Genomic DNA, 72,089 nt, shown 5'->3' on the forward strand with positions numbered 1-72,089 from the left:
TTATATATTGGCATCCATCAATTATGCATATAACCGGTTCCATTATATTACAAAGAATGTCTGTTTTGTATTTTTATAATTGGTTTCAATCAAGTTTTGTTTTTTTAAAATTGCTAACATGTTTATAATTGACACCACTGTTTACAAGGTTAAAACAGGTATCACTGCTTACAGGGTTAAAACTGGCATCACTGCTTATAAGGTTAAAACTGACATCACAGCGTACAATGTTAAAATTGGCAACACTGTTTACAGTATTACTGTTTACAATGTTAAAACTGGCACCACAACTTACAAAGCTAAAACAATTGCAAGACTAAAACTGCCATCACTACAAATTAATTAAAACTGGCACCACTGAGTAAAGCCAAACGTACACCACTACTTATGATTCAAGAATAAAATATTCTTAAATGTTTTAAATGCAGGCCTTTCCATTAAATCTGCTTACATAGTAAGGACACTGTTTAGTTTGAACAGATTCATTTTTGCAGAAGTAGTTTTTCTGTAGTGGGTCTTGCTTTAGAATTTGTTTCTAAGACCAATGAGCAATGGTCCTGTTGCAGAAAAAATAAGATGCATTAAACAGTGTATTTATGACAAAAATGAAAAAACTGAGGCCTAGAAAAATAAAGTAATTCATAAGAAAATACTTCTGCATTTACAAAGATCTTATGTAAAATGTTTATTTTATTTTAATTGTAATTGATAATAATTGTTTGTTTCCAATCAGTTCATTTTAATCAAATTCATTTATTATATTCAACATATACAACTGTTCAGGGAATGATGCATGTAAAGTTTACTTATTTCAATTGAAAACAAACGTATTTTAACCAAACTTACACACACACCCAGGTAAACTCTTAGAGTATAAATTAAAAATTAACTTACCTGTATGATAGTTTTATTTGTATTAAATATTAATTCTGACTACTATTGTCAAGCATTCTCTTATATAATCCAGAGATAGCACTTTCCATTCTATCTGGTGTAGTTTGACCTGACTGTTTAGTCGAAAACACCTAAAAATAGAACTTTGTATCTTTCTGCTGACCTAGTTCCTGACCTTGATTGAGAATCAAGTAAGCAACTTCTTTTTTTTAAATTTTTATTGTGGGACTCAAAGTGAGATTGAGGCTGTACTGGAATATCTTACTTTAGACATGTAAATAGCTTCTAAACTGTTCTGGAAGTTGATCATGTGACCCTTATCTGGGCATCTGTTTTGCACAGTATTCAGGTTTTATACCGATGTCCATAGAGAATTTAGTTAGTTGGGCTCTTGCACTGGAAAGCGTTTGTTTGTGACCAGTTTGGAGTTACATTTTTATTCATATTATTTGGATTCTGAAAGATTAATTCTTTTTCCTGGAAATATTTGAGTGCTCATACAGAATTCTTGGACAAAGACATTTCTTAAAATTTTATTCAGAAATTCAAACACCGGAATATTTTGTGTGAATCAACAACGACCTGTAGTCCCACCAGTATAATACTAGCTACAGTATACGCCATTGCCTTCCATTTTGTAATTGATGCTGGGACACAAACTTGAATTCATTAGAACATTTCATTACTAGGACTTCTAAAATTTAATTTGTTGATTATTCTTGGATTATTTCTGAATTTGATTTCATAAAACCGTAAGTTCTTACTTTTTTATTTTTACATTGTTTTCCCAGGGTAATAAATTGTTATATTTTTCAAAGCTTGTTGTTTCACTCTTTCTTTGTTGCTGTTTATTAGAGCCTAAATACGTAACATAAGACTTGATTTTTTTCGTTGGAATCCAGAATGACTGTGTAGATAGATGAGAATTAATTACTGGGTCATGATGCAAGTGTGTCTGCTATGAATGAGTGCATGCAACACCAACTCATTTGCATCATTTTATGGTGACGTATGCTTAGTTGTGATGGAATATGGACTGGTGTGTGTAGGCAGGGCAATGGGTTCCATTTATATGCAGACCTGGGTTTAAATCTCCATAAAGTACAAATTAAAAATTATCTAACCTGTATGATAGTATTATTTGTATTAAATATTATTTCTGCCTACTATTATCAAACATTGTCCTATAGAATCCAGGAATAGAACTTTCCTTTTTGTCTGGTGTATATTTATAATTCTCTATAATTAATCCTATATACCTAGATTTCTCTCATCGGAATCTGAAATGACTGTAGATGTAGGCTTGCTATAACTTGTACATTTCATTCGTGACAGTAACTTCATTGATTCATAATGTCTTGTAGGGTACTTGTGACTTTTTTATTTCATTTCTTGAGAGTAATTTCTTTGATTCATAATGGTTTGTAGGGTAGTTGGGACTTTTTATTTAATTTCTTGATGTACTTTCTTTGCTTCAATAGGCGTTGTATGCTTGTTATGACTTTTACATTTCCTTTATTGACAGTCATTGTGTCATTTTTGCAGTACTTGATAGTGCGAGCTGCTTCCTCAATGATATGATTTCTATCATTGTGATTCTTGATACATGCTGACTGTTAGAAGCAGATATGATTGTTGCAAACCATGCAGCAAAAATGATGTTTGGATGTCTTAATTAAGAAAAGAGGGCTCAGGGTGGCCAAGTGGTCTAAGAGCTCATCTTTACACATCACTGTCATCTCACCTTTGTATGTGTGGGTTCGAGGCTTGGACGTGGTCAATGTCGAGATGTGAGAAAGCCGCCAGTAGCTTCACCTGAGTCAGGGATTCTTACTGGGGTCTTCATTTGTTCTTCTTGCACCATTTGTACTGGCCACCATACATAGCCTATCCTGCACTCTGAAATGAGCTTAACCCCAAAACACAAACAAATAAGATAACTCAAAAAAGAAAATAGTGGAAGACTTCTCTGCGTTACCCTCTTGTACTGTAGTCATGTAGTACACACGAACATATCTGGACATATATGTGTGTGTGTTTGAATTATATATTATTTATCTTAGCTAGACATATTGAATAGCAATGAGATTGCAGTATACTATAATATGATATTTATATAAAGCATGTGTTTATGTTTTATTTTAATCTAGTATTGTTATACACTGATGCATACTTTATCTTTGTGAAATAAATATCTTTCCTTAAATTTTCATTTGTGTGAAATATGTTTTTTAGTGTCCTAAAGTTTGTATGTTTCAAATGTATATTGTATGTGTGTTCCCAAAACACGAGAACCTTTTATATCTATGCAGCATATAAATAAAGAATTATCTAAAATATATTGAAATGTTTGGGGATTATTTCTGTGTTTTACTTCAGTTACAAAGAGTGGTTTTCAGAACAGTGCCTCTAATATTGGCTCCGAATACATATCCTGTACAGAATGGGCAAGCCTCTTGACAATAGCAAAATTATTGTATTTTTAAAATAAAAGAGCAAGTGATCCAACCTACACCTGGCTTTTGCTCAATGTAGATTGTCAGAGTGATGTAATAGTCTACTAAAATGAAACAGTCTTTAGCTCAGTGGACATAGACCTAGATACAAATGTAATTTGACTCCCTAAGTACTGTTATGCATCATTAAACTTTATTAATTTTCTTTCAGATTTTATTTGCTTTCCTCATTTTGAAGAGAATGCAGTACATTATCTGAATGTTCATCTGCACCTAGGTTAGCATACATGTTTTAAGCACTAATTTTAACACAACATATAACACATCAGCAATGACATTGTTCGACTTTTGGGGAAATTGATGCATTGTAATGAAATGACATGAATTGCTTGTACATCCTATGATACATTTGTCTGTAGGATTAACATGTGAAAGGAATTACAGGGACAAAGGTATGTATGGGGATACATGACAACATTGTCAAAGTGGCTGACCTCAACGGGGGTGTCTTAGTAACATTATTAGGGTTGAACTGAATATGCGGCACTATAGGTATGTATGGGAAATCCCATGTTAAATTTGTCCATAGGCTTAACATGGGAACTGTAATATAAGGACAAAAGTGATTACGGAGACAAAAGTGTCTATAGGGACAAAGTAATTATGGGGACAACGTGTTTATAAAGGCAAGGGCAAAAATACAATGGCACCTTTATAATTATTATGACCCTTTCCTTGTGGTATCAGTTATGGGACATAACGAAAATGTAATGTTAAGATATTTAGATACTCTCTAACACACATTTGTTTGAGTAATATTTGTTAATATATTTATTAAAATCCAAACAGACACCTTACAATCCAGCACCCATAGTTTGATTACTATCCAAAATATATGTGTCTGTGTGAATTTAATACCAGAATAGCTGTCCAAAATGTATGGATGTCTATAGACGTCTATGGGAATTTAATACGGGAATATCTATCCACCATCTAACAAGCCATACACACAACACAAAATGCCCAGCCAAAAACCTTGTGTCTAAAATAACCACACCATTTACCAGAAGAAAGGTTATTATGTAAAGAAGGAAATGAAAGCAAAGAAACATACTATCGATCACATCACCTCTACCATCTAACATCCAATACACACTATTTCAAACATCTTGCATAGTTTCTAAAATCCCCTACTATTGTACGAAACGGGTGGGATGTAATTGAAGAAGATGAAATCGCACAAATATATCCAATGTATCACGTATACTATCCAATACCCCCACACACATAATCTGAAACGTCTTGTGCAGTGTCTAACAATCTACGCATACCATTAGACAAAAGGAGCATGAACGTGAAAACAAAAGCAGAAACATGAAACATAAAGAGAATTGTGAAAGAGCTTATTCACAGCTTCAATAAAGAAAGAAAATATAACCATTAACAAATCAACACATTTAAGAATAAAAAGTTTCTATGGCAAATACAAATCAAGAATTCCACAAACACTATATATAAAATTAATGTATTTACAAGGCTGACAACGTTCTGAAATCTACAACATATGTATCATATTACGCATTCTTGGAACTTACAATAAATCATGATCCCTTTCCACACCATTAGTTGCACACGTGGATCATGTTTGCCTTCGGACTCTCTCATTTCTTTTCTTTCCTCTATTGCAGTCTCATGCTAATAATGTAGCAATTCATTTTTCCTGATGATATCACCCTTTACATATAATTTGCTATTAATTAATTACTCGATTCTTATTCATCAATCTACATCCTATTTCCCAATTATACATGCAATACACTCCACTACAATGTGCCTTTTTGTATCTATCAAATCATGTTTTCTTTGTCTCATTTTATTTTTGCCACTGTCATTAAGCAAGCACCTACAGTCATATTCCTACCACTAAACTCCCTCTAGACATATCATTTAACACTAGCTGAACTGACGGTTGCTAGGCTACCATCACACCTCTTAGACAGCCCAGTTAGTACCAATCCCAATATAAAACACGAAGAACGCTCTCACCAGAACGGTGCAGTCCTGTAACCACTATCCAAATATAAAAACAAAACCCTAACAAACAATTGGCAATCATGTATACGTATTTATCACAGGAGTGTTTGAAACATACAAACTCATTTTCCTCAACTATTATAATCGTAAAGATGATCCAAATTGCAACAAATAATCTTCATTATCTATAAAACACAGAAGAATAGGGACATTAATGGGGGGTGGGGCAAATAGAGGCACACAACCAGATAACAAAGCAACTTGAAACTGTAATGCTTCACTCTACTAAGATGCATCCTATCAGGTTGATCGTATCGTTACAGGACCTACGGAAATCAACTATAGACAAATCAAATAAATTTTCCTGGATGACAACTCCGTTTGATGATATTATTTATTGATTTCATAAACAATAAGAACCATTCATTAAAAAGGAATTATTCAAAATGATTGATTGATTGAATACTTTACGGCGCACCATCACTGTTAGGCTATTTTGCACCATACAAAAGGTTATATGTATGATCATTTAAAAATGATAAAAGGTTTCATATCGACCAGCGATATCAAAACCAGATGAAAGTAATGGTAAGGGCAACATACAAAGCTTCCAGATCAACAGGGCATGTAAATGTTGTATGGTAATAAAGACATGAAAAGTTATTGAAAATAAGGGACGATATATACAGTATATAAAATAGCTCATGGCTATGGCATAAACGTTATAGCTTCGAGTAAATGTTTAGTTGTTTTAAAGTGACGTTTATTGTATCAGAAAGTTCGTTCATGTCAAGCACATGTTTCAGGTCTCAGCACTCTATCATATGTGTTTAACAGTGAATGGTTCATTACAAGAAACGCACTCTGGTGGGTCTTCACCTTTTAGTATGTGGGAGTGGGTTAAATAAGTATGAACAATTCGAATTCTTGAAATGGCAACCTCCTCTTTACAGATGGTTCTGTAGGAAGGAGACTATTCTCCAAGGGTTGGCTTGATGGCTGAAGTTTATTATTCAATGCATCATTCCACGATGCCTGCCACTTCTGACATAAACATTCTTTGATACTAGGTTTGAAACCAGTGTACGGTATTTTAAATCAGATGGTTCTTGAGTAAGGGCCATTTTAGCAGCAAGACCTGCTTTTTAATTACCTTTAATACCAATGTGGTTAGGTAACCAACAGTTTACTATATTGTAGGAGGTACTCAGCTCATTGTTTTGGACAAGAATATTAGTTGATAACGGTTCTCCAGTTTTCTATTATGTAGTGGCTGAATTACAGATAGTGAGTCTGAGAAGATGATGCTGTCTAAAATACGTTTGATTTCGATATATTGCAGAGCAAGATCTATTGCTCTGATTTCGGCTGAAAACATTGATGTACCATTTGGTAAGCGAACCTGTGTTGTGTGTTTTCCACTAACGAAGGCTGCAGCAGTCTTTTCCTGATACTTTTATCCGTCAGTGTAAATTCTTTTGTAGTTTTCAAATTCGGTGAGTAGTTCATGATAAGAGTAGTGGAAGATTGAAGGATTTGTCTCAGATTTCTTTCCCTCGTTTAGTGTAAGTATGGTTGTATAAGTAGCCAGGTAAGTGTTTCGGAAATGGACGTTTTCTAATTTTAAAACGATCAATTTTGATTCTTTCAAGGCTGGATGATAGGTTAATGCCAAAGCAAGGTATGGCGTTTGGTTTGTTGTCGTATAAGGTTTTGTATTTGTGTTGAAAAACAGCCAACAAGCCAGGGTTTGATCTTTATCTGAGAAATACTGTGCGGAAAGCATTTCTCTACGATGTGATAAAGGTGGTTCATTTGCTTCAGCGAGAAGGCGTTCACAAGGGGAAGTCTTAAAGGCTCCTAGAGCGAGTCTTATTTATTGAAGATGCATTGGGAAAAGCATCATCAAGCATGACTTCCTAGCTGAACCTTAAACAATGCAACCATTGTCCAGTTTGGAGCGAATAAACCTTCGATATAAATTAAGGATGAATTTTCTATCAGCACCCCAGTCAGTGTGCGCTACCACTTTAAGTAGATCTAGAGATTTCAAGCATTTAGCTTTCAAGTTCTTTAGGTGTGGAATAAAGGTCACTTTTCTGTTGAAGATAATACCGAACACTTTGTTTCTTCAACAACAGCAATATGTGTTCCGTCAAGCGTGAGTTTAGGTTCATCATCATGTCTTCGTTACTGACATAAATGCATGCATACCGTTTCTGATTTCGAGAATTTAAAACGTTAATACTGGCCCAATTTTGAATCTTGTTGATATTTTGCTGTTGTTGTCTTTCAATGGTATGCATGTGCTTTAATCGATAACATATTAGAAAATCATCAACTTATTAGGAGCAATCCACACTAGGAGCCAAATACTTGCTGATGCTATTGATTTTGATGTTGAAACGTGTCACAGATATAATACTGCCCTGGGACTCACCCATTTCTTGCTCGTGCATGTCAGTGAGGGTGGAGCCCGCTCGTACCTTGAATTCTCTGTCTGAGAGAAAGTTTGATATGAAAGACGGCAGACGGCAAGTCATTTAGTATCCTGTATGTCCATGTCGTGTTATAGGCCTTTTCTAAATCAATGAAAACCGCTATTAAATGTTCCTTGATAAAAGCGTAGCGAATAAATGTTTCCAGTCTAACCAGATGATCGTTGGTACTACGGCCATATCAAAAACCACTTTAGAAAGGAGATATTAAATTGTTAGTCTCCAAGTACATACAAGCCGAGAATTGATCATTCATTCTATTGTTTTGCGCACATTGCTCGTCAATGCAAGGGTCGATAGCTAGTAGGCTCTGCGCTATAGTTACCAGGTTTGGAAACTGGTATTACTGTTGCTTCTTTCCAAATATTAGGTAAATTACCAGTAATCCATAAATCATTGAAAATTTTCAAAAGAAGTGTTAATGATGATTCTGGAAGGTGTTTCAAAACCTGGTAATGTAATTCGTCAGGCCCAGCGGATGTATGATGGGCCTTCATTAAGCCTCCATAAGCTCCAATAGTGAGAACAGTTGGTTATAACTTTCCGAGTTGTTGGATGTGAATTTAAACGCGACGTTTCCCTTTTGAGTTTGTAGGCTTCTGAATAATCAGATGCTAAGGACTTTTTCGATAAACTGTCGCCAAGAATATTTGCTTTGTCACGTTTTGAACTGTTTAGTTTCAGATGTCGAAGAGAATTACGTTTTCTCTATTTTGTGGATAGTGTCCCAAACTTTCTTAATAGAGGAACGAGAGTTTAAAGAAGAAACATATTTATTCCATGATGTTAGTTTGCTTTCTTTGATCTTGCAGCGAGTTTTGGCCCGGAGAATACGGTATTTACTTAAATTTTCGGGGGTCGGACGATTGTCATTTTTCTCGGCGTTATCTAACGGCTTCTTTATATTTTTAGTGACCCAAGGTTTTGGGATTCTTTTACAGTTCGGTGATGACATGGGAATGGATTCTTCTGCAATCTTGGTTAAAATAGAAGTAAAGTGCTGAATAGGGTTATTAACGTTGACGCTTCCATTTCGTGCCTGTCGTTTTGTTTTCTTTTTCTTACATAGGAACATATAATGGATTACACGAAACATTATGACCCGATTCTGACAACAACCAGGACGATAGTGCATGGCCACACCACCAGTCTATTATCAAGATTACAGTTAACAAACCAAACATCACAAGCTACTCCTTCTATTGTTTGAAATAATTCAATTAGAAAGAACAACAATTTCTCTCTAATATGCAAGAAAATGCAGCACCTCAGCAGATAGATACCATGTTACTACAAACGGAAAACATGTATACATGTATATAATACTAAAAACGTGGACTTTGTATAGCGCCTAATATGTAGAAGCTCTAAGCGCTTTACAACATTATACAACACCTAAAAAACTTACATAATGATAATGATTACAAAAAAAGTAAACACGATGAAATTAGAAAACATAAAACATACTGAAAATATTTATGGTAAAGAAACATTGTTAGGTCTTCAAGTCTGTTCTTGCAGTCGAACTAGGTGCGTTTTAAGAGCGCTCTTGAATGCAATAACTGTGTCTTTCGTCTAGGTTCAGTGGCCAATTAGTTCCACGTTGCTGTGCCCTGGTAAGTAAAAGAACGTTGTCCATATGACTTCATTTTCATAGTGGGAAGAATGAGAATACTAGTGTCTTAGGATGAACGTAAGTATCTTGTTAGTGTGTACTCATTGATGAAGTCGGATAGGTATGTTGGACTGGAGCCCGTTAATGAAACGTAGCACAGAGAATACATTTTGTGTTTGATTCCGGATCGAATTGGTAACCAGTGTAGGGTACAGAGCAGGTGGAGGTGTGCTCTGATCGTGGTACTCTAAGGATGATCAGAGCAACTGTGTTTTGAACTTTTGGAAGTTTATGAAGTAGATATTGAGTTGAACCAGAGAAAATTGAGTTAAAATAATCAAGTTTTGAAAGTACTAAGGAACACACAAGTGTTTTAGTGGCATCAACTGAAATATAATTGCGAATGGAGATGATGCGTCTCAGCTCAAGACTTACAGCCTTGCATATGTTCAAGACATGGTGCAATGATAGAGTACTGTCGAGAGTAACACTTAGGTTTCGTACTGACTGTGAATTTAACATTGGAAATGCGTCTCTCTATAAATTCGATGGCATCATCAACTTTAGTAAGGTGGCTCGATTTGTATATGTGGGTATCATCAGCGTACAATTGGTGAGACACTAGACAATGAACTATGACATTTGACAGCGACTGAGTATATATAATCAAGAGAACATGTCCATAAACAGACCCCTGTGGAACACCACAACAAATATCAACTGGGCTGGAGAGATCAACAGCTATGCATCACAGGGCGAAACAGGACACGTCAAGAATGATACATTTGCACCACAAGGTTCAACTCACAGCTTTCAGAGACAATTTTGGTCCATAGTGTGCACATATAAAGAAAACTAATGTCCCATCTATAGCCAATAGTTTTTACTCAACCAATAATATCTCAGACATTTCTGTATAATCATTTACCAGTCATCACTCAAGCTTTCCAAAACCATGCCTCAGCAGCATCAACTTTTGAGAACATATGTCACCTAGGTAGGGCCAATTTACAGACGCAAAAGTGTGTACATCCAACAGACTGCAAAGACTCTCAAACTATTCAGTTTTAACACTTCAATTTTGAGGAACACATATTAGACGACCAATTTTTATATCACTATTTCATGGCAAAATGTGTGCAGAGATCCCAATCGCATAAAAGGAGGAAAACGAAAAAGGGTTGCGAAGCTAGATTCCTTAGAGAAAGACAATAATCAATCCACTGGTCAATCTCTGAATGGGATTCAACGAGTTCCAGTGTCAAGCAGACAGAATGATACTACCTTTGTCTGCCTCGTTAATGTGTATGTGCTATGTCATGGTAAGAAGGGCTAATATTCTGAAATGTTTGGTTACACTAGATGAACTCAAAAAGAATTTCAGATTTACTTGATGATACATAATATATTGTTACCTATAGTTGACTTTTGAGGCGCATAATCGGTTGTATGCATTTAAGTACTCCAAAATTTGCGTTCATAACGAATTAGCGTAACTATGGTAATATCGCTTAATCTAGTTCATGATCACTTAACGTCCAAACAGTTAATGTATGTATTTATGAACGGTTGATAAAACAAGTAACACAAATCTGCAAGAATGTCTTTCAGTAATTTGTCTATAAACATAGCTATATAGTATGTAATGAGAGGATGTGGATGAAAACTGTACGGTAGGGTATCCTCGGTGCAACAAAAATACCAGTCAAAGGGACAAAAAGTACTTCCCTACCCTCTCGTTACTTTAGTTGATTGTTATTGTTGTAGGATTTTTGACGCCATTTTTCAGCACAGGGTAGGCTATATATGGTGGCCAGTATAAATGGCGGAGGAATAACCGGGAAAACCCCGGAAAGAACCACCGACCCACGAGAAACTAACGGGAAGCTTTCTCACATACCCACATTGGCCGAATCTGAGACTCGAACCCACGCAGACAGAGGTGAGATGGTAATGATCAGAAACGTTGAGCGCTTTATACCACTCGGCCACTCGGGGCCCCTACTTTAGTTGAAGAAAAACAAAAAAGAAACAAGTCTGACAAGAATACATCCTTTTTATTGTTAATTTTGGTTAAGACATTGATTGACAAAAAGAAGCATTGTGACATAAGCTGATATCTTACTCTAATGAAGTTTTTATATTAATCATTATTAATTGCTAATGATAACTGTAACTGACACTGGAAATTACACACTAAATGTTTCAATGGATCATTTGAATTAAGTAGTACAATTTTTCTTAATGTACTGTAAATTTTTTTTATCCACATGAGCAAGTCTCCAAACCTTTTAGAATATTTACGATCAAAATGTCACATTCTGTACATTGTATTGAATCTAAGTGTACCTTTTATTGACAGGTTAGATGCATGTTTGGATGTATGTACTTGAAATATTCAAAACTGTTATTACCATGTAATACACGTTAATATACCATAGTTTATTTATTTTAAAGAATGTGACACGGTAGCATCAGCTCATATTACATTCTACTGAACCATTCTGCTAAACAGGTGTTAGCTGATAATATTATTAATGGGCAAGAAATGTTCAAAAAGAACATCAGAATTAACGTTTTAGGATAAATTTAACAGGCTCGTAGTACATATCCCACGTGTGCAAATAGTCATCCGTACTTATGTTTGTTGTTCCGAATTTCGGATTAACGTGCTACATAATATATGTGTTCGTATATTTGATCTGTGAGGCACATAATCCGTTGAATGCACTTGAAATACCCCAACTCTTTACGTCATTCACTAATTAGCTTACTTATGGTAAAATCCATTAATTTAGTTCATAATCACTTAACGTCCCTACATAATGGATTGTACAAAGTGTTGCACCAATGATCAAACCTCACTATCCCAACATTACTTTAAACTTTATGATAACTACTGTACCTTATTAGTTATTTAATCTGTAAATGGCTGAACAGATTATGATAGACATATTTCTGGAAACTTCGTGTATTTTTAGAGGACTATTTACTTCATTTCCATGTAACTATGTCCTGTTTAATGATTTGTTTTCATGTGCTTTCACTCTGAATAGAATTTTGAAATATCCACATATATTACAAATTATCTTCATTTACCTACATCATACAGATCTTTCATATTAGGTAAATTATTTTATAGATGTTCAGGTCTGGATTGCTACACTTAACAAGGTGGAATACTTGGATTAGCATGGAAGCTTTCCATCAGTCAGGTGATCATACCAATGTTTCATTAAGACGATGAAATGTTTCCGCCATAAGTTACCATAATTATTACATACCATCGCACTCTTATCTAGCACTGTCAATGACATAGCCTAGAACTTTATTTACACGCATCGGCACCACGTTGCCGTGAGGTATGCCACCCATGAGCTGTATTTTCCTATCACACTAGTATTGTTTGTGGTTAATAGCATTTAAACTCAAAGGATTGTGCCTAAAATACATGTTGTTGGTTGCATCAGAATGGACATTTTCTATCACACTAGTATTGTTTGTGGTTAATAGCATTTAAACTCAAAGGATTGTGCCTAAAATACATGTTGTTGGTTCCATCAGAATGGACATTTTGAGTGTAATAATATGTGTATACTTACGTACCTAACTATCTCACACAATAAACTTAAAACAAAGTTCTTGTCATTGTTTTATCAACCAGTACATATATATGCATTTGAACAAGCATATTGCAATTTGCCGAAAAAATCACTGAGAGCTATTTTGAATTTCTTACTCCCGAGCAAAATGATGTATGTTGTATACACCCATGCGGCCATTAGTTTCAAATACGGTCATTGGTCACCTTTGCTGTCAATTAAGTTAATTTGTACAGTATATATGAAAATTGAATTCATGTATAAAATAATTCTGAATTTACATTTTTTTAAACAAATTTAATTTACATTTTATATATCAATATTTTACATCTTAGTCATATTTTCAGTTATACAGTATTTTGTACGGGAATACAGTTTTACCTGCATTAAAAAAATCCTAAAATTAAGGAAGAGATGACAATGTTGGTTTTGGTATCTCTTAGCACCTTGTCTAAAACATGCACCCTGCTGTGCACTATTAGTACTCGTTTTCTGACAGCTGTCAAAAACCTTGTTTGCAATAAAAATTAAAAAACAATACTTTGTGAGTGAATCTGACAGAAGTGTTGCATGCAAATATAAAAGTGTCACTGCAGTTTTTCGAAAAGACGTTGGCAGTATCAGACACAGATCAAAATTTTTACTTGCAGGTCAGTACCCACAAATATGTTCCCAGTGTATTTAGAGTGGATATATTCCTCTGTAATTTACTTGATTATGCTTAAGTTTCATTTGAGCATTCTTTGTATTGATTTAATGTTAAATGCTCGTTCTTTAGAATTTAATCAATCTTGTGAGGCTGTCTGTGTGCATTTTGACAATAGTGCGCAGTGAGTAATGAATAATTATTTTCTGTCACAAAGTGAAATCTATGATACACTGCAAGCTGTTTTGTCTCTAATCCACTCTTGCTAAAATAATACATTGATTTCATATCAAAATAATGCTATACAACATAAAGATTTACATCGATAATCAAACATAGAAGATTCTATTTAATGATTAGTCTACATGTAATAACAAATGAATTGCAAAATTAAATATAATAATATTTGTTTTCCTGTCTACAAGTCAATTACACATGTCCATACAGTTCAGAGTTACTTGAAATGAAGCATGCGAATCACACAGCTATGATAAATCTTGCTCATCAAGGCAATGAATTAATGATTTTGATCAGGAGTTTGGTAAATATGGAATATATATGCACTAATGATTAAATAAAATAAACAAAATTAACAAATTTAAAGACAAAATACATGTGTTAATTTACTAATGGGATAATTATATTAATTCAACATCGGCTTACAATCTGTGGCACAATGCTATCTTTTGGCCTGTAGGTCTTAGAATACTAGTAGCAATACACTACCATTGTTGTCTTAGAACAGTCCCACCTTATATAAGGTCGTGGGCTTATGTCTATTGCAATGCGGTCCTTCCAAGCAATTTTGCTTAGAACATTATTGTACGTTTGCCATCATACGATCCTGACCTATTGTAGTTCCAAAGGGACAACTGATTTTTGTTAAACATATTAACGTTCTGCTTCTTTGTTTTTGGGAAGTCATTTTAAATATACATAGGTTTTAGTGATTGTGGCACAAAAATGACGACAGATCAGCATCATGATCTGCACAAAATTAACTTTTTTAATGCCAGGATGCATTCCATCAACTTGAGTCAATTATGTTCAGCGGTCCTTTGAGGAAGCCTTTCAAAGACGTTTCTATTTGTAGAAAGGGTGACCATCCTTTATGAAATAGTATTATCTTTTATAACAATTAAATTGTTTTATGCAAAGTTGATTCCGATTATTTTGACCAAATTATGTATATTTAACAGTTGGGATTAGTAATTTCTATGCTTTTGCTATTCGTTTCCTTCGGGGGGGGGGGAGAACCTGACTCACCTGTACAAGTTTCTAAGGTCTTTCTCTATGAAAGGTTTTGTTTAATTTGTTAATTTTGTTTAATAATCGGTGTAGAAAAAGTCATTTCTTGTTGCTAATGGTGGCCACGTTTTATGGCATTATTTGTACAAAACTGAAAGATTTCGTCAAATTCTGTTCAGTACTTATGGACACGCCACTCAAAGAGAGTTCTACATTTGGTAATGGGGATCACAATGGGTAGAGGTTTGGCATCACCTGTATACATTTGAACGGGCTTCATCTGAATTTTTCTTTCTAATTATTATTTTTTTTTTTAAGAAACAAGCTCCTTAAAGATTTTACTATTATTTTGTAATTGCAACACTATATGATGGTTGATCGAAATAAATTGCATGAATTAGAAATGTAAATGTTTGTTCTGGCCAATTACCTAGTTGAATGAAAATAATCAAGTAGTGTTTGAGACGATGTTGAAAATATAAATTATTGACAAAAAATGGAAGTACAATACGTCATGTATGAAGGGCCATGCCATCAGCAGCTGGTATTGCTTTACAGCCAGTGAGATAACTAATTACTCTCTTGATTCTAACATCTAGGTATATTACTTTCCATTGTTAGTTTGTCTGTATATTTCATTGTTGCACTTGACTGAATTATGATCAAAGCTATGAGATATATATCTTAAATGACATGTCAAAGAGAACACTGCTTTTTCACAGATGACAAAAGAAACTATTGTTTATTGTAAGAAAAGTGACATGTATATAATGCTTAAATGTGTTAGTAAACAACAAGGCTTCATCCACAAATTCGATTCAGTTCAGGACATCTTAAACACAAAATCCCTGAACCACAAATTAAAATATCGTGTTCAGGATACTGACATCAATGCCAACACATCTGCAGGCTCTCTCCAGATTTCGAAATGTGGCCTGGGCCGCATTTTTGTGTACCCATTCTTGCAAGATCTTAAAACACTGCATTGAAATGGTGGGGTTTTCCATTTGTATCTGCTCAATTCTGGACAAGGAAACATCCAATTCAAGACCTAACTGAAGAAACTCCTTGCCAATTTTCATGGAAAGTCGGTTCAGTTGCTTCTCCAGAGGAACTGTATCCTGGATATTGAGGGGAAGGCATGAAGTTACGGAATCTGAAATATAGTAAATTATAGTTAGTGGATGACATATGATAAACATTTCAGCAAGAAACAATGATAAAAAAACATTGAAGTTAGGTGACCTTGAAACATCACATAAGGATGGGCATATATGCCACAGAATGCATGAGCATGCTTCATCATGATTCATCCAATGTATGAACAATGCTCCATATAAAGGTTAAGGAAAGGACACACGCATATCGTTAACAGTACATCATACTGTCGTAAGATCATCCCATGTTGCCTGTGCAGAAATATTTTCTTCTCTATTATTTACAGTGGCAGTGACCGTTTGACACAACAACCAATATGCTTCTTCCTTACTTACAGTGCAAGCCATCCAAAAAGATTTCTCCAGATATGTAATCTATACCTAATTCGTTGTGCAAAAAGCAGTGTATTCTATTAGTTGCAGTGCCCTTGTCTTTGTACCGTAAACTATTTATTATATTCCTTACCCATGTGCAAGTCACTCACAAAGTGTGTTAAGTACTCAGAAACCAAGTTTCTTTCTTTCAGTCAAGTTGAACTTGATAATTGATCTTGTAAGATCAATAGGTATCGTCATTACCCAAGCTGTAAAATATCTAAAACGTTTGACAGGTGTATATGGTGTACAACACCATTTATTGTGCAGAAATCAAACTGATAGCAGACAGACAGATGTATGCATGGACAACACCCCGACATAATACATGGAGAAAAATGTCTAAGCAAACCGCATATTGCTCATAACTGACTTTGACTCCATGGTCAAACAGATGAGCAGGCATGTTAATAATTACTGCCATGTATTAATGTATTTGGGAAATATTAGCAAATAAAACCTTAACTAGAACTAAAAACAAATTATCTATTACTGGGACCCTAACTCTAAGGAATAAGGTGTGAGCAAATATGTCAAAGAATAAACGTCTTAGCTTCATAATAATATATGCAAATTCCAATATAATCTTTTTTTTCTGTTCAAAGTGCAATAAAGCATGGTATATGCATGCTTTTGATAAACGATTGTGACAAATGCATGATTATAGTATATTGAACTGCCGTTATGTTTCAGACTATGGTATTGTTGCGGAAACTTTAAGCCTGAAGCTTGGAATGAGTGAAACTTTCCAGCTAGTAACAAGTACACTATTACTTTATTGAGGTCTATATATTCATTGCTAGTAAAGCAAAGCAAGTTAGGTTATATGTCATACTGCAGAATGTATCCTCATGGGCCTTATACATCGATACCTGTCACCCTTAAGTCTATTAATTTATTGTCAAATCGTGCATCAATGTTGCTGAACCTAAAACACGTAATAGTTCCATAGCTGTCAACTATATATTATGAGTATAACTATTATATATTTTGATTTAATAGTATTTGCTTCAAAAGTTAAGTAAAAGTGTTCTACTCGTTACATTTTGATCTTGACACTTTTATTACTATTGTCCATCCACTTTGCCCTATACTGACTTGGCCGTAGAACTATTACCACGTAATTTATTGTGATTTATGTTATTGATGAAGGTTTGACATTCAGATCTAGGCTTGTATTGCTGTTTTGGTCTCATCGTTTATTCTAGTTTGTTCAAAATGTCATGTTGGCGAACTGCCTGATGTATTTCGATTGGTACAATGAAACCAATTACTAATAACGGAATTACATCAGATTCTTAGTCTTACTACATCATGTATCCCACATGCTAGTCAACCCATGTGACCTTAAAATTCTAGATTGAAGTTTGATGTTCTGTAAAGCCAAGATCATTAACAATATGTAATTTTGTCCATTCATTTAATTGTTAGTTCAATCACATCAATATATGCAAGTCTTGTTTTCCCTACCTACCTGTGTTTTGGACACCATCTTAATTAACTGAAATGCACCTACCTTCAATTAAGAACTGGCACCACTTTCATTTATGACCAACTATGCATGATACTACTTGCTCTAGTAAAACCATCATGTTGATATGATCATTCATTCAGGAGAAGTAATTACAATAAGATTGTAAAGGTGGTTACTGCGGTGGCTACATTGTGTGTGTGAGAACTACGATATGCACTCTGAACAAGCTATACATTATAAGAAGCATTTTATTAAAATCCCCACATTAATTCAGAAGGTGTAGCGATTAAAAGATTCCGCAATTTTCAACAGTTGTAGCTATACCGGATGTTTCAGCAGAGCCATTTGCATTTAAGACAAACATAACCTGCCACAAAAGACTTTTAGTTAAAACCCTCTTGAAAGTATGATATTGTATTAAAAGATAACAAATATATTATATAGGCACCAATTTGTTTTAGAACCAACCTGGTTTCAGACGATGACTTCTGGTGAATTCCCCATGTTAATATGACGTTCGTTCAAAAGGATTTAGTGATATAGTCGACAAAACCTGTCTTGCGAGATCACCGTTTCTGACAACGAAAAACGGTCTCCCAAGATAAGATGATTTTCATATTTATAGAAGAGTACCAGTTTTTGAAGGTCAATATTTAACAGGTGGAAGAGAACAAAATATCCCCAATTGCTACACATGCATTTTATTCGTTATTTCTAGTTTCAGAATTAAGGTAATATATTTTTCCCCTGTCCAGAGTTTACCATGATATGTTCATACATCTCCAAATCACTTTTTGTGTAGTTAGGTATGGTAAAGAGGTATTCGTCCTGTGCATGAATTGCAATGTACCGGTTTTGATCATCTTTCAAGTAAATGTGGATTATGTATATACCAGTTAATGAAATCAAAAGACAAAACTAACAGATCCTTAAATAAAATAGATCTATTTAAAAGCACAACTAAAACACTTAAATCTCCGACTACATAAAGATATTAACGCGAGTAAGAAAACATGTAACAGACTGCACCACAGAGAACAACTGGAGGCCAATTATTTAGGTTTACAGTAACAACGGATTAAAGTAACGCCTTCTGTGTCCATGGTGCTACAAAAAACGCGTTCATAACAGTGAAGAAATGCATTTTTTGGCAGACAAACGTGGTTGCTGGTTGAAGTATGTAGGCGGTGGCTGACAACGGTGTGTTTATATAATAAAATCAACACATGGATCATGAGTGAGGTTGTAAACAGCAGATGGTCGCATACAAAAGAGGTCAATGAAGACATGCTTTATTGTACAATGGTCTTTACGACAGCTGCCATGTTAATCTGGAACGTCTGGTCAGCAGCATTTTACTTAGGAACAACTACACATCGTTAAAAGTCTTCCGTGAGAATCTCACATTGATGAAAGATTAAAGATGATGGCCATGTTGATCATTTTGGATGTATGAGCAAATATATTTCATTTAGGACCAATCTGAGCATAAGAAAAATGCATGTAAAGCTTCCTAATAATCCTCGAAGAGGGTTAGGATAAATACAATAAACAGTTTTGCTAATAGATGAATGGATGACGTATGGTTGATAAACGATACCATAAGCTTCTCGTATATGACCAGTAGGGCTAATACGTGTACAAATATTAACTCACCAACTTGAACATGTCCTGCTGAAACCTGAAAAACCATAACACATATAAGTTATACTTGTATTACGACAAATGATATAGAAGCAATGCACTGCAAACGAATACAGACCTTCCACTAGTGAGGTACGCTGAGTAAACAAATAAAATATACAGTTCACAATATCATTAAATTCATATTTTATTGTAATCGGACAATTCGCGACCACCAATTTCAAAAAATAAATATCAAACATCGCTGATTACGCAGGAAATTTAACAGGATATTCAGGATATTCTTGCTGGACAGCACCAATAATTTCATAAAAAGAAACAAAGCATTTGAAACCCTGACGAACTGGAGGGTTTGCCTATTATTAACTGATATACGATCAGATGGAAGAATATAACCATTGATATTGCCATCCATGGTCATTTTCATGTGTCACGTGGGAATTTATTTGAACTTAGTCTGCGAAATTATTGTGGATATTTGCTTTATAAAGTATTTTTAATATGTTATCATTAGTAGCTGCTACTAGTTTAATTATATACCTATATTTTAGTTGCATCCCTTGCTACAAAAGTTGCATGAAAGGTTATTGGACCCATGTTTTTGTTAGTGATGTTATAAAGAACATACAGTGTTGACGTTATAAGCCATATAAACTATATCTGGTAAAAAGAATGAACACTATGCCACAATCCCGAAGGGACTGATGGGATTGAAGTTCCTCGAGGATGACAATTATCTGTCACAACGTTTTGATATTCTGTGTAATCATTAAATTTCTTGCTGTCAAAGAATTTGCTAATTCTAAAATGTCACATACATATGTTTAATATTAATAAAATGTGTACCAGTATATTGAAATTCACATGTATCTTAATATAAATAGGTCCATTAGTAAATCTTTCACCATTAAAGATGCATTTCTAACCATTTGTTTCAATAAATGTTTTGTTCTCAACCAACGTTTGGGAAAATAAATATTCCTATGTTTATAGTAGTGGACAGTTTTGGTTTATTTTATTAAGTGTTAACACGGGTCTATATGGACAAACATAAATTGTCAACCTACAACTCATCTGCACCATGTCAGTTTTGATGACTTACACTACTTATAAAATAGAGAACAAGTTATATTTTCATGCATAAAGTTCTCTGGCGTATACATTATCGTATAGTGTTCGAAAAACTGTTTTCTTCATCACTAACCTTATCCTCAAACCAGCATTTGAGCAGGTCCTGTGAAACGATCACATGACTCTGGTCTTGGCAATGACAAGGCAGTTCTTCATTCACTTGGAGCACTGGCACAGGTTTAACGTGGTCCACGGAATCTCCATCACACTTAGGACACTGGATACACAACTCAAATTCCAGGCTCAGGCAAAAACAACCACGAATTTCAGAGATTTTCTCAGTGATGAACTCCCTGACTTTGCTACAGACCTTGGTGTTTGGCGTTCTCTCCTTGATTCCCAGTCTGGTGATCCTTGCAAATATGACATACTCAGTGAAGTGCAAATATAGCCTGTGAACAAGGTCAAGGTCAAATATGCAGCAGCCACAAAATATCAGATTTTCTGACTTTTGCTTGGCAATTGGCCAGCAAGCCAAACATGCAGCGATAAGCCTATGAAAAATGGGAGGAGGCAAAAATTTCTCCTTGAAGGCATAACACAAAACTGAAGTGCTCCCCATCTGAGGGTTTGGTGCTGGGGTGATAAATTGTCTAGGAGTTGACTGGCGAAGCATGCAGGGAGCAATGCAATAACTTTCTACCTAGAAAATGTAAAAGATATGATCATTTCACATAATACATAAGTAAAGATATTCAGAGTTTCCTTAAACAGTTATCGCAAGCAGTATTGTCACTTAAACGTTTGCGCCCACCAACCCCCAGCCATTATAATAATATTACTTTTCCTTGATTGTCCCCCCTCGGGCTGCAATGCAATGGTCATGCATGGCACTTTTATCCTTCTGATTGCCAGTAAAGTGGCGACATGTGTAACAACATAATCTTATGAATTTGTAGACAAATGTTCACAGTCCAACACAGTTGGACACGTTCAAATTTGTTGCTAGGTATATCGATACTTTGTATAGCTTATTTTTACTTATATAACGAGTATGACTAAAACAAAAATTTCCAATGTTTAGCCTTCCTTTCAATAGATTTGAATTCATCTAAATACACCATTTGAAAATATGTTTAGCCTTCCTTTCCATAGATTTGAATTCATCTAAATACACCATTTGAAAATATGTTTTATTGTTACTTCACATCAGAATATCAAATAAGACATACAATTATTTATCTTATGTAATCCTTTTTGTAATTACCCAACTTGGTGAATTATTTATCAGGGCACGCACATTTTCAAATGGTGTATTGAATGGCAACACTGCAATGAGGCAGTGGATGTAAAACCCTTTGCCAAAGGATATACAATATAAGCCGACGTGAGCTCTAATGGGTATCAAATGTTAGACATTCATGTCCAGAATACTAATCACTAGTCCAATTGTATTCATTAGGTTTCAAGAATTAGGTTTGAAAGCAGCATTGTCCTTATTATTGAATTCATAGCAGCAATTTTAGCATATAATAATAATTTAATTGAGTAGAAGTAAAGAAATAACATTTCACACATTATACAAGAGTCTTGCATCACCTATCAGAACATCCATGTGGTATGTTCACTAACCTTGACCTCATCTCCACTGTCATTGAAAGCTCTTGGTCTTGCCACAATGTTCAGTTGCTCCATTAGCAAGAGGATATGCTCTTTGTTGTCATAGAGCTCTGGGTTTTCTCGTTTTGTCCAAACAGCATCTAGGAGAAGGTGAAAATGTAATTCATTATCAGATCAATGTAACATAAAAAACTTTCTTATAATTAGTGACTTATTTTAAAATCAATTCAGCATTCAGAGGTTATGATGTTACAAGTTTATAAATACATAATTTGCACTTACGTAACTTGCATTGTCAAATGAGCCATAATTTCACAGAATTCAAACAATATATGAAATATGAAACAAAGCCAGATGAGATTATATTATTGCCAAGCTCCTTTTTAAATCAGAATGAAATAACAATTTAACACTCAACATGATCGAAATGTTGATGACATCTAGGGTGCAGAAGGAAAAAATGGAGATACAGATGCCAGTGTGATCGCTCTGTCATGTTCTACCAAGATCTTTTATTAAATGATATCCCATCAGTCTGTAAATCCGAACATTCCCAAAACATTTGCAAGGGTAAAAACTGACACAATATTATATTGCAACAATTTCAATAGCTTGCAATTCCAACTCGCCCCTCATAATTTCTCCAAACCACTAAGCAGTGACCCAAGCTATATATGATGCCTGCTCAAAGAGTATTTGAAATGTAATTGTTATTTTACATCCAACCCATCACCCCAATTGCTTAGTCAATAATAATGAGAATTTTCATGCAGATAGTTACCATTAGGCCAATATATCTACACATTGACATGACTTTCCACCTAGTTGTTTATGATGTGATAAGATAATAGATAAAAGCATGGATAAATAAATGGCATGAACATATCAGAAATAAGCTTCAAAAGGTAATAGGATACTAATATGACAATATAAGTATATTGTGCAAATCACGATCCAGAATGTCAATATGATATGCACTGTGTAAATAATTACACGGGCAGCAATATGATCTGTATTGTGAGTGAAGGTATGGGGTGACAATATGACATGTATAGTGAAACCCTGCTGTAAGGCGATACCCGGGTCTGCAGAACGCCATCCCATCATGTTATGTATCCCACTGCGCCATAAGCACACGTGTCGGTGAACTGAAGATAATAGTTTATGTGCATCCTATTTGCTGTACAAGATTAACGATGGTGGGAACAAAACTTTGGAATTTATTGATACGGTACTCATTTTATAGCATATGAAACAAGAGTTCTTTAAAGTAGTTACTACATATTGTTATAAATTTTGGTACAAACATATAATGTATACATAATGGGCAAATTGCTTGTAAATAAAGTATGTGTACTGACCAATCGCCAGCCAATCTGATTATATTTATTAATATTAATTCCATGGCAAGTTTGCCTAGATCCATTTGACAAGATCGAGTTAATACCATCACACTGAATTTGAAACTGTATTTAGGAAACATTTGTTGGATATGTCTTACATTTTAGATTTCTAACCAGCAAGAAAAGACATAAATCAGGCATTGGTAGTTTCTATAAAGAATCAGGCAGTTATTTACTTTTTTAATGCATTTTCGATTAACACTGCAACCATCGCATATAATTGAAGGGACCCAGTAAGAGAGCAAGCCATTCAATTGCATGGGTAAAGAGTAAAATCCTTCAACCATTTGAGTCAATCTATAAGAGACGATGACAGAACACGTACAGCATATGCTACATTAATTAAAAATGCATTTAAAACTATGAATGTGCACTATTGAGATGAAAATTGGGAGTTTTATGTTTGGTTATATTAGCAAATTAAGCAGATCAAATGGCTCCATTTAAGTGAAGATCAACGGAAGTAGTACCAGCTATTTGTATGTCAATTTAGTATTACCGTTTATTTTGTCTAGGAGTAATTTGGAACTGTATTTCGTCCTTGTCAGTAGATGCCTAAGATGGCGTTTATGGTTTATTGTTTCACGTAAACATGTGAGTAAATTAGTCAGTATATAATTTTGTGTTAAACACATTTAAGTCGTCTGTATTGCTTGGTTGATTATATAAGATGACTACGAAAACGCTTATTGGCTGTTATATTTCCTGCATTGACCAACAACTGTATAGAGGATGCACTGAAGACAAAATCAAAGAAGACTTCACAGCTTAATTGTTGATAGCTCGATAATACTTAGTTTAACAATTATCAGCATTTAAAGAATTCGTCTTTCCAAACAGAGGCAAGAATATACCTTAGTTCTTTGAGAATACAAAATATTTTTCCAAAATATTAAATCAAATAGATGTTTTCTTTTGGCTTAAGGCGGTGTAATTTTTCAAAATCGGGTGAAACTATTGTTTACTTGGTGCTATAATGAAACGTGTTATGCCGGGGTTACACTGTATTATGTGAATGATGATGTAGGGTGGCAATATGACATGTATTGTGTGAAACATGACATTGGATGGAAATATGGTAGGTCTTGTGTTGTTTCAGAATAAGATGCGTTGTGCAAATCAAGATTTAGGAGTTACAACACATGTACCGATATAAAATATTGATATTTCTCAGGACAGCTAAAGAAGCATGTGTTGTAGTTGGCCTAGATAACTGTTGTGATGTCAAGAGGATCGCATTTTGGGGGAAACTATTCAGATCTTATTTCCCGGATCATGTAAAAACTTTATATGTAAAGCCACTACATATGGTTAGACTAAAATAGCATCTAAAACTCTGTTTTAATTAATTTTCTCCTTAAACATTGAACACTGAATTATTGTCATCTACAAAAACCTAAACTTTAGAAATTAAAACTCATTATAAGATTAACTTAGCAACATTGGTCTGATATTACTATCGAAATTAGCTGTTAATGCTGGATATTGACCAGTATAGGCTAAAGTTATTTCTGTTGAAAACTTCTATACTTAGTATGGACTTGATACGTTTCTAGGTAACACATCTGTTACTGTTCATATTTACTACAAAGATATGTTGTAAATAGTGCACATCAAAGCATTTTCGCTTTCGCAGATATTTACTTTGAATGTAGCACAACAATGTCACTACACATGTACCTGGGACCATGAACATGATTGCACGAGAGTTTTTAAAAGTGAAATTAGATATGGATGCAAGTAAAGCTTTCCCTACAAAGTATAGTAATTTATACACATAGGTATATATGAGTGAATGAGAGAGAGAGAGAGCAAAACAGAGAAACGTTTGAGAGAGTAATAACGTTATTTGCTACGTATATATAAAAGGATATTGCATGGTTAAGTTAGGCATGTTATATTTTTAAATTTTGTTCTATTTGATCTTTTACATTCAAAAATATTACATCGTACTAACATTTTATAATTAAAATGAACATAAATACATTTTGTTTTATGGGATTACCCTCACGTATGACGTTATTATATCACTGTTATTCTTCACATATATATATCTAAAAAATTGTTCCATTATTAGTTCCTTAATTGTCACCATTGCCGAAAAGTGTCTTTAAGTTTGGTGGTACCTAAAATTGGTGAAACTAATTTGTACTTGCTGTAAAGGATATTATAAAATGTTACAAAATGTGTGATTGATCAGTAGACCTTCGGCAACAAATTTGAAAGCTTTTGAATGTTAGAAGTTTAAGTAAGTATGTGGATGTTTGCCTACAAGCTAACTAGTTAATATTTTCTTCACAAACGTTTGATTTTATCTTTGTTATTCCAGCATAACAAGTTTGAATCTTGTTTGATTAATTAAAACCATCATTGTCCAATCATACAAGTGTTTTTGCGCATATTATTCGTGATTGGAAAATTAAAGTAAAGCCATTAAACACTATGTAAAATTTAAATAAACAAGCAAAATGTAATAACACAAACAATAAATCTGATTACCATATGGATAAGCAAACCTTACATAAACGTTATTTAATATCAATTATGTTCCAGATTGATTTCGAGAGAAGAATAGAGCAAAGAGAAGAGAAATAGAAAGGGAAAAGATACAGAAACAAATTAAAAATGAAAGAAAAAGTCGCCATAGTTAATAATAAGTATTAATAATATAAATACCTGTAGAAGCTGTTATAATGAAGGGTCACTGATACACATGAGAATCGAAGGCATTCATTGGATAGAGTGTGATAATTGTAGCATGTGTACCATCAGGTATATGTGGGCAGTGCTTATGCTAAGAAATTGCTCTTAATCGTCGGATAATACGCTGCTTATAACTGTAAAATGATACAGATTTAGTAATCTAACATGGTCTTTTCAAATACAATCTTTTTCTATGAGCATAATTGATATTCAATAATATGAACTGACAGATTATGAGTTATACATTCGTATTCCGAAAACACTTTAAGTCTTATCCTGAAGATATGATTTCATTGCCAACGTACAGCATACAGTATTTTAACAAATATTGTTATAAATAAATAAGTAATGTATTATGTTTCAAATCAATGTGGTTAATCAGATACAAATTCATGTAGGCAGACTCGCTGTAGGTAAAGATCCAATTGATGTATATAGTATATTTGAAAGTAGTGTGAAGAAGCAAATTTATAAAAATCCGAATTCTTGGCAGAACCCTATCATCCGAACAAGTACATAGATTAACTGTTATGTGGCCAGCTGATTATACAACTTGTTTGTGCATGTGACGGCCTCCTAATGCAAACAAGCATACGCAGGGAATATGGTTCAGTTTTCCAATGTTGAAGTTACCAATTGAATTTGGAGCTATTTATTTTAGCAATCAGTGATTGTTTCATTTTTACATCTAATTGGTACCGTTCAGATATTGGAACGCGCGCATTCAAGAGCAAAAGTGACGTGTGTAGTTATTTGTCCCTGGCAGTCACTAGTCTAACGCCAGTAATGTTAACAAGAAAACGCCATAAAGTTGAATATGTACACTGGAAATAACATATTACGACTTTATGGTCATGCACTAAGTAACATAAGGAAGCACATTGAACAACGTTTGCAAAACTTAACAAATAATTTAATTAAAAATGTTATAAATAAAAATGTGAGAGAAACTTACAGAATGATGAACTTAATACAAACTAATCCTGAAAAGTTATTTTAAAGTCTAAACATTGCAAATAAATCTCAGAACCGTATATGTACTGTTCCGCCATGAATCGTGACGTTGTAAAAATGACGCTGTATAGAACCACTTCGAATAATTCACAATAGTTCCAGAGTATTGTGATAGTCAAATAAAAAGCACTTTCCTTTTCCCTTGAACAGTCCAAACAAATGATATCCTTTTAAATAATATCAAAGTTCAATATAAAACACATCTGCCGAGTTACAACAGGAACACAAGAAATCAAAATGTCTCCAAAATAGGAATGAATCTGATTGCTCATTTTTCTCCTTTGTATGTATGTATATATATATATATATATATATATATATATATATATATATATATATATATATATATATATATATATATATATATATGCATTACGACCACATACCTCCACCTGACAGATCATATACTTTTCTAATGCTTCAAACTTTCCATTCATGCGACCTAAACCACACAATGGGAAATATCATAATTCCTCTATAACCGTCCAACTCCACCAGCCATTGAGAAATTACCCCAAAGTCGTCAGGAAGTCTTACTATTAAGAGTATTATTATTAATATTCAACATGTACGAAATCATCTAGGTCCAATGCAATTTCTTTATCTTAATATCTATAAAAATAGATCTAGACATGTAGGCAAAATCTAACTAAAGAAAATGACTATAATTTACAATCATGAATAAATGTTACAAACAGTATAGATAAAATAATGTACCAAGAGGTTAAAACATATAGATATACATACCAAATGATAAGATTAATCAGCATGATAGGAATGATACGCCCATACTCATTTCGTTTCATACTAATGTGCCCAGCATTTGCCATTGCCCTTGGAAGCATAACTGATAATGATATTGCATTGGAGATAGAAATATAAACAATTAAGAAGGTTTCACCAGTAAATACGGTTTGTCAGAAAAACAGTAAACAATTTCAACGCTGAACATTTCGAAAGGAAACTTTTAAAATAATTGCATGCTGTGCCCATTTTTGCCGCATTAATATTGGTTTAATTGCTACCGACAACTGCATGAGATACAATCGACCGTGAATTATATTCTTCTGATCTTCTATGACATATATTGCTAACACATAGCAAAAGTGAATTTCCTTTGTTTGCAAACATGAGTCCGTGATTCAGAACCATTTATGCTTTACTATGACATAATATTATGAATTCATACAAATCATTTCCAAACATATATTTTTCAGTGTGAAATAAGTAGTGTCACATGCCTTGAGACAGACAGCAGAATGGGCTGTTACAATGCATTTACAAACCTATCAGCTCTGGGGTCAGTTTTCCACTCTCCTTGAACTCACGCCACATGTCGATGATGGCTTGATTTTTAACAAACATGTCAGCAGTGATAAGGGACTTCAGAGCGTTAATGAACCATTGGGGGTCCAGTACAACTTTATCCTTCAATTTCGTGGTGCTGAAAATTAAAATATCTAACACTAATACACACAATTAATGTTGTATCTTAATGAAAAGAGAGGAAACGATATGCATGATAGTTTATAATGATTTTGCAATGTAAAATTATGACCAAAATAAAGGTAAAAATTGAAATTTAGAGTCATATTGTGAATGAATGCGCACTGAAATAACTTTACCAGTTGGTCTGGAATGGATGAGTTTTGCTTGCATCACAATTTTTTTTGTCTGCTTTTCATGGATTGTATTTATTGGGTCCATTATGTACAATATACAGATGATTTGAGCAGTGGAGGGGTCGGCTTTGAGGGATCATTTGAAACTGTGCTTTTGTTCTGTCATTGATTGTTTTCAATCACGATGTGGGATAAATATGCATTATGTTGGCTCAATTTATCAAAAAGACGCTCTGGAATATCACTTTCATTTTGTATCCAGTAAAGTAAGAATGTGATATCTGAAGGAAATGAAGTCGAAATTACAGTACAATTTCGCAAAGTGTATCAAAGTTTGGAACCCATAACTCATGTCATGTAATTCGGATTTGTGGAACAAAGTAAGTAAGTATATTTTGAGGAAATCCATACTGCAGAAATGTAGGTATATGCATTTCCATTCGTATTACCAAGCTATGAACGTATAGTTTTCTTTATTGTCACTTGCATAATCTTTGCTGGAGGTTCTTAGCCACCCCACCTATATACATGACCTGGCTTTTATTGTATCCAAAATGTTAAACGGTGAAATTTGCTAGCAGTAGTGAAGTTCATCCTCTTCCTTTCAATATGATGGAGTACAAGATCGCCTCCGCATGTGTAATCTTAATAAGTTGCACCTATCATTTGAAACATCTCTTGTTTGTACGTGCTTACATAACAATTTATATATTTTATTATTCTCTAGTGTTCTTCATCTAGTGGCCTCATCGTTCACATTAATGGTTTTCGTTATTCTGCTTATGCTTTGAAGAATGTTTCTCCAATATATTATCAAAGTTAAACAATTATTTAAATTTTCGATATTTGACATTGGGACATTTTGTACAATCTTACGAATTAAAATAATAAAAAGTCAATGGTTATACATCTTCAGGTATATAAACTATAATCAGAAAAAGTCTTGCCATGGTTTGAAAATTCAAGTTCGTTTATGTGTCTATGTCGTGCATTCTATCCACTTAGTTTAAGTAACCACAGCACAGCGGTAAAGTAATATACCGTATATGGAGAGAATACATACTTGAAAAAGGCCATGAAATTGTTGAAATTAAAATTTCTAAACGTCTGAAAGTTTCCAATTTCTACATTATTTTTGGTCATTTCAGCGAGAAGTTTATTTCAGAATAATTATGAACAGTTATCAATCTTCTTGTTCTAAAGGCGGGACTATACTTCGTACATGTGTACAATTTTACAGGTATATTAGATTACAGCTACTCTCTTCTGGTGATAGGTTCTACCATACTCTTTCACTTTACTGGTAATTTAGTACTTTCAGTCGGTAAAGAATCTACATGAATTCTATGGTGATCTTGTTATGAATTAAACAATATATGCTATTTTTAATGAGGAAATAATCCATAAACTTAATATTATTTTTTTAAATACAAAACAGCCGTACTTGTCAAATCTTGACTTTGAATAATACAAATATATTTATATTTATGATTATTTAATCACATGTTTAACATATATACAAACAATGTGGCCAAATGGGTACGACATTATGAGCAAATGCAAATTTCCTTAAAAAATGGATTTGAAAACAGAATATCATTTGTTTAAGTATACTTTGATGTATATATGTATTATTTTGTATGACTGTGCAGCATCCTAAGATTGTTAGGAGCGGAATTGTTATCTGCTTGAAAAAAAACGTAATTTCTCATTTTTACTAAATATATTCTCTTTTTCTGAATAAGTTTGTTTTATTTTAGTGGTCCTCCTTAAAAATATATCTGATTCAGTTGTTGGCAACCAGCTTAAGGTTTCTCTGCTTCTTATATCAGTATTTTAGGCTTCGGTGTCAACACTTCCTGTTCTTATCGACATGATCTCTAATGTTATAGCAGTATATTTTAGCTTAATCGTGCAACTTTAGTTAAAGTATTTGATTACAACTTATTGAGTAATAATAGTACATACAAATTTATCTACCATTAGGCATTAACCATTTACCATTGGGGTGTGTGAGTGGACGCGACATTTGTTTGAGCTGAAGTATTTTGTTTTCTCTTATCTCGAACAAATTTAAAAAATATAATATAATGTGTATAATATAAACTTATTTTCCTTAACAATGAGAGCAAGATATTTTATTCCGGCTTTCGTCAAAGATAAACTTAGAAAGTGTTTTAATCTTGACTCAGAACATGCAATTGTTGGTTCCCAATATAATTGCAATTTATTGTTGAACAAATGGTTGATTGATTGATTGATTGTTTGTTTTTTAAGGGCGCATCAGCACTTTTAGGCTATTTAGCGCCAAACAAAGTGTTACTTGTATAATCTTTTAAAACTTATAAAAGGTTCTATATCGACCAGCGATATAAAAGAACAAATGGTTGAAATTAAAAACGGTAAGATGGTAACGGTGCAAAATAAAGCTTCCCGATCAACGGGAGATGTAAAAAAGATGAATAGGTATTAAAATGGGACGGTATATATATTGCATAAAACTGCACAAGGTGATAGCATAAAAGTCAGAGTTTAGAGTAAATATTTACAGCTTTCAAGAACTCGATAATACGAGTGATGTTTATATTATCAAAAAGTTCTTTCAGGTCATGCACAACGTAATAACGATCGCGCGTAGGTTGTAGGTCAAAGCACTCTATCATAAAGTGCTTGACAGTGAATGGTTCATTGCAAGAAACGCACTCTGGTGGGTCTTCACCTTTTAGTATGTGGGTGTGGGTGATATAAGTATGACCAATTCGGATTCTTGCAATGACTACCTCCTCCCTACGAATGGTTCTGTAGGAAGGAGTCCATTCTCCTAGAGTTGGTTTGATTGCATGAAGTTTGTTATTTACAGCATCATTCCATGATGCCTGCCACTTCTGACGTAAGAACTTTCTGATACAAGGTTTAAAATCAGTATATGGTATTTTAAAATCAGATGGTTCTTGAGAAAGGGCCATTTTAGCAGCGCGATCTGCTTTTTCGTTACCTTTAATACCAATGTAGCTAGGTAACCAACAGTATATTATATTGTGGGAGACACTCAGCTCGGTATTTTTTAAGAGTATGTTTTTCAATAATGAGTTCTCCAGTTTTCTATTGTGTAGTGACTGGAGTACTGATAGCGAGTTGGAGAAGATGATACTGTTTAAAATACAGTTCTTTTCTATATGTTGCAGAGCAAGGTCTATTGCTCTGATTTCGGCTGTAAAAATTGATGCTCCATTTGGTAAGCGAACTTGCGTTGTGTGATTTCCACAAACAAAGGCTGCAGCAGCCTTTTCCTCATCCTTTGATCCATCAGTGTAAATTCTGGTGTAGTTTTTAAATTCGGTGAGGAGTTCATGGTAAGAGTTGTGGAAGATAGAAGGGTTTGTTTCGGATTTTTTTCCATCGTGTAGCGTAAAACGTACTTTTGGTTGTTTAATTAGCCAGGGTGGTGTTTCAGAGATGGATGTTTTCTGAATTTTTGAAAGATCTATATTTGTAGTGTCAAGGCTGGATAATATTCTAATGCCAAAGGAAGGTATGGCGTTTGGTTTATTTTCGTATAAAGTTTTGTATTTGGGTTGAAAAACAGCCGAAAAAGCAGGATTCAGAGGGTTTGATTTTAATTTCAGAGCATACTGTGCGGAAAGCATTTCTCTACGATGCGATAACGGTGGTTCATTCGCCTCAGCTAGACGGCTTTCACACGGGGATGTTTTAAATGCTCCCAGAGCCAGTCTTATTCCCTGATGATGAATTTGATCAAGCATTTTAAGATATGATTTTCTGGCAGAACCATACACAACGCAACCATAGTCTAGTTTGGAGCGAATAAACGTTCTATATAAATTCAGGATGACTTTTCTATCAGCACCCCAGTCAGTGTGCGCTACTACTTTAAGTAGGTCAAGTCCTTTTAAGCATTTGGCTTTCAAGTTTTTTAGGTGTGGAATAAAAGTCAGTTTTCTGTCAAAGATAATACCAAAAATTTTGTTTCCTCAACAACTGGAATAGGTGTTCCGTCCAGCGTGAGTTTAGGTTCATCGTGGTGTCGTCGTAATTGACAGAAATGCATACATACCGTGTTTGATTTCGAGAATTTGAAACCGTTCGTACTAGCCCAATTTTGAATCTTGTTGATATTTTGCTGTAGTTGTCTTTCAATTGTATGCATGTGCTTTGACCGATAACATATGAGAAAATCATCAACATATAGTGAGCAATCCACACCAGGAGTCAAACACTTGGTGATGTTATTAATTTTGATATTGAAAAGTGTCACAGATAAAATACTGCCCTGGGGCACACCCATCTCTTGCTCGTGCAAATCTGAGAGAGTAGAGCCCACTCGTACCTTGAATTCTCTGTCGGAGAGGAAGTTGGATATGAAAGAGGGCAGAGGGCCTTTTAGACCTAGATCGTGCAGGTCTTTTAGTATCCCGTACTTCCATGTTGTGTCATAGGCCTTTTCTAAATCAAAGAAAACCGCTACTAAATGTTCTTTCTTGATAAATGCATCGCGAATGAATGTTTCTAGTCTAACCAGATGATCGTTGGTGCTCCGTCCATAACGAAAGCCACTTTGGAAAGGAGATATTAAATTGTTAGTTTCCAGGTACCATACAAGCCGAGAATTGATCATTCGTTCCATTGTTTTGCACATGCAGCTTGTAAGTGCAATAGGTCGATAGTTGGTAGGATCTTCGCTATCTTTACCGGGTTTGGGAACTGGTATTACTGTTGCTTCTTTCCATATTTTAGGTAGGTTACCAGTAATCCATAAATCATTGAAGAGTTTTAAAAGAGATGTAAAAGATGATTCTGGAAGATGTTTTAAAAACTGGTAATGTATTTTGTCAGGCCCAGCGGAAGTATCATGGGCCTTGTCTAAAGCCACCATAAGTTCTGATAGTGAAAACAGCTGGTTGTAGCTTTCCGAGTTGTTGGATGTGAATTTTAAACGTGACTTTTCTTTTTGAGTTTTCAATTTTTGGAAGGCTTCAGAATAATTAGATGATGACGAATTTTTAGAGAATGTATCAGCAAGAACATTTGCTATGTCACGTTTTGAGCTAAGATTGTTATTGTTCACTTTTAGATGTCGGAAAGAATTGTGTTTTCTCTTTCCGTTTATTTTGCGGATCGTGTCCCAAACTTTCTTAATTGAGGAACGAGAGTTTAAAGAGGAAACATATTTCATCCATGATGCTCGTTTACTTTCTTTGATTGTGCGGCGAGCTTTGGCCCGGAGAATACGATATTTACTTAAATTCTCGGGCGTCGGATGATTGTTAAATTTTTTCAAGGCTTCTCGGCGTTGCCGTATGGCTTCCTTACATTCCTTAGTGAGCCAAGGTTTTAGGGTTCTTTTACAGTTTGCTGAGGACTTGGGGATAGATTCTTCTGCAATGTTGGTTAAAATAGATGTAAAATGCTGAATGGGGTCGTTAACATTGAAAACTGTATCCTCATTCAGCCTGGTTTTACAGAGTGTTTCGAATTTGGCCCAGTCGGCCTTCTTTAAATTCCATTGTGGAATTACTTCATCAATTGTAGAGTTATGATTTACAAGGGAGATTGGGAAGTGATCGCTGCTGTGAAGGTCATCAGCGACCTTCCATTCATAGTCCAAAAGCAGCGAAGGAGAACAAATTGTCAAATCGATGCATGTGTATGTACCCGTGCCTGGGTGTAAATATGTAGGTGTTTTGGTATTATATAGACACAGATCGTGTCTAGAAATAAAGTCTTCAACTTTGTGACCTCTGTCACTTACATGATTCGATCCCCAAAAAATGTTATGGGCATTAAAATCCCCGAGTAAAACAAAGGGTGCGGAAAGCTGTTGAACAAGATTATCGAGTTCGTTTGGTACTAGGTTAGTGTTTGGTGGTAAATAAATAGAGCAAAATGTAATCACTCTATGTAGAGTGACGCTTACAGCAATGGCTTGTAAATTGGTGTTTAAAGGAATGAAACTATGAGGAGCTCTGTTGTTCACAATAACAGAAACTCCTCCTGACGCCCTGTCAACATTTGGAGAGCAGGTGTTAAATAGGGAGTAGTTTTTAAATGTGATATTGTCTGTATCTTTCAAGAATGTTTCTTGAAGGCATAGTACCGCAGGATCATGTTCGTTTAAAAGCAGGAGAATATCATTGTAATTTGCTTTAAGTCCTCGACAATTCCATTGTATGATAGTGTTTTTCATTATAAATTTAAATTAAAGATTGTGGAGCTAGGTTAGACCTTTCGCAGACGGAATTTGTTTTGTTATTTCTCTGGAGGAAGTACGGGGGTGAATTTTTTGTTTGTAGGTCTGGAGTTCCCTTGTGCGCATGGAGTAGATTCTTCTGCATCCATGCTCTCGATGTCTCCAAACCTGTTATAAAGTTTGATGGGGTCATCTGACCCCTTTTGTTGCCTGTTTCCGTGAGATTTTTTATTCTTTGGTGATTTAGGTTGTTGGGTATTATTAAATGTAGTCTGAGTAGATGCCGTGTTTTTCTGTGCTTGGTAATGGGGGGTGTTTGAATTTGGTGTTGAATCGGGTGCTTCTGTTTGTGTTTGAGCGTCCTTCGTTGTTTTAGGATTGCTCTTCACTACAGTGGAGAAGGATGGGCCAGGATGGGCTGTTTTTGCCTGTACAATTTTTCTGGCTTCTGGATAGGGAATATTATTTGTGTATTTTACCCTCTGAATTTCCTTCTCCTGTTTCCAGGTATCGCAATCCTTGGAATTTGCGTGGTGCTCTTTTCCGCAGTTGACACAATGCGGAGTTGCTCTACAATCAGATTCCTGATGAGCATTGTCTCCGCATCGGCCACATATTTGGCTCTTGGAGCAGCGGTCTTCGTGATGGCCGTATTTTTGACACTTATAACACCGAAGGGGGCTGGGAATGTAAATCTCTACCTTTACTTGCAAAAAGCCAACTTTCACCACTTTGGGTACATTTGGCCTGTTGAAGGTGAGTACAATGGTGTTGGTGTCCTGCAGATTGTTATTACGTTTAATACGTATTCGTCGGACTGCAGTGACACCTTCATCTTTCATTCCTTCGATGATGTCAGCGTCGGTGACTCCAGCCAAGTCACGGCAGCGAATCACGCCTTTGGACGTATTCAGTGTGGTGTGAGCGAATGAGGTTACTGGGATATCAAAGAAAGTTTTCATTTTCCTGATATTGTCTGATTGACCTCGTCGCTCACACTCAATAAGAAGACAACCCGATTTCAACTTTTTAACACTTTTAGGTGTGCCAATCGATCCTGTGATAGTCTTTTCGATGACAAATGGAGATAGTGCGGCAAGCGGTTTCGTGGCATCGTTTGACTGTATGACCATGAAGCGTGGAAATGACTCCACACTAAATGGTTCATTGTCAGACTCTGATAAGGGTTTCGATCTTTTATTTTGATTTTTTTTGGAATTATCCATGATGGCTAGATTAAAAATTCAGCACCCGTGCTCCCCACCCACCAAGGAGCCCAACAAGGGGACACTTTTCAAGTGTCAGGGATACACAGATGCCATACTCAGTTGATAAAATTACCTTTGAATGACCCTGAAGTCGCCAATTTCTAAGGTCGGTAAAATTACCCCCCGATTGACCCGTTAAGCCACCGCCTTCTAGGAAGCCTTCTAAGACTTGGAAAAGGGAAATATAAAGGAAAAGAATATAGGGGCAACGGTGGTATCAAGAGAGATACAAGGAGAGAGAGAAAGAAGGTGAGAAAGTTAATAAAGACCTCCTAGGGCTCGGCGTGACCAGCCGATTTGTCGGAACCGGGCCCATCCCGACCACCCGTCTAAGAGAAGTAGAGGCCAAAGTAGTGTATTGCAGGGAAAGCCACTGCTCAACTACCAGGATCCTTTCCTCCCCCGACACGGGACGCAACCCACGGCAAACAGGTTGCCTCTACTTAGTCGCCTTTTACGACACGTAGCGAGGCACGTCGGGCAAATTCTACAACCCCGGACCCGCAGGGGGAATTGTCGAACAAATCGAGGAATTTAAATAAATACCGCAGAGTACCACGGTATACAATTTCTCATGGTACTGAGCATTATTAATTGAGACTGTTAAGTGCAACGCATCGATTCGCATGGTTTCTATCAGCAAACACACCTTACCCAAGCTGATACTAATCGTGGTTAATATTGTATAAAATTGTAGTGAAGATACGAAAAGGAAAGATATCCGTCGGAAGGAACATTTTAACCCAATATATTAAATGGTCAGTTCCTTGCATTACACAAACAGTCATAATTAGGATGGTTGAAATTTGTTTATATTGAGCTGTGCATTACTTGTTAAGTTTTAAGCACGTGCTTCATATCTCACTAAATGTCAGTGTTTTCTGTTTGTTTCGTTGCTTTCTTAAGCAAACGTGGTTGTCAATTTGGAATTTAATTTTCCACATTTCCGAGGAGTACATTTAAGTTGCAATAATACATTAATTCTCTTCAAGAATCTCAGTAAGTTGTACTTATCGTCACGTCAATGCGTACGTTTCTTCCGATTTATTTGGATAAGGGAAAAGCGTAAAATTGTTGCGCAAGAAATTGATCACCCTTTTCTAAATATACCATTACAGAATATACAACACATGTTTAACATTATTATCTGTTGTTCAAATATATTACCGATATTATCGAGTCTTTAAACAGTAACTCGTTGTAAATCACTTTTGACGCATCAGTGTTTCCATGCTATCCATTCATTAGTTGCACATGGTGGGGTTGATGTCGGCGTGAATGTCTTGAGGCAATTTTTATTTGAAGGCATATATCCCTCCACCGTGGAGAGCAATAGTAAAGCGAAACGGAATGGGATTAAGTCCACAAACACAAGGCGTAGGATTTAGACAAATCTTATGAGCTCTTTTGTATCTATTTTCTTTCAAGAGCAGAACACCATATGGTAAGACTTGAAACATAGTTTATCGATGGGGTGAAAATAATTATGTTAGTCCTTATATCAAAACTACAAACGTACATCCTCCAATTGGTATAAAATATTCTAGCACACTTGAATAGAGGAAACACAGCCACAATTGAACTGTAGGATAGGCTCATATGGAATAGACTTACTCTTTTCTTCGGCCACGATTACACTTAGAACATCAGACCAGCAATGGAAGAGAGAATATTTGCAATAGTGGCAGGAAAAATGTATATAATTAAAATTCATTTTACCTCCCTATTCACCCAAAAAACTACATTTTAATAGTAATAGTAATGCATTTATTACCACTAGTGCATTGCTGAATTTGCCAGATTTAGGAGGATTCAATGGCTTCGGAAAACTGGCATAAAATAATATTGTACTTACCCTTACGGTAGTGGTATTCACTATTTCACGGCATAAGTTGTTGGAGGGTTGGGTCACTTTTTCTGGCATTGCTAATTACCACAACAAACAATGCCTTCACTCAGTGTTGTAAAATATCAAATGTAAAATGAGGTATGTTAGGTATGCCGACGAAGTAGAAGCTGCCCTCTCCTCACTGATTTTCGTTCTCATGAAGGAAAGGTATCTCTCGATGAGGGACAGAAAAGCTATTATGTGAGTAAGGACAGTCTACCTGCATGTGGCGGATGATACAATATCAGCCAAGTTCTTAAGCGATAAGAACAGATGCTTCCAATTCGTTTTATCATTTCAAGCGCATGTGTCATGAAGAGTTTTGAAATATTCGGCTACGCAGATACTACAATACAACGTCAATATAAATGCATATTGGTAAAAATCGAACATATACTATATATTGATGTTATAAACCCATATTTCATATTGATTAAAACTAGATTCTTATATATATATATATATATATATATATATATATATATATATATATAGTCAGAAAAAGCCATATATTCAAAGTTTGTTCAATATCAAATCAGAAATATTGCTTCCTAGAGTGGTAATAAATTTAAATTATAAATATGCATGTATATATATATATATATATATATATATATATATATATATATATATATATATATATATATATATATATATATATATATATATATATATATATATATATATATATATTCCAAGTTTGATCAAAATCAGAACGGAAATATGGCCAACACAGCATTTTACAGTCTCAGGCAATCATATTTCTCGTTTGATAGACATTGGATCAGAAAGGTGGACTTCCTCCACAGACGAAATAAATAATTGTGGATGAAGAAACTATGCATTACACAGGGCAGACTCAGGAACCATACATAAGCTCCACTGGCCATGCTTCTATTTCATGTTTTAAATATCAAAGTGAATATTATTTTGTCAACCACTTAATAATGAAATCAAATTAAACACATTTATTTCCAGCCTTTGCAAAATAATAATTTTAACATTATTTCAATTGTGATGTTATAAATAAAGCAAGAAAGGAGGAAGAAAAAAAACATGAATATATGAGCATTATACAAAAGAGATATGACATAGAAGACAACACGATGAGATATTAAAACTATATGGTTGGAAATTGAAATAAGCACCGAATCCCACTAAAAGAAAATATATTTGTGTACACAAAATATTGCCTTTTAGACAAAGAAATGTTTATCACCCTAGTTAATTTATTATTTTTCAAAACGATCAATTTTGTTGAAATTCTCCCACAAATGTCCAGGTGATTACATTTTGTCAAAGCATAATCTAAAAATACTTGATAATAGTATACACGTTGTTGCCTACTTCCCACTGCAGCTTTGTTTGAATAACAAGCAATGACGAACCCGATCTGCTGCACACTGATATTGCTTGTCAGGTACTTATAGGTAAGTACTGAGCTTCATATCCAAACATACGCAGCAGATGTAATCATATATGTCGATATCTTACTTCAAATAGAGTATGCTTCCAATCTCGTGAAGATATCTGAGGAAAACGTCTAGTTCTTCTTTTGTCTCAATCTGAACTGTTCCATTGGTGTTCAGGCTTTCCACTAAGCTATATGGAATCACCTAAAATTAACAAGAAGGTAAGTAATAATGAGACGAGAACATTGGCGAAAAGAAAGTTACAACAATCAATAAAAGTTTCAATATTTCGTCTCTTTAACAACATAGGTACCTAATCTGACATTGACCTTTTACCATCTGACTCGGGTATAGCCAAAGACTTTACATGCTATGTATGTGACTATAAAGCACTCGGAAACGTTAGACGTTTAAACGTATGTTATGTTGAGACTTTCAAATATCAAACATTTAACATAGTTTTACTGCAAGCTACATTTTAACTAACCTATATTATAATGTAATGTTTGTTAAGTAAATAAAGATTATATGATCCAATATGTTTAACTTATGAATAATGTGATCAGAATCTGAGTTACCTGAGAAATTGGGTAGAAGTAAGAAAGTGCTTTACTAGTTGTATAAGAAATTAATTAAAACGATTAGGATGTTACTTAAACAATATACACAATACAATATATTAATTCTGCTATCATGGCCATATCCCAAACAACCAGCCCAGCATTGCAACTGTAGAGTTCATATGACACTTGCAATGAAATGAAACTGTATGTTCAATGGAGTGTAACATATAATGTCCCGGAATTTTTAATCCTTTATGTTATTCCTTTCGTAAGACCAAACCGCTCTGCTACAACTGAGAATAGCATACAATTAAGAATTGCAAAAAATCGATAGACTTGATTATTGTTCAAAGTACGGACCATAGAAGATTGCAAGCGTGGACAAAAAAGTATAACCGATACAAATATGTAAACAAAAGTGAAAGCTTGCTATACGAATGGCATCTAAGTATGTGTACTAACATGCATGCAGACTTGATTTATCCATCTCAAGCATAGGTTGCCCTAATTTTTCCTGACAATGTTGTCTTCAAACTCAAGTCCACAATCATAACAATTTGGCAAATATGTAACAAAAACATTGCTGTAATCGCCTAAAAATAAAGTCAGAATACTCATGCGAACAAATTTAAAATCCACAGAAGATGGTTGTTTGTTAAAGATGATAAAGAGTAGTTTTTGCAAGAGGTATATATAGCAACATTTATTTCTCTTTCTTTATACATGCACAATCATAATAGAGTAGGACTTTATCTGCTAACTAACGAATCCAGCCATTCGAAGTTGGCAAATGTACTCACCATGTGTTATGGCTTGTTTGATGAACAAGATGTTAATTATATAAATGGTGAGTAATTTACTGCGTAATGAATAAACATATAATAGCGATTTATAAACATGTATATCTTTTCCTGATCACCTAAGGTTGTATTAAGATTCATAGCATTCTTTTAAACAAATCATTCACAAAGCTATATTAACCATTATATCCAGCTGGAGGTAGTAATGGCTGTAAGTCTTACAAACATCATGGTCATACAAAGATTTGTCAACATGGTCATCGTTAGATTGTTATTTATATCTATCATTTCTTATAATTTCTAATCATTACTGTACATTTTAGTGATGATCTATAGCTAGATTTGGCCTACGTGTATAGTGTCTATTTTACTATACTGCGATCGTACAATTACATAGGCTCTATAAATGGATGTTTATGTATGTGTTGACAGTTACTAATAATAAAATTAGTGGTAAATATATTGATAGTTATCGGGCTGTTTCCAGTTGGACAGATCGATATGGTGTGTTCTTAAGTGAATTAATGGGTTATATAATTTGACGTTCTTTTACAATGTTGGAGAAATGTTGTTTGTCACGTATGAGTTGGGAGAAATGCATGTTTTACCATTTCATCTTTATATAAGCCACACGTACTGAGCAATTCACTATTCTTATTTGTTGTGTTTTTGTTGTATAATCAAGTCTGCTGACGGATTTTATGTTGTGTTTACGTATTATATGAGAGGACAACGTGTGTTTGGATTATTCTATTGAAATGGAAAGTGATCATTGGTCAGCAATATTTTACTGTCTGGAAGTGTTGTGAATTATTCAAATGAGTTCTGCTAAAGAGCACCATTTTGAAACGTTATATTTGTGGGCGGAAAAGAACACTCGGAAATCTGAAACATACGCTTAATATTGAAGTCATTTGGACATTAGTATAACTTGTCAAAGATTATTTGGGATTCAGTTCAGAAACTCCTCTCAAATATGCATTATATAAACGTGATAATTAAATTGTTTGTTAAATTGTACAAAACTTCTTAGTGACACTAACATGCAAACATATATATATATATATATATATATATATATATATATATATATATATATATATAGAAGAAGAAGAAGAAGAAGTAGAAAAAGAGTATAAGGTAAACTTTGGAACAGGTTGTGATTACGAGATTGTCTCACGAAAATTACAATAGCTACTCAAGTGTAATAACTTAAACGAGAGAACTTTAACGAGAGTTGCACTGCAAAAGTGATTTGTTGATTGATGTGCATTTTCTGGCGATGACCATAATATTTACCAAGTGTCATTGCAAATTATAAAATATTACGGGACTAGTAGTACTAATGAGATTGTGTCATACACATTGGCAAGACCGAAAAGACGATAACTGTAGCAAAATTGCATGAGCAAAGTGTTTTATCGATATGTATCTCTTCAGGTGATGACTATGATACTTAGCGGATTTCACGGCAATTAATCAAACTCTGTGGGACTGGTCGCGATAATTAGTAACCAAGAGATAAATTGATAGGTCGACAAACTAACATATAGCAAGACACGGTGAATAAAATATATACCGCCTCTGTAGCGGTGTGTTATACAATGTCCATTGCTTAGTGAGACAGAAGCCAGAATAGAGTGGTCCCACCATGGAGGGACTGGTACCAAACGACATGAATCAACACTTACTAATAGAGCAGATCCGAATGCTCTTCCAGATATAGAACATCAATGATGGCTTGAGAGCACAGGCCGACAGTGAGATGATAATTATTACTAAAGAATCATATTTTACTATTATCTCGGCTTCTTCCTTAAATGTGTTACTTGGTCATAATACACTAAGAGAAAATGTAAGAGACAAGGGGATTGACTTCACCTTATTTCACTTATGGATGCTTAAAAAACGTGCGCAATTTTGAATTTAGCGTTATGTAGTGTCTATGGCTTACAAATGTCATTGAAAAGAGTCTCCTACACATCGAGTGTTACTAGAGTAAGCAACGTTATTGAAAATATGCTGAACAACTTAGGAAGGTAGCCTGGGTGTACAGCTCAGAGATGATATTAGTCCAACCAGGTTAAACTGAGACACTGGGTAGAATGATCTAATGAAAAATTATCAATCAAGTACATATGTACATATGTACTGCTTATGAAACCAAACAGCATAAATAGCCAAGTCAGAAGAAATTCAAACAAAATACTGCATCAGTGAAATGGAGAATATGAACTGATATTGTACTGAAGTATTACTGAATATGTTTATTAAACATACCCGTGTTTAGTAACCTCACAGATAATTCTAAGATGCATGAACCTTATATCGATTTTATTAGCACACTTAACAGCCATGTTCTCTGACATCTGTGTTTGTTGAAGCTCAAAATACTACAGCCGATCCATGCATTGATTAATTAATAGTTAATACATTTATAGTTAATTACTTAAAATGAATGATACATAATACAGCGACAAAATGAAAAAAATGTGTATCATTCCCACCAACGTGTTCCCTTGATTTTCTTTGTTCAGCAATTCCAATATCAGATTACTACTGGGCCCATAGTTCTGAAGTGAGCCAATAATTGCTGGCACATGTATTCACAGGTCACCAGATTGATAAGGAAATATGGTGCTTGTCAGTTGTATCTTTGTGCTCAGTAGGGCCAATAGGAACTGTGACTGTGATAATTATGTAGGATTTATGAAAATGAAGAGAATATAGTGGTATATAAATTAATGGAATATTATTTGAACGAACATTTCTGGTGGGCACAATGGAATGTTACGCGTAGTATGGTACTTAACTTATGGTACTTAACTTTAGATATATTTGAAAAGAGGCACAAGAGTAACTGACATCACTAAGTGACTACCATAGTTAATCCAAAATTCAGGATCCGTAGCATGCTCCTATACAGACTTATTCAATTGGAGTTGACTGCGTTTGCTATGAGGACAGTTGTGTCAGATGTTTCTATATATTTTATGTCATGATTATTCCTGTTACAGATAATCTAAATCTGTTTAGCAGATTATTTCTGTTAAACATTTTTCTTGTTAAAATGTTTTTTTTCTTCTATTTTTAGTAATGTTGTCCACATTATTAGACCGTGAATTGACATTATCTTTTCAAACCCGAAGTTTCTTTATGACATCTTACATAAGAATATTACAGCTTACGTACGGATATTACAGTTCCATATTTATCTACATTTAATTTAATGAAATCCAGTGAACGTGTTACAAGCACATATGAAATCTGGCCATCTTACTTATTTTATACACTTTTATGGATGCATTTATTGAACAACATATGCCGCTAGCATTTACAAAATCGCGCAGATACGTTTGCTGACTGGGATCATGAAAATCTTGCAAGAATTGTCTGCGTCTTGATAGAATAGTGTCATATTCTAACATTCACTGGTTACGACTAATTTGCTGCTTATTTAGGGGAATGGCTGGGAGAAAATACATTTATTATAGATGTATAATTATATTCGAGTAAATGTTTTATAATTCCTTTCTTCTTCCAAAAATTATCTACTATCCTATACACTAAGACCTTTAATGTTTCCTTTTTTTGAAAAATTAGTTATATCAACCAACCAATTGGGGATCGGCATTATTCGTACAAACCTGAATATTTTTAAAGTCAGGAATCTGGTCAAATTGTGCTTAGCATTATTGGAATACAATAATTTCTTAGCATTTCATGAAGATGGAAGACCTTCATATCATGATGATTTCTACAAATTTTGTTTTGAAGTTTTATAGCTTGCTGACATTGTTTTTGGGGTTTTTGCAATTTTAGTCACAGTTGCCTTAGCTGATAATGGCTTTGCTATGAGAAACAAAATGACTGATCTTCGCGTCCATGGCATGTTGATTTCTGTCAAATTTAATAAAAAAATTTTGGGCAGCGTTTATAAAGTTAATTAAACAGAATGTAATGTGCCATGTAATGTGGAAATTGGCAGCTGCATAACATCTGTGATTGAACGACATATGATGCATGAAAGACGAAAAGCGAAGCATAAACTGTCTTAGACTTATACTCAGCTTAGATAAAGACGGGTCCTAAGTGTATTCTTGCTATATGTATAACACCTAGAAAAGCAGATTTCCTATAACGCGCAAATTAATCTAGAACAAATTAGAGCAATACCCCTTTGAGTCATGTTTTAAAAAGCAGAAAATGAGAAGTCATGTTGACTGACGAATCACTTTCTACACACCCATTCCCATTTAATTTGCAGTTTATTCCTACTTGTACCTTCACACCAGCAGTCTTTAGCTTCATCAGAGCATTCTCTAGATGAAGCCATCGTGCAGGAACCTCTTCCCCCCAAAACGGTTGCTGAGAGGCCAGCTTCACAATCTTCTTCTTTAACTCCTCCAACTTAGGATCAAAGTGGGTGTTATCAATCACGAAATCTTCATCAGTAAGATGAAATTTAGCTGGTCGGTCTCGCAGCTGGTAACGAATCTGAGCGAAGACCGATTCGCATACCTTCTCACGTGACGACTGGAAGAAGATGGGAAATAAAACATTTTTGTTTTCTATTATAATCCTTCAAAGTCCTTATCAAATAAATGTAATGAATAAAATATAGGTTTTTGAAGGGTGATAAAGCTTACATTGCCCAGGAGGGAATAGCCTTCAAGAGTATAAAATAAGATTTCATTCTCTAAGACGTTAAACGTTCATGAGATGTTAGACTAGTATAATATGTAACGAGCTTGTTATCCATATCACAGGCTTATATGCAGTAATCATCGTCAGTTTTAATAACACATGGTATTTGAGGAACATCAGATCAGTGTTGGAAGAGGGAATCTGGCAATAGAGACAAGTAAATATTGTACCTTTAAGTTAGAGTTACCCCTGCCCCAACTCCACATTATAATAGCAGTAATACGATACCTGACACAACTGCATAGTTGAATTTACCAGATCAGTGGGAATGAAATAGCTTCAATAAAAGAATTGACACAACTAAGGAATTACAGACCCTTGGCCACTACTCTAATATTATATCTGATTAGGTCACGTCGTTTGTTAAGACTAAAATCCCCTGAAACAATGTACTCTTGCTCTAGCGTGCTAAAGATAGAATACGAAGGTAGTTAGAGACCGCAATAACAAGAGCGTCATCACATGCGCCAATGGTGAATGAGTTAGATTGATTCATGAGGTAGTATTATCTTGTCACGAAGAAAACTTCCGTCTCAGTAAGGGACTGATATATTGCCTTGCTTATTATGGCGCCTAGATATACATAGCATAAACAAGTGTTACGACCTTTACGGTAAGGAGAAGATGCTTTCTAGCCTTTTGTCTCCCTTTAAAAGTAGCCAAATAAAACAACAAAGCCCTATATAATCATCAGTCGATCTCAAACACTACGGCACAGATACGACTAAGATTGGCGACATCTATATGTATTGGTGTTACTGAGGAAAACTTCCTAAAAAATCTGTTTGCAAAGGAAAGCCACTGAATCTTAATTGCCAATTAATCGTATACACCTTTGTTGTATACACAAACTCAAAATTTGTTCATTGTTTTCACAAATACCAAGGAGAGCAAGAACACAATGCTAATCTTAAATTCTCGCTTCATCCAAAACTTTATGTGAGGATTGTGCTAAAGACCACAATATGCATTAGAGATTCAATCTGGATATCAGATACTGAGGCACCGGTCTCTGCAGCTGAATGCACCTGACAAAGTCGGAATTTTAGAATTTGAACAGCTGACCAGGTATTTGAGTGTATTTGATGCAGCTGCCCTATAGGCTTTATAATATAAATAGAGCAAGTTATCTCTTCTGAGAGGAATAGAGGAAAATATCAGCCACTATTTTAAACAAACATTTCTAAGTCATTTCCATTTACTTTTTCCTCCTTGAAATTGTTTTTATAGGTTAGCTTCTGATTCCAGATGAATTAAAATTAAACAAACAACATTTGCACTAATATATTGTGTATCCTGAAAAGCAGAACCTGTTTCTGCTTTTATGGTCTCACATAACATCTGAATTAGAAATATGACCATATGCTGAAATCCATTGGATATATTTGTTAAAACCAAGTTACTACAACCATTGAGATTCATATTAACTCGTTGTAGTGTACAGAACAAAACATGACTCTTTACTCTGCTCACCTGGAAATGCTAATTTGGGTAAGTTATTTAGAAAACGGTTTTTTCAAGGTTTGAAAAGAAGCCCATAACAGTTATATATCATTGTATAAAAAAGAAGGAAACATTTTCATTTTCTTCAAACCTACTCGTGCAGAAATTATCCCACATATATAAAGTATTTTCAGGATCGCCCAAGCGGCGTCTGTGTTTGGAACCAAAGCAAAACCGAAAGACGTATGAACACATTTGGACTAACATTCAAGTCAAATGTACACACACATAAAAATGGGTGTGTGATGTCAGTTAGCATGGTCGGATGGGTGGGAAAGTATTTTCTTTGATTACTGTAGTAGTTGATATCCTCAGGACATCCTTTATCTTTTGTGATTCAACTGAAATGCCCATTAGTTTACAAACTACGTCGTGAAGTGGGTATTGCGACATATACGATTGTACAAATTGTAAAATAATTGTCATCATATTTTGCATGTTGTTTTGAAATCGTCTTTGAAAAGTTGAGTTTCTCCTCAATCATAATAGTTGTCAATTTATTGAACTTGTACTGTATTATGCATACAAGAACACATGATATCTATCATTGCGCACTGTATTGTGCCCAAAATTGCAAAGCTATGTGTTTGCCAAGGATATAAATCCAGCTCTAATTGCACTGATTCGTATTGACGCATGGTTTCTTATTTCAAAGTGCCCTAGAGCCGAAAGACCTGATGGAACATTTGTATCTCTGCAACATGAGAGTGGAACATGTTTCGTTTTCAAAGGCTTTAAATCCAATTCTGTCCTGTTTATTTTTAATCATTTTCAATCACATTAATTTAAGATCATCGCAAATACTGTTACTGCGTAAAGTTTGATATTAGCTGTAATACTGGCTCATTCAACGTTTAATCATAAACATATCTAAAACTATAAGATATTATATGTTATTTATGACAAGATTCGACTACAGATAACAAGAAAATACGAAATTACACTCATAGTAGGTTAATAACCCAAACAATATTACATTTTCGTTTTAAATACAGAATAAATTATTAAGAATCAATTTCTTTGGAACTTTTAACAAAAGCATGCAGCATAAAATGTTCATTTTAAAATTATGTCAACATATGAATTTCTAAAACTTAAGATAATTGCAGTACATTTAAAAAAAAATGAATAGTCTTAATAATCTATGCCTGTTTCTGGGTTAGTTAAAACGGATGCAAATATAAAGAAAAATAATCCCGGAGTGTAACAAAGCCTGGAAACCAACTGTTTACCAAAATATAACAACTTGACCTCATAAAGTTTTACAGTTCATATTACAAATTAAAAATAATTTTTCCCGCAAACATAAATATTTCATTCATAAGGTAATTTATCTTAAGCTTGACACGTTCTTGACTGACAATTGGTTACAAGCGTAGCTGCTAACTTCAAAGTAAATATCTTCCTCCTTTACTGGTGCTGGATGATAGAATGTCAACAAAATGTTGATCAACGATATCTTTTTGAAAAATACCTTCTTTATTGCACGAACAGTCACTGATAGAGATTCACTTTAATTCAATTATTTTAATCACTTTAATTAATCCCTTAATATCAGTGTATAATGAAGTGCACTTACAAACGGACATACTTTCAAATAATTAATGTGGTTCGTATAATACAAATATAATACATGTTTTAATTTATATATTAAAAGGAACCAGTTGCACGTGACATATCAGAACTAAAGGCTAAACATTTCCATATCAGTTTGCACTAGCAAACTTTGGTTATTTTTGTGACACCAACAAACATTGTAAGTTTGCAGTAAATGTTTATATTGAAACAAGAATGTAAAACTTTGACCAGTTGCAGACAGAAACTGCCTGATTTATGTTATTTTTTAAAATATGCTCTTTATTCTTAGGAGAAGATTTAAGATTTTTAATATACCTGCTTCTCACACTGGGAGATTGGATGGGAGAAAATGTCCGAGGGGACGGGATATAGCTTGAAACGAATACTCACCATCTGCATTTTTTGTTAAAAGAGAACTATGATTACATGTGAATCAAAGTCATTAAACCTTTTATGTATAGTCCGACATTCTGACATATGTATTCAACATTCAAGAACGCCATTAAACAATAGCTTGTTGGAGTTCTCCTGAGTGACCATTTTTTACTTGCAGCAAGACGCCACAGTAACGGGCATAGTGGTTGACCTCAAAGTAAAATGTCCTTCATCTGCCAGTGTTTTTAGATGCATTTAAACTCACAAAACAAAACGATGACAGGCAATAACTATATTCATTGCAATCACTTTGTTTGTGACATGACATGAACCAATGATGGAACTCAAAATTCAACAGCCAATACAGCTTACGCAACTATGCGCATTGAAAATTGCCATACGCTCTGGTAAGTCATTTTCAAGGCTGAGGGGGAGATCTATAGAACATCATTTTTTTAAATTGTATGGTAATACACAATGCCATGCTTTTCTTGTAGAAATAAGTTTGGAAACGTTTATGAAATGCACGCTACGATAGTATTGATCGTACATGTACCGTATACATAGTACGGCATTCTATTGTAATCCCTATTCGAGTTATATTAATATTATGCCTTTCAGTCTTTTCTTCAGAATAAAATAGTTTATTAATACAATCGCAAAATGTCTAATTGATTGGGTACGATTTATACCTGTGGAATCTTGTCTGCATGTGTGCCTACCAGTATCACAGGTGGAATACCTGCTTTGGGTGATGGAGAACAGGTGTGTATGGAATTCATCCATACCTCAACGAACTCTGAAATGAATAGTAAATAGATGATGGCATAGCCGAAGAAAGACATTTATTATTAACAGGCAGATGCACAGGCAAACACACTAAAATAATCGAGATATGAGCTGAACTAAAGTTACAGCAACAGATAAGAATCAGAGTATAGAAAATATTTCAAGAAAGGTTTAAAACAATGTAAATGCCTGAAAAATTATACTAGCTTAAGGTTAAAAATGCATATTTCGATATGGTGGTTCAAAACAAAGTCAATGATATCAAAATGAGAGGTAAACATTAAGAGATTAATGTCACACAAATTATATACAAAACAGACCATTACTTCCCAAGTCAAACATTTTCCTGCATGCAGTGTCTTACCTTTCAATCCAAGGTATAATCACAAAAGACTTGGATGACACAGGCTAGAGAAAGTGGGATACTGTGAAATATGTTTTTTGTATGAGATATATACTTCCTAATGATTAAGATGATCAAGTTGCATGATTTTACATACAACATTATTCCAAACATTGAGTTGAATGCACGAACACATTTAACAGTAGTCAGGACAAAAGGTCATGCTAGCAAGTTCCATTCTAGATTCTAAAAAATTACACAAAATCTGACAGAATGTGAACAAATAGTGCATAATATTTTCAAGCCAACCTATATCTCTTCATTACATTCGATCCCTTTTCAGAAACCTCACCTGATGGACGAAAACTATGTTTCAAACAATCCATCACAAACTGAAACACTAGTTTGAAATGCACGATTTGACATCATGGACTGATGCAAGAGAACTATTTAAAGCAAGACATTTTAATTGTATTGCTTTAAAATAATAACGTACATTTTTCTATGAATAAGAAGGGTCTCAAAGTATCAGATAATGTTTGTGGCACTGTCGTAACGGCATCGCAATAACAAACTGGTGAAACTAGTGTTTGGATTAAAATTGTGTATTTGATAGTGAAATCCCTAACATAATACATTCTTCAGCTATAAGGCAGATCAGGTGAACGAAGCGAAAATAAATGTATTAATCGTGTATTTTACTTTGGGTTAGCAATACAAAATCGCACAAACGTATTTGCTTATTTTAATCACCGAACTCTGCTGAGAGTGTTTTCCCATTTGATAGTTAGATTAGTGCCACTATTTAACATTCAACAGTTCGGACAAAGGTGCTTGCCCTTGTTTTGGGAATGGTTAGAGGAAAATATATTATTGCATCAGTAGTATCGAGTAAACGTTTTACAAATCAAATTGTTATCTTCTTCAATACATTATCCAATACTAACATGTTAGGAGCATATATAAGATGTGGCTGGAATGACATTCCCATACCCTAAAGTTGGTCATGGTTATAGTATCATAAATGACGAGAGAGAACCTAAGGTTGTTTTGTGAAACAAAGGATTGTACTGGATTGATAAGACGCGTGATTTTCACTCTTACAAGTTCAGGTTAATCCTTTTGAAATCAAAAGTCTTTCATATAGAAACACGCGAAAGTCATGCAAGACCCTTACCCCGCGACCTTAATAATAACGATTGTATGATATGTTAGAAGCAATGCCCTTAAGCTCGCAAGCCAAAATGCACAAACAATCGTTTGGTCTTGGGTTATGTCCATGTAGGCTAACCATGTTTCTGAAAACGCATTGACGGCGTTTGGATTGGCATCCTCCTCACTCATCTCGGAACACCCAATAGATTCAATTTTTTGACAAATGGTGAAAGTCCTTAATTCGGGGAAAATCAAAATTTTCCAAAAGGCAATGTAAATATTTGGTCTGACTTCTATAAACAAAACAGATGAGATATTCTGCCTGGCAGATTATTTGAATAGTACTAGTTCAATAATTTTGGAGTTGGTATGTAAAATCTTCATGTGTCGTAGATTCAGCAGCAATTGTCTGATAATCTCCACTGCTGGATTCAAGAAATCTCTCGCCTGAGGGGTGCCATTAAGGTTAGTTTATACTTCGGTTAACATAACTTTAAATAGTATAGGAATCAGAGGGATTTTGGTGAGAGGCACACGCATGGATGCGATTCCAGAACAGAGAAAGGGAATGGAATGGACACGTTTTCTGATTTGAGATTTAAGAGATAACAAATAGGTGTTAAAGAGTTCAACCTTGCTGAAAACTGAGTCATTGTGGGTTCACTCTATTGTGCGTGGATTCAGTTGAAGAAGGGGGTGAATTTACAATTCCACTTGAATAGCTAAACTAAACCCCATGATAGGCAGTCTGGTTGAACAGTGAACCTGCTGGGGATGTGATATATTTGAGTGTAGGTCTGTGGACCATGTCACCATCTTGGTTGAATAAAACATGTGTGAGAATTTGTTTCCCACTTGCATTTAGAGATAATCAAATGTAGAGTTGTGAAAAAGAGTCTAATATTTAAGCAAAATGTACATCGTAGGCGGTAAGACTTCCTTACATTTGCTCGAATAAAGTCTCATTTTATCTGAAACATTGCTCATTTTGTCTAATTGGCAATGTTATGTCCACCCCTGCGTAGGAACGATATTCGGTGGGGGTCTCAGATGTTCCTCTTATTGGAAATATAAAAGACAAAAGGGACAGAGGAATTTCCATTCTGATATTTGACATTTGAAGAGGATAGAAAGACACCACGAAAGGCAAATATCAAGGCAATTCTTGAAGGATGCCAATTTGATTGATATGTAAGTCATGATGAGTGCAAAGTTGGGCTGTGATAAAATTCAATATGGGAAGCTTTACCACAATTGTTTACTACGAAAACGTTTTCTAAATGATTCTCCTTTAACAATGTGTCAGAAAAATAATTGCACATGTGCATTATCTGCGGGTAACATCAGTATCCGTCTTATTTAATTTATTTTGCATCTAATTCTTTGCATGGTGATATGTCCTTAATTATTACATTTTGTATTGATACCAACGTTCAAGATGCAAGTTCTCGAATAAGCACTCAAGGCCGTAACATTACTTGAAAGTACATAACCATTTTACTATTATATAAGTTTTGCATGTCGTGCTCTCAAGTTTGCACATTGCAAGACGTGTCAACATTGTTGTTGTCATATATACAACAATGTATTAATGTGGATAGTATAACTTTTTTCTTCATCCATACGTATATGCATGAAGAAATGACTTGTTGCAATGTGAGTTCAAGAAATTGTTATCTTAATTGGTCTAAATATTACTCAAAAGCAACATACAAGGAATTAATAATTTGCGAATTTGTGTCTTGTAATAAATTTGGAAATAGAGGAGATGTGATATATTTATTTGCATTTTTCTCCTAGGCTGAGACAATAATAATTGAGTAATGATTGTCAGACTTACCCTTAACTTTGTATGCCTTGATGATTCCCTTACTATCAAAAAAGCACTCCTCTCCCTCTATGATATCTGTGATTTGTTGACTGAGGTCAATAACCAAGAGGTATACAGCTCTTCTGGTCAAGAATGCCTGGTGAGTGGTGTAATAGATAAACTGACCTGCAAAGTCCCACATCGACAATGCTGCTTTATCCTCTTCGACTCTCTTAATTTTATCTGCATTTTCTACTAACAGTTGCAGAATTTCCATTTCAGCATTACCTTTCACATTCACATTGGGAATTCTCGCTTCAGTTGATTCCTTGTGTTGACGGCGGACATCAACCTTTTTAACATCATATTCGCCAGGGCCTTTACTTGCATAAGCAGCATGTGTTCCCCTTGTTTGCTCGAAGTCTTGAACCTGATCGTCTTCATGACTCATATTATCCATTTTCAATTTCTCATTTAGTTGTTTCACGAGACGTTGTAATGTTTTGTATTTATCCGCATCTGAAAATGAATGTGTCCCATAACAACTTTATTAAGCATCAGCAGAATAGTCTCATTAATCAGAATATACTGTTCAGAACGCAATCTCACACTGCAACCCTGCTAATAAGTTCCCGGCAATGACTGATACACTGTCTGAGGAAATATTTTGCAATAAAGTGGAATGCGAAATAATTTGCCTTCAGCGTTAAAACAATGTTTATCTTTAGTGTGAATGCTTATTTCCAAACATAATAAATGTAACTAAAGGGTCATTGTTAGATAAGTAGTTGTGTTCAGGGCTGACATTAACGTACTAGCATTACCACCAAGATCTCTCCTGTTGCTCTAAATCCTTAACCTTGTCTTGATAATGACTATATAATCCATTTGCGATTTCTCATTTAACAGCTTTGTGATTTTTTGCAAACTTTTATATTTCGATGCATCTGAAAATCAACGTGTCCCATATCAAAATATATCATTTTCATTCAATGTAGAAATTAGATAAATTACCTGCATATGAAAAACTTTTGTTTAATACAAATTTGTTTGCTTTCACTGCTTTGTCACCAACACTTATCCTATGTGACCAGGAATTTAAATGTGTCGTGTAGTACATTTCGTAATAGCCTAAACAGACTTCATTATTTTCCTGCAGATGTTATCATCGGAACATGCTATTTTGTATCTCGAATAGAATGGAATGAATACTGTACCGTCAAGTACGAATCAATAACCCACACTTAATTTCCCATTTTTATGTGGCCGTAAATCTAATGAACAATTTGTTGCCGTGAGACCATACCACTGTTGCATAAATGCTGTACTGATACTAAAAAATCAAACTACTCTTTCCTCCCAGGTTATTCAACAGGCGTCATAAACTAAAGATGCAATATATATGCTAAAGACACCTGCAATTGCATGTAATGTGTGTTGGAGCCAGATTCTGCTGAACTCGATACAACGTTGTTGCCAAGTCCTCAATAGCAACCACAATAAAGAAACTGGATCATGAACGTTCAAGTTCAAATAGGTTCCACAATGGGGACTCACATGATTTAGGTTCGAGTCACATCAAATTCCAAAGGCATCCACCAGTGATAGCTTCTAAATCCGATGTGTGATTCATACAAAAGAAAAACTAAACCAAAATAGTGAACTCTGTGTGGAATTAAAAATATATGATGATTTAAAATATGATCCACAGATAAGCACGATGATTTAGATAGGGATTTCGTGCTTGCTGAAGATTACGATTCGTGTTCTAAGAGTCTCGGATGCAATACTATTGAACGTCTCAGCCCTATCCAGCTGTCTCGGTTTGTCAATAGAAGAGTAACTTAGCTTTTCTTTATTTGGCATGAAAAATCGTTATTTTTTTTTTAAATCTTACCTTATTATGAACCAATACAACATATAAAACGCATACATACATACATACATACTTTTAAATGGTACTACATTGGCTTATCATGATATATATCAACATATCCGGCAAATCGAGCACTTTGCGTTTTGCTAACAACGTTGTAACTGATCCACACATTTTACTCTCATTGCCTTCTCCTAACGTGGAAAAGCCTGGATTGTCCAAGGAGGTGATAAGTTTCCAAATTCAGTTCAAATGTTTATTATTGGCCCGGCTCTATCAGAGAACATCGCAGCTATTTTGCTATATAATTTTTGGATAGCTAGCATGGCATCGTTTACACATATTTGCAGACGCGGCTGTATTAAGGGCTGTCTGAAATGCTTCATAAATGACTCTGGAAAATGCAATTGAAACCACCATCTTGCCTCGTGTTCAAAAAAATGCGAATGTTGGACCGGTTCAAAGCAAATGCCATCATCGATAATGATTTTGTTCCACATGTCAATGAATATCGCGCCATGGGTGTATTAAAATCCTTCGTATACACTTAAATGCAATCTAATTAAGAGTCAAACAGATAATGACATTTGGAACCAACACAATGTACAAATACCTAATCGAGGTCATCATTATGTCATAGCATCATAAATAGTTAAGTGGGATACCATACGGACAATGGGAAAATACATGACAGATCTCCTTTGGGAACTTCTACGGACAAGATTTTTTAGATCACCCTGGGAACGTTAACAGACAATGGGAATTGATTATGGGGCATATTGGGACTGTATACGGACAAGAGAAAGTTGGGTTATTTTATAGGGTAGCGGGTAAGTTCAGTGGGCACATTTAGCGTCAGTGGGAAATGAACATGTTAAATAGTGGGCTTGTATACCGTATAGCGTAGCAGGTAGCGGGTAAGTTCAGCGGGTAGCGGGCTGGCGTGTACGTTCAGTTACTTCATAAACTGTACCGATTTGAACATTCTTGACCAAACCTGACGGAGTATCTCCTGTTTCTGCTTGCATATATTGACTGAATAAATAAACCATATGCCTGGACTAATATTGAGGAGAAGACAATCCCAAGGAAGGAAACTCACCTTCAAACCCATTGTATGGCACACAGGAAGGCTGAACTGTTCAACGATGAAGGTCCCTACGGGACCCGGAAGATTCCCCTGTCACTCTAAATTTAACCGCCACCCGCCAATCTCCCTCTCCACCGATGAAATTCCCTACGGGACCCGGAAGATGCACCTGTCCCTAAAATTACCCGCCACCCGCCATCAGCCCGATCCAGTGATGAAAGTCCGTAGGGAACCAAAAAGATTATCCTGTCACTATAAATTTACCCGCCAACCGCCCTGTCCTGCGACGAAAGTCCATACGAGACCCTGAACATTTTTAGGCAAAGAAAATAAATATCTTTTCGAGGAATATGAGTGACCCTGAAAAGGACCTTTGGTTTTATTCTGCTTCGTCCTTTAATTTTCTCTTTTTCTCCACCAATTTCTTATTCTTTCCCCTACTGTCTTAACAAACCCCAAATATACTATACACATACGTGAAGGAGAAATAAACAAACCCCAGAATAAACTATCCACATCAAACGTACGCGCATGCATACAAACACACAAATACACACACAAACACACAAACACCATAGGGGAAGAAGAAGAAAAAAGCAAACCCAATTATGCTATTCACACAAACGTAGGCACACGAATACAAACACACACTCTACTATCCACAAATACACACACTCAACTCTCCACACAAATGTACGCGTACGCATACAAATACCAAATATACTATTCACACACGGGAAGAGAATCAAAAAGCAAACCCAAAAATATACTATCCACATGCGGGAAAGAGGGAGAAAAAAAAAACAAACCCAAAATATAAAATCCACACAAGGGAAGGAGAAAAAACAAACCCCATTAACTATCCACACAAACGTAAGCTCATACACCCAAATGGACACAGACACACACACACACAGACACACACACACACCACAGATGGCAGAAGAGAAAAAAGACAAACCTAAAGATACCATCCACACAAACATACTCGCATGCATACAAACACACAAACACACACACTACTATCCACGCTAACGTACGTGCATGTATACAGCCACATAAACACACACTCTACAATCAACACAAACGTACGCGCACGCATACAAATACCAAAAATACTGTCCACATACCGGAAGAGGAGCAAAAACAAACACCAAAATACACTATCAACACACGGGAAGAAGCAAACAATAGAACCCCAAATATAATATCCACGCATGGGAAGAGAAGAAAACAAACCCAAATCCCAAATACACTATCCACACACGGGAAGGAAAAGAAACAAACCCCCAATATACTACCCACACAAACGTACGCGCATGCATGCAAACACACAAATACACACACAAACACACACACACACACACACACACACACAGACACACACCCCACGGAGGAAAGAAGGAAAATAAACCAAATATACTATCCACACAAACGTAAGCAGACATGCACAAACACACACTTTACTATCCAGATAACCACACACTGTACTATCCACGTACGCGCGCGCATACAAACATCTTTTGCACTATCCACACACGGGAAGAGTAGCAAAAAACAAACACCAAAATATACTGTTCACACATTGGAAGGAGCAAAAAAAAAAATAGAAAAAAGAATCCCAAATATACCATCCACACACGGGAAGAGAAGAAAAAACAAACCCCAGATCTACTTTCCACACACTGGAAGAGGAGAAAAAAACAAATATCAAATATACTATCCACACACGGGAAGGAGAAAAAACAATCCCCTAATATACTATCCACACAAAGGTACGCACATGCATACAAACACACAAATACACACATAGACACACATACCACAGAGGGAAATTTTTTTTACTGTCCACACAAACGTATGCTCACGTATACACACACTCTCTACTATCCACACAAAGGTACCCGCATGCATACAAACACACAAACAAACACTCTACCATCCACACAAACGTACGCGCACGCATACAAACACCAAATACGCTATCCACACACGGGAAGAGGAGCTAAAAACAAACCCCAAAATTTACTATTTACACACAGGAAGGAGCAAAAAGAAGCAAACCCCAAATATACTATCCACACAGGTGAAGGAGAAAAAGAAATCCCAAATATTCTCTCCACACAAACGTACGCGAATGCATACAAACACACAAATACACACACACACCACAGAGGGAAGAAGAAAAAAAATACAAATTACAATCCACACTAATGACGCACCTGCATAAAAACACACACACACACACACACACACACAATCGTAAAGCTCTGATCAGAAGTTCGATCTGTGTTGGCTCTTCCATGGTTCTGGTCGGTTTGAGAGTGAAATGAATACTGGAAGGGAAGACTCTGACCCTTTATATATACACTGGTCTGACATGGATATAAAGGGACCCATATCGTTTAAAATGTAGTTACTTGACTTTTTGAAGTCAAGTTGTAACGATCGCCTAATTTCGTGGAGAAAGATGAAGAAAGTAAGAGGCAGAAACGTGACTTATCACCTCGCACAGTAACGGAAGTCTTGGCTCAAACTCATGCCAGCGATTTTGAAGATGACATGAATGAGCCAGAATTCAAACCCAGAGATTATACGCCCAACCAAAGTCCTCCACCGTTAACCCCTCAAAACTACTATCACATTTGAGAGACGGAAAACCGCTCCTCTAGAAATTTTAGAAAAATGTCTTACACTTACACGGTGAAGTTTAAAGATTTCAAGTCCAAAGTAACGTTGGAGAAGGCAGAGGGTTCATCACCGAGGTGTGGGATTCTTTGTTAACCACACTGAAACGGCAATGTCAAGCCAAAGAATAAGATCGCTTGAGACTTTCCTTTCATCTCGACAGTTTGAAGTTCCGCATTTGGATCGAGTTTAGCAGCCCAGCAGAATTAACACCTTCCAAAGTCATCGTAAAGATTCAGCACGTACAACAATCCAACGATACGTTTCACATCGCCGATGGAAAGGCAACACTTTACATGACCCACATGTCTCTTCCCCTAAGGAACAGGATGCACAAAGGTGTTATTGGTTGATGACCTTCGCAGCAGGAAAACGAGTCACGTCCGAATTAACAAAGCTCAAGACGAACATATTCCGACAAGAATGACACAGTAGAATGGTAAAGATCCTGACAAACTATTAAAAAATCGAACCAAGCCAAAGAACGAAGAGATGCAAAACTTCTGTTGCAGCACATAGGGCTACCTATAGACACACCCTGCGGCATTCCTGAAATGCAACAATTGAAAGACGTGTTGGCTCCACGCTACACTTTGAAAATACACCCTCAAGAAGTACGTGGACCTCTATTATTTCGAGGCAAATATTTCGAGACGAAAAATTACTGTGAGAAATGTGACTATGGCTATAACAGTCGAGAGCAACCCAAGCATTGTGGATTGAAATGATCAGGATGTTTGGTTGCTCAACCCTGTCTGGACAAAGGACATGAACGAGTGCGTTGTCCTGCTTGTCAGCGCACTTTCGTTAGCCCTGACTGTTACCATCAACATCTGAAGACGCATGGTTCACATCAGAAAAGTGCTTGTGAACTCCTTCGATTGTGCCCTACTTGTGAACAAGTCATACGTAGTAATAATGCCAAGGCGCACGTATGTTCAGGAAAGAAACGATGACACATTTGTCGCCAACCGTGGACTTGGAACACGAATGCTACATTCAAAAATTCCAACCCCAACAAGAAGAAGATGACCAGAAGAAATGGTATTTCATCTTTTTCGATTTCGAATATATGCATTAGACCGGCATTCACATTCCTCATTTCTGTGTGGCACATCAAACGTGCAAGAAGTGCATCCAAGAGCCTATCTTTAGTCATTGCCTTCACTGCATTGAGATTCCTGGAGGATGTGAAAATATCTTTCGGGGACCCAACACACTAGCTGAATTCGCCCAATGAATCTTAGACCTCATCGACGAGACGTGGAGCCAAGAGGACATCGAACGCTACGGAGATTGTCATCGCCATGCTATAGTGATGGCAAACAATTTCTTGGGGTACGATGGATAGTTTCTTCTCGGATACTATACGGAACAAAGTACCGAACGTCTGAAAGTGACTTTGAACGGAGCCAAAATCATTTCCGTGCAAGTGGGACAAGTACAGTTTGAAGATTCGATGAGTTACTTGACTATGACATTGAGAAAAATGCCTTAAACGTTTCGAATGACAGAAATGGCCTAAGGCTACGTTCCACACTTTTTCAATACCGAAGCAAATCAACATGCCGTTCTATCCCACTTTCATGAGGATCACTACTACGACCCGACAATATACACATCGAACAACGAGAAGCTTTCTACGCTCGGTACCACACTCGGACCCTTTCGAATTTCAGGAATAAATGTTAAAGTATTGCCGTTCCGATGTGGTCATTTTACGGCGTTGCTGTGGAAAATTTCGAGAAATATTCATGAAGCACGGAGGGATCGATCCTTTGAAAGAAGCCTGCACTATCGCCTAAGCGAGTTCCTTAGTGTACCGCCAACGATTCATGCTTCAAAACACACTGGCTGTCATAAGCCCTCAAACGACGAATTTTGTCAAACATCAATACTCTGTCAAAGCCCTACGCTGGCTACATTAGTTTTATGACGAAACGTAGGAGGCCAGAAGACCATCGGAAGGTATTCGGTGGAGGGTTGGGACTTAGAAAACCCCAAGATCGTGTACGAGATCACCGGATGCTTATTTCACGTATGTCCCCTCTTCTACCCTCAACGTGACACTAAAAATTAATTTTTACAACATACCATGGAAGACGTTCACCAGGCCACTTATCAGCGATGCTTGAAGTTTGAAATAGAACAGCAAGGATACCAAGTGGTGGAAATTTGGGAACACGAGTACGATCACCGTTTGAAAACCGATCCCGAGTTTAAATGTATCGTGGAAAGTTACGAGTTGGTGGACCCTCTGATTCCGCGGGACAGTTTGTACGGAGGACAGATGAATGCCACATGTTTGCTGTACCACGCCGACAAGGAGAAAGGAGAAGAAAACAGATACTTGGACGTGTGTTTGCTGCATCCATACGAATGCACATTTTGTTGCTTTCCAGCAGGACACCCACAATTGCTGACCGAACACATGGACGTGGACAACATTCGACAATACGAAGGATTGATGAAGTGCAAAGTCTTGCCTCCCATGGACTTGTACCATCCCGTTTAACCTAACTACAGCCACGGAAAACTGATGTTTCCCTTGTGTCTTACTTTTGCCTAAACTCGCAATCAAGACCAGACTTGTCAGTACACCCAGGAATAACACGTCTTGACAGGAATGTGGGTCAGGTGGAGTTATTCAAAGCTCTGGACTTGGGATACCAACTGTTAGAAGTGTACGAAATTTACCACTTTCCCAAGACAGAAAAATACCACAAGGGCGACGAAACTGAGAAAGGCATTTTTCTGCAGATGACGTGGGTGCTTTTTTGAAAATGAAGCAAGAAGCCAGCGGCTATCCTTCCTGGTGCCACACTCCGGAAGACCAAAAGGAATTCGAAGAGAAATACTGGGAGCAGGAAGACATCACTTTAGACCACACCGAGAAAAACGAAGGAAGGCGATCGCTTGCCAAAGTGATGTCAAATTGCTTGTGGGTTAAAATGGCACAACGGCCGTGTTTCAATAAGAGGGATCATTTGACAGAACTTTTCCGCTACTTCCAGATGATTAACAGCAAAACTAAATGCATGAAACACGCGGACGCCCGAGGACTTCATATTAGTCAATTACGAGAAAGAACTGGACTTTGTAGAAGCTGACGAATTTGGAAATGACATCATTGCAGTTTACGTGACAGCCCACAATCGGTTAAAAATGTACGAAGCTTAGGAACTGTTAGGATATCGTGTCCTGTATTTTGACACGGACAGTTGCATCTACATCGATTGGCTGGGTCACCGGCCCCCTGACATCGAAGGTGACCGTTTAGGAGTCTGCACGGACAAGCACTCCGACGACAAGATTATAAGTTTTGCTATTGGCGGTCCTAAACATTACGGCTACGAATACGGGGATCCATAAGGAAATGTGAACACGGAGCGTTAAGTGAAATGGTTGACTCTCAATTATCGCAACAGTCGACTGGTGAGCTTTGGCATATTGAAAGAAACCTTGCAGTCTGGACAGGATGAAAACTTTAAAGGGACCACCTGCGAACCGCACAAAATTGTACGTTTACCCACACACCAAATCGTCAGTCGGCCATTGGAAAAGGTGTATAAAATCGTATAATAGAAGCGAGTGCGACTTCCCAATTACTTCACTTTGCCGTATGGACACGTCGGTATTGGTCAGCATATAAAAAGGGAAAACTTCCAAGACCAATAGTTCATTGTAACTATAAAGGCCAAGAGTTGTGATCCTAAATTCAAACGTCCAGTGAAAAAGGTAACTTTCAAACCTGTATTAATGACAGTGCCAGAAAAGAACCCGTCACCGAGGACAACCACTCCCTTCAGAGCAGGACTGTCATGACCATTCCCGAAAGACCATTCCGAGAGGCCACATGTGCGGCTCTACCAAATATAGAGACTTTAAAACATTACACACTGTCCCTAGAACACCTTCGTTACCAAAACTATGTTGTACAGTGACTTGTTTATATTCCACTTTATACGTTGTGATCTGTATTTTATCGCTGTACTATACTATTTGGCTTTTATGTATTTTTGTCTTTCGTGTTGTTCCATTTTAACTTGCAATAAACGTGTCCTGAAACAAGTATAAACAATCTTGTCTTGCCTGCCTTCGTGTCAAAAGTGACATTCCTTGCACTACTATGGCTACCTTTGCTGTCTCTGCTCCCTCTTCCTCCACTTTCAAAGTCATCGACGAACACTTAGATCGTGCCAGTTGGGAGACCTTGTATCTTCGCCATCCCCTTAACATGTTAATTGACGGACCCAGAGGTTCAGGAAAACTGAATTTATCATCATTTAATCGTTCGTCCACCTCAACGGATCGTGTGGTGTTACGAAGAGTGGAAATCAGCGTAGAGTCTCTTGCGAGAAAGTCAAGGCACTTCCATCGCGTTTGTGGTAGGCATTCCTAGTGAAGATGACACCATCGTGTCTGATCCCAGTCAAACTCATCTATTCATATTCGCCGACATGTTATGAGAAGACGAAGACGAAATTAAACTGTGGTTTACATGCAAAGGGCATCATCGGAATGCCAGTGTCATTTACATCACTCAAAATTTGATTCAACAAAGTAAAGCCCATCGCGCCATTAGTAACACTGCTCATTACGTGGTCTTGTTTAAAAGCCCAGGATATAAATCGCAAGTGCAAGTCTTAGCCAGCCAGTTAGGAATGCCTTGGACGACTCGTGCGCATAACGATGCCACTCAAACTCCTCACGCATATTTACTCGTGGATTTAATACCCACCACCCCCGATTATTTGTGATTTCGTGCCCATCTGTTTCACGACTGGTGCCAAGACTGAGGGACTGTCGTGTACACGTCCCAATAAACAAACATCTATAAAAAGCTCGGACACTTTGAGTCTGTTTCACACCTCGTCAACATGACGTCCCTTCAGTCTCATATTCCCGTCAAATTGGTTCGAGCCTTGTACGCCATCAGTCGCGAAAAACTTCACAAATACGTGTTCGTGTCTTAGAAGCCAGTCTCAGAGAAGTCTTACGATGGTTTACGGTGACAGCACGTCAATTCTTGCAAGGCATCTTTCACATCCCACATCAAACCAAACTTTTTTTTTGTTGTTGAGAGGAACAAAGTAGCCTTGATGTACTTGGACGATCCTCGCATCGACATTCAAACCAGAAAGCAAATCATTTTGAAACCCGGAGGTAGCAGTTCTCTAGGAGGTGTCACCATTCGCTCGCTCATAAAATGTAATTCCAATGCCCCCAAAGTTCTCCCCAAATAGAAACATTCCCAAAAAAGCCTAACGGATCCAAAAGAAGAAAAAGCAGTGGTTTCAGGACTAGGTCACATCAACATAAGAAAATACAAAAGAAAAGAAAAGCCAACAGAAAAGACTCCAGAAAACAGATTCTTCCCGCAAGAGGTCACGACCTACAGCGACGGTGACCGCGTCTCCAGTAGCCTCGGTTTCTTACACTTCTGATGCCTGCCAAACCCAATTTGACAGCCGTTCTTCATAATAACCGGAAACAGCTGTCTTGAAGAAATCATCTACAATATCTTTGAACTTTGAACTGTCTTTGTTAGCATAACACGAATTATATATGTTAAGCTTTCCCAGAGTATACCAGCGTGTAGCTCCTTTCTCTGTGTGACGAATCTTTTGACATTTTACAAACTCCAGATGAGGATAACCTTGAAACATACTGATAGTTTCTATCACACCAATAAATGGCGTGAAATCCATTCCTGCTGTAAAATAATAACCGGAAACAGCTGTCTTGAAGAAATCATCTACAATATCTTTGAACTTTGAACTGTCTTTGTTAGCATAACACGAATTATATATGTTAACCTTTCCCAGAGGATACCATTGTGTAGCTCCTTTCTCTGTGTGACTAATCTTTTGTCCTTTTACAACCTTCAGATGAGGATAATCTTGAAACATACTGATATTAGAAAATGCAGTAGCATCAGCAATTCCTGTAGCTTCATAATCTGTATTAGCTTTCAAAGTATATACAAACTCTTTCGGATAACCCTATTTCTCACGAGGTAAGAATCCATCACCTTGATTTTTAACCAGTAATGTTTAATAGTAAAGTTATGGTCACCATGTAGAGTGGGATCCTACCACTTATCCAACTTGAATACACTGCTTAACACATAAAATCCTTTTTTACTACTCTCTTCATCCCTAGCAATAGGTTTCGAATACAAGAACTCCGTTGCGTAGCAATGTTGATTCCTCTTAAACCAGGAAGTAGGTTCATTGTCACGTGATGGCTCAGGATTGTTACTTAAATAAAACACACCAGTTTCTTGAAGGAATTGGTTCATATAAATATAACGGCTCAGAAATTCTTCTGTAGACTTTACATAACTCATCTCCGTAATTTTATTTTAGACGGAGATTGATCAGTAGAATCTACTTCAGAATCGTCCTAAATGTGGCTGAAGCAAATATGGGATATATCTGCGTGAGTTTTAGGCTTTTTTGGTCATTACCCGGTTAGCATCCTTTGAATTAACATGGCCTGGATTGGAGTGAATATTCCATTACGCGATAGGAATGTAGCTATTGATATGTAAAGCTAACCAATGTAATAACAAGAATATATTGTCAAGTTTCATTACAAATCAAGAGGAAAGGACATGTCTAAGCTAGTGAATAAAGATAATCTTGGCCGAGAGTTGCATAGGAGAAAGGTAGCTCAAGTGAACAAGGATATTCGATTCATATTTGTTAGAACTTTCTTTTGGAGACCGTACTTGTCAAGAACATGTTTGACAGCTCAAAATAGCACTCCAGAAAATCTTTGCTCAGCAACGATATCTCCTTTTGTTAGTCACTTCCTCTTTATCTTTGGCCACGATGCCAACCAACCCTGATTTAACATTCGTGTTCCCTCATTTGATATTTTAACAAAAATACTAAACCCCTTTCTTAAAGAACTTCTTCGACAGCAGCGACGATATTCTTGCTGATAACGCTGATTCTACAGCTGATGTAGATGTAAGACAAAAGTAAAAAACAGCAGGTGTGTTTTAAAGTTTACTGAATTATCTAAACAACAACTATCAAATCCCTATATTCTACTTCTTTTTATGATGATCGTTTGGGATACGTCACATTTTCTAAAGTCGAAATGCCTACAAACGATATAAAGTTATGTGACTTTTGTTTTATGACACTTGGACAGGCTCTACACTTTACCAGTGTCACGAGAAAAGCATCTGTTCAAGTCATGCCACTTTTGAAATCCCGCACACACTTGCAATTTGACCTGAAAATCTGTACTTCTTTATTTGTGGATATCCCACAGACCTGTTCCAGCATATAGAGCTGATTAAGAACTTTAGGAATGTCCCCTAATTTTTTATACAGAAATGCCAACGCTTTGATGTGTATTTTCTTTTCTCACCCATTATTAGTGTTTACGTATGTTCCCAAAAGACAAAAACAATTTTGAAAAAATAGTTTTCAATTGAGGTTTCTCTTTGTTTATACATTTTGTCAAGTTGTTGGTGTTTGGCAGATTACATCCATATACCTTCTCAAAGGGAGAGGCATTTCTACACATGGCATTGTCTTTGATAAATTTGTTTTTTGTTTGGTTAGTCATCGTTCATCTTTAATATTAGTTTTTAAATCATTTCTTTTTAAGGCTTTCAATTATTGTAATGTTATTTATGTTGTTTATTCGGTTGCTAAAAATATATATAGCAAAGTGCTGAAGTTTGTTCAGTTTTCTTATTTCAAGCCCTACAAAAAATACCAAGTTTGTCTTGAAAGAACATTGAAAGTTTCCCGGACGTGAATGCAAACACCCCGTTTGTTACTGCAGTTAGATATTATTGTGTTCATTCTAATCATGCTTGCCTTATATCTTTGTGTTTTAGAGGTCATACTTCTTCTTAAGTAAATATACCAATCAATAGAGAGGCAGCTTGGGTCATTATCCTTGAGGTTCACTGAACGTTATCTTCTTTACTTCATACAAACAAAAAAAATACCATACCACTCAATACTGTTACACTTCTGACTCTGTCATGATAGTGTGACTGTGAATGTCAAAATGTTTATGTGAGGAAAAAAAGATAGTTGTCAGTTTCAAAACGCGGACCAGTACTGTGCCCGTTCAGTAGTTGATGTGGTAAGAAGAAATGGTACCACACACAACAGAGGGACTTAAGTTCACATCCAGTCTGTCTGCACTACAATAGTAACAACGCAAGAGCGTAGGCATTATTGTGCCACACTGCCTTGGAACAAAACAATGCATCACTCGTTGCAAGCCATTTCATTAGATAGACTTCTTTTCTTACTGCGTTGGCTTCGAATTGACTTCAATAGCTTTTCACATAGGCCATGTTTTCTTTTGGATTTCGTCGCTAGGCGGTTTACAAAAATAATTAAAAAATTAAACTAATGCACGAGCAATCGTACCATGGGCGATCCATGGAAATTGTGTCAATCGTATTGTAAAATGCCTCAAGGAATGTTTTATTGTACTATTCTGTGAGACTGTTTTAGTCGCATTCGTCATCAATTCACTCTGTTTTGTTCGTTTCTTTTTAATGGAGGATTTTTCTTATGGATTTGGTAATCTAAGTTAAATGTGTGTTTCGAACAAAATTTTTTAGCGAATATTTACCATAAAAAACAAACATAAGTGTCTTCATACTTTATAAAAGTAGGAATAAGTTAGCCTCTCTCTCTCTCTCCGTCGTAATAAGTTTGATTGAGATCCTAATGGTATTTGTTCCGTTTGAAGATGCCTCGCCAAAATTTGATCAATAGTTACCATAATTATGTGAACTTTACTGTTTGTCATCCATGATTTTAAAAACGTACACCCTTACAAATTGTAAGTCAGTATGAGATAAAATCTTGAGTTAACAAGCTTGTACAATTCAGATATCTTAGCATTATCCTTATTTTGGCACTGCAATGTGTTACAGAATAAATTTCTAGCATTAGATTTACTGTTTTTCACAAAGGAAAGAAACTCACGACTATTCCAAGAAAGACGCGAGTGACATTATACTGTATAACCCTGCGTAGGGATATGTTAAGCAAATGTTAGGCAGTCGGTCAACAATAAATATCTTACTACCTTTTTATGAAATTGATGAATGAATGAAAACAATGAACATATTTCACATATAATATATGGTTTTCTTAATTGTCTTTGTCCTATAATACCGCAAACAAATAACAGAACCAAAAATGGTGTGCTTTTTTCTGGATTGTTTTGCCATTCTTTCTTTGTCTCTCGAATTTAATGCTAAATCTTTCTGCCCATCTCTCAAAATACTAGTCTCCAGACTTACTGTCATCTAATGCAGTAACAATTGTGTGTGTGCGTGCGTAAGTGTGTGTGTGTGTATCTGTGTGTGTTTTATCTTAACAAAGATCTTCTTCCTACACTATGTGGATGGCAAATAATGTGACTTTGTTCCTTCCCTTCTGTGTTGATAGTAGATAGTGGGGTTATTTTCTTCCCATCCTATGTTGATAGTAGGTATTGGCTTTTTTCTTCCCTTCTGTGTTGATAGTAGATATTGTGTGTGTGCGTGTGTATGTTTATGTGTGTGTGTTTGTAAGTATGCGCGTAAGTATGTGTGTGTGTGTATGTTTTATCTTAACAAAGATCTTGTTCCTACACTATGTGGATGACAAATAATGTGATTTTGTTCCTTCCCTTCTGAATCAACGGTACCTAAAGTTGTCAAAGTTGGTTTCCTACAAGTTAAGGTTGAGATATACATATCAAATCCCCTCCGATGCTACAAATGTCAAAAATACGGTCATCATGAAGACCGCTTTTCCAGAAACCAAGTATGTGGACGATGTGGAGACCCTTCTCATCGGGAATCCGAGTGCAAAGCCACTCCGCATTGCGTCAACTGCGGCAAGGAACACCATGCAAATTCAAAAGATTGCGATACATGGAAACAGGAGAAGGAAATCGAAAGGGTCAAATATACATCCAACATTCATATCCAGAGGCCAGGAAGTTTGTACAAGCTAGAACATCACTCCCCGGCCCATCCTTCTCATCTATATTGAAGAGCAACCAAAAAGCAACGAAAGAAGCCCAAACCCAAACAGACCCACCTGAATCCCCTTCCGTCTCAAACATTCCGCATTACAAACCCCAGAAAAACTCAACATCGACACAAACAACATTCAACAATCCTCCAACACCAAGATCACCAAACAGTAAAAAAAGTCGACAACAAATAGGCAGCAAAAAGGGTCTGATGATCCAATAAAACTGCACAATAGGTTTGGAGACTTTGAGGATATGGATGCAGAAGAATCTGCTCCATGTCCTCAAGGCGGCTCCAGACCTAATACCAAAAAATATACCCCCGTACTTCCTCCAGATAAATAACCAAACAGATTGCCTCCGCGAAAGGTCTAACCTAGCTCCATAATCTTCAGTATATAAAGTTGTAATGAAGAACACCATTTTACAATGGAACTGTAGAGGACTTAAAGCCAACTACAATGATATTCTTCTGCTTTTAAACGAACATGATCCTGCAGTACTATGTCTTCAGGAAACATTTTTGAAAAATACAGATAACATCACACTTAAAAACTACTCCCTGTTTAACGACTACTCTCAAATTGTTGACAGGGCCACAGGAGGAGTCTCTGTTATTGTGAACAACAGAGCCCCTCATAGCGTCATCCCTTTAAACACAAATTTACAAGCCATTACTGTAAGCGTCACTCTTCATCGAGTGATTACATTTTGCTCTATTTACTTACCACCAAACACTAACCTAGTTCCAAACGAATTAGACGCCCTTGTTCAACAACTTCCCGCGCCATTTATTTCACTCGGGGATTTTAATGCCCACAACATTTTATGGGGATCAAATCATATAAGTGACAGAGGTCACAAAGTTGAAGACTTTATTTATAGACACGATCTGTGTCTATATAACACCAAAACACCAACATATTTACACCCAGGCACGGGTACATACACATGCATCGATTTGACAATTTGTTCTCCTTCGCTGCTTTTGGGTTATGAATGGAAGGTCGCTGATGACCTTCACAGCAGCGATCACTTCCCAATCTCCCTTGTAAATCTTAACTCTTCAATTAATGAAGTAATTCCACAATGGAATTTAAAGAAGGCCGACTGAGCCAAGTTTGAAACACTCTGTAAAACTAGGCTGAATGAGGATACAGTTTTCAATGTTAACGACCCGGTTCAGCATTTTACATCTATTTTAATAGAGATTGCAGAAGAATCCGTTCCCAAGTCCTCGCCGTGTTGTAAAAGAACCCCAAAACCTTGGGTCACTAAGGAATTTAAGGAAGCCATTAGACTACGCCGAGAAGCATTACAAAAATTTAATAATCATCCGACGCCCGAAAACTTAAATATATATCGCATTGTCCGGGCCAAAGCTCGCCGCACAATCAAAGAAAGTAAAAGAGCATCATGGAAGAAATATGTTTCTTCTTGAACCTCTCGTTCCTCTGTTAAGAAAGTTTGGGACACTATACGCAAAATAAACGGAAAGAGAAAACAAAACCCTCTCCGACATCTGACACTGAACAATAACAACTTTAGTTCAAAACGTGACATTGCAAATACTCTTGCTGACAGTTTCTCGAAAAATTCCTCATCATCTAATTATTCAGAAGCCTTCCGAAAACTTAAAAGTCAAAAAGAAAAGTCACGTTTAAAATTCACATCCAACAACTCGGAAAGTTATAATCAATTGTTCTCAATATCGGAGCTTAGGGAGGCTTTAGATAAGGCCCATGATACACCCGTTGGGCCTGACGAAATACATTACCAGTTTTTGAAACACCTTCCAGAATCATCATTAACATCTCTTTTGAAACTCTTCAATGATTTATGGATTACTGGTAATGTACCAAAAATCTGGAAAGAAGCAACTGTAATGCCAGTCCCCAAACCCGGTAAAGATAGCGAAGACCCCAACAGCTATCGACCAATTGCACTCACAAGCTGTGTGTGCAAAACAATGGAACGAATGATCAATTCTCGGCTTGTCTGGTACTTGGAAACTAACAATTTAATATCTCCTTTCCAAAGTGGCTTTCGATATGGTCGGAGCACCAATGATCATCTGGTTAGACTGGAAACATTTATTCGCGATGCATTTATTAAGAAAGAACATTTAGTAGCGGTTTTCTTGGATTTAGAAAAGGCCTATGACACGACATGGAAGTACGGGATACTAAATGACCTGCACGATCTAGGTCTAAAAGGCCGTCTGCCCTCTTTCATATCCAACTTTCTCTCCGACAGAGAATTCAAGGTACGAGTGGGCTCTACCCTCTCAGATCTGCACGAGCAAGAGATGGGTGTGCCCCAGGGCAGTATTTTATCTGTGACTCTTTTTGACATCAAAATTAATAGCATCACCAAGTGTTTGACTCCTGGTGTGGATTGCTCGCTATATGTTGATGATTTTCTCATATGTTATCGATCGAAGCACATGCATACAATTGAAAGACAACTTCAGCAAAATATAAACAAGATTCAAAATTGGGCCAGTGCAAACGGTTTCAAATTCTCCAAGTCCTAAACAGTATGCATGCATTTCTGTCAGTTACGAAGACATCACGACGAACCTCACATCACGCTGGATGGAACACCTATTCCAGTTGTTGAGGAAACAAAATTTTTAGGTATTATCTTTGACAGAAGACTGACTTTTATTCCACACCTAAAGAACTTGAAAGCTAAATGCTCAAAAGCACTTGACCTACTTAAAGTAGTAGCGCACACTGACTGGGGTGCTGATAGAAAAGTCATCCTGAATTTATATAGAACGTTTATTCGCTCCAAACTAGACTATGGTTGCGTTGTGTATGGTTCAGCCAGAAAATCATATTTGAAAATGCTTGACCCAATTCATCATCAGGGAGTAAGACTGGCTCTGGGAGCATTTAAAACATCCCCGTGTGGAAGCCTACTAGCTGAAGC

General features: G+C 35.9%; 1 protein-coding gene across 2 annotated transcripts; it reads right to left on the reverse strand.

The window, feature by feature from the left end:
- Nucleotides 1-11,542: 11,542 nt before the first annotated feature.
- Nucleotides 11,543-50,265, reverse strand: LOC149790478 (uncharacterized). 2 transcript variants are annotated; one of them, XM_089972530.1, is made up of 8 exons: nucleotides 50,071-50,265; nucleotides 45,500-45,751; nucleotides 39,935-40,056; nucleotides 28,741-28,898; nucleotides 22,343-22,474; nucleotides 20,848-21,413; nucleotides 19,656-19,680; nucleotides 11,543-16,149 (listed from the first exon to the last, which is right to left on the reverse strand). In XM_089972530.1, the coding sequence occupies exons 1-8, from the start codon at nucleotides 50,221-50,223 to the stop codon at nucleotides 15,854-15,856; spliced, it is 1,704 nt and encodes a 567-aa protein (XP_089828656.1). In that variant the 5' UTR covers nucleotides 50,224-50,265; the 3' UTR covers nucleotides 11,543-15,853. The 2 variants fall into 2 exon arrangements, with proteins under 2 accessions (XP_089828656.1, XP_089828655.1); XM_089972529.1 differs by having other exon boundaries at nucleotides 20,848-21,417; nucleotides 22,347-22,474; nucleotides 50,071-50,257.
- Between the last annotated feature and the right edge of the window lie 21,824 nt (nucleotides 50,266-72,089).

Source organism: Sinohyriopsis cumingii, chromosome 10, assembly GCF_028554795.1.
Source record: "Sinohyriopsis cumingii isolate HCF-2022 chromosome 10, ASM2855479v2, whole genome shotgun sequence".
Lineage (NCBI taxonomy): Eukaryota > Metazoa > Mollusca > Bivalvia > Unionida > Unionidae > Sinohyriopsis > Sinohyriopsis cumingii.

What these genes read in the sequence shown, in the direction of transcription:
- LOC149790478 (XM_089972530.1), bottom strand. Translation starts at nt 50,223, where the DNA reads ATGTCTTTCTTCGGCTATGCCATCATCTATTTACTATTCATTTCAGAG. An exon ending in TAAAGACTGCTGGTGTGAAG is followed by an intron (nt 40,057 to 45,499) that starts GTACAAGTAGGA and finishes TGTTAATTTTAG; the next exon opens with GTGATTCCATATAGCTTAGT. An exon ending in TGGAGATGAGGTCAAGGTTA is followed by an intron (nt 21,414 to 22,342) that starts GTGAACATACCA and finishes TTTTCTAGGTAG; the next exon opens with AAAGTTATTGCATTGCTCCC.